Raw genomic sequence first — 72,089 nt, 5'->3', positions numbered from 1 at the left:
TACTGTCTAGAATGAGAAATGGGTAATTTTTCAATTACCACCTGACCAGATAACAGATAGATATGGTTTTTTTCTCCCTGTATTATCTTTGTTTCTTTTTTTCCTCCCTCTGTCTGTTTTGATCACTCTCTTCCATGAAATTTTTTCCCCCTCAAATACAAGCAGATAAAAACACTTCTGGTCAATGTTATTAAAGATATTTCTTCTGGGGCTCCTGGGTGACGCAGTCCTTAAGTGTCTGCCTTCGGCTCAGGGCATGATCCTGGCATTCTGGGATCGAACCCCACATCAGGCTCCTCCGCTGGGAGCCTGCTTCTTCCTCTCCCACTCCCCCTGCTTGTGTTCCCTCTCTCGCTGGCTGTCTCTGTCAAATAAATAAATAAAAAATATTAAAAAAAAAAGAATATATCTGATTTCATTTATTATTTTTCCAAAATATACACTAATAAAAAACATAATACTGCAGCAGGTACTTTATAGTTTTCTTTTAAATAATCTTTCTGTTTTTGAGTATACAATGGAAACTGTATTGCCAAGTACAAATTTCAATTCTAGAAAAATATTTGGACAAACATTTAGTATTTGGTGAATAATGAATGCTTAGAATCTTTTCCACTTAATATCCTTCTTGACAATACTATTTTTATTATCAGTGTCACACATTTGTTAATAAAACTATTCAATTTTTTATTTTAGAATTTTTAAATAAATAAGACTTTAAAGATAAGCCCATTCTCCTAAAGCATATACCAAACTATATATTGAAAAAAATTTCTTCAGCAGATAACAGATCATTCTAACTGAAAAGGGAAATTAAGTAACACCCAGGAAGTATCCAATCTTGAGATTATATAGTTCATCTCTGCCTTTTCTGGCCATGCCTTTGCAATTCCAAGTAGTGCTATTTTGTTGCTACTATAATTTTCATTATATAGTTTAAGTATAGCAATAGAAGCAACTTACTTCTCCCAGTCTACTGGTTCAAAACCTATTACCAGCAAGTTTCCTAAACAACAACCTTTTAATACCTTTTTTTTTCAATTTGTCCTAGAAACACTGTCAAGTAGTAACATTAGCAATTTTTATTTTTTTTAAAGATTATATATATATTTATTTGACAGAGGGATAGCCAGCGAGAGAGGGAACACAAGTAGGGGGAGTGGGAGAGGAAGAAGCAGTCCCAGCGGAGGAGCCTGATGTGGGGCTCGATCCCAGAATGCCAGGATCATGCCCTGAGCCGAAGGCAGACGCTTAATGACTGCGCTACCCAGGCGCCCCAACATTAGCAATTTTTAAACATGGTATTTCCAGTGTGTTATACAATGTTGTCTGCATTCAAAGTAAATCTTGTATTCTGTAGGAATCAAATATCAGTGCATCAAAAGATCTAAGTTCAAGACTCAGCTTCTAAATTTGCTAATCCACAGTTATAAAGGAAAATCGGAATTCTTCTTCATGGGACTGCAACTTCAATACAGTTAGAAGGACACAGAAGGGCCAGGTCTGTTTCCTGCCTACCATGTGTCTAGATATTTTATATTTAATCTTTAATTATATTTAATCTTTCAACGCTAATAACATCTTCACTATTATCTACAATTTTTCCAGGAAACATCCTCCTACCCAGGAAACCTTCTGAAGTTCATAAAGGTCATTATAAGAAAGATACAGCACTCTATATCCATGATATGACTGATCATTACAAAGTGCTCAGATTCATTCTTCTGTTGCAAGAGAGTGAGAAAGGTGCTGCTGCTAGGTCATCCCCTCTTCCCGCTAAAACTCTACTTCCAAAAAGAAAGGAAGCTGAGCCAAATGAGAAAACACAGACTTAAGGTAGAATTCAGAAAGAATATTTGATTTGCTAAAAGGCAGAAAGCTAATCTGTCACAAAATATTTCCTTCTTGAGACTTTTTGCGTCTGTTCAAAATTCATAAATTCTGGGAATTAGGAAATGGAGATCATCAAGGGGCCATTTTTCTGTCTACCACAGAAAGTAAAGGGATGAGTCCTTCTGGGTAGATCAAACTGGGATGAAATTGTACCTGTGCAGGTAAAAGGAAACACAGGAAGTACTGATCGTGTAGCCAGAATTTTTTCAAATGGCCATCAAATCATATTATTTATATAAGGGAAAATCAGTTATATATTTAAGATTTTCACATTGATAAAATTCCTATTTTTGTTTAACATTATTGAATTGATTCATTTAACCCACAAATAATTATTAATAAGCTTTTATGTATCAAGGACTTAGTAAATCATTGATGATAAAATGGTAGGAAAAAAAAAGAGACATTTACCACCAGAGGGTTTACAATGTTGTAGGGGGAGACAGTCATTAATGACAAAATAATTTAACATAAGTTATTTGGAATTCTGCACAAGCGATTTGTCTCTTTTCATTCATTTATAAATATACCCATCATTTGTTTATATCAGTACTTATATATGAATATTTAGTTTAAACTTTGGGTTATAATCCAATTACATGATTTACTTGGTCAAATAGTCCTAGCTTTGGCCATTGGAAGCCCTTGCAGTTGACTCCTGGGTCCCTTTGATCTACCTCATCAGTAGTTAGAAAAAAAATTTTTTTTCTTGGTTGGTTTGTAGGTTGGTCGGTTGGCTTATTAGCCCATTATTTTCTGGTAGAACAAGATGGTCCAAGCTCATCTTGTATATTTCCTGACTCAGCCTGAAATCAGCCTTTTCTCTAAGGAAACCTCATTATTTTTATTGGATAACAGTATTAATCCACCACTTTAAAAATGATAAATCACACAGCATTCATTTTTTGCTTGGGGCAGGATTAAAACAAATTCATGAACTATCAGTTTTTAAATATATAAGACCATATGAAATGTGATTTCAAGACTCTCGTATTTCCCTCAAAGAACTTGTCAAAAGGAGATAAGGAAATAGTCTCTAAAATTATTTCATTATGTAAAAATATAAAGGAACAGAAGTTAAAGTGAAAATGATTTTTATGTTATACACTTTTTCATTTTGAATCTTTTCCATGCAAAAATGGATTAATCAATTAAAATAATAAGCTAAAAATATAAAAAATTAAAAAATAAAATAAAATAATAAAAAAATAATAAACTATACCTGGGAGGATTATTTTCTGGGTATGATACACACTAGTCTATAATCAGTATTGTATATATATTAATGAAGTTGAACTGTGGTTGGGACATCTAAAAGGAAGATAGCATGAACAGGTACAAAAGTTTTGAAAAAAGATAAATTTAAATATTTAATTTAATATAAACTTAATTTAACACACTTAGTTGTTCCCTTTGATACCTGACCTTCATAAATAATAAAAATCCACCTTCATATTATGTTTCATTTTTATGTAGTTGAAAATCTAAATCTCATCAGCTAATAATCTTGAAAAAAGATGAAAATACACTCCTTTAAATAAATAATGGGAAACAAATATTATATACACAAATGTAAGGACAAATGTATACCTTTATATAAAATTTATTTTCATGAAAATTTAACCAAGGATTCATATGGACAAAAGTAATGTATTCCTTTATTGAAATGGAAGAAGGGATTTGGCTTTGAGAAGATGAGCTTACGTGAATGTGTAGGCTCAGAGAAACTATTATGTTTCTAACCAAAACCAATGAAAAACAGAATCACAACTTGAAAGACACTGTTACTAGATAAGAGAACTGAGCTGAGAATGCGAGCTACCACGCACTAGTTGCTTTAAGTGTTTTTCTAAGGTAATAATCAAACTGAGTAACAGATTCTTTCACCTCATTTTTGCTTTTGTTTGTTCATTTGTTTGTTCTTCTTCATAGTAAGTTGATGTTGTTACTACTCTGGTATAATTAAAGCTATTCTCAATCATAAAAAAGAGGATTTTTTCAGCCATTGTGCAATCTTTCTAAATGCCAAATCTTCACTGAATTCACCAAATTACTCCTGAATTTCTATTCAGTTTTCATACCAACAACTCATTGCTGTCTGGTCAGAATTAAAAAAAAAAAGTATCTCATTATTTTAAGAAAGCACCCCATACCTTACATTATTAATTAAATCAAAAATTAAATCAGATTAGACCAAAGACTTAAAAGTATACCTCTATAAACATTTTAGAAGTAAATATGACAAAAAAAAACCCCAAAAAACAAAAAAAAACCCTTTGTGACTTTGAGTAAGAAAGCTGGAGAGCCAGGAGAGAAAAAAAAAAAAAACATCTACTAGTATGGATATCCAATTTTTCCAACCCTGGACTTTCTATTTTTATTGTTCCGTATAACTATCTTTTCACTCAAACATACCACTCAAACATACCTTAATCACTGAAATTATATGGTGAGCTTAGAATCAGTAATATCAGTGATCCAATTTCATTCCTTTTCAAAATTATTTTGAATGATCTATTTTTATTTCTACCTAAATTTAAAAATTACCAGATTTCTATAAAGACACTACTGGAATTTTGGATGAGATTGTATCAAGTCTATAAACCAACTTGAAGATAATTGATATATTAAAATATCCTCCAACTCAAAAATACATTAAATCCATATATGTATCTTTTATCTGAAATCTTTCATCAATTAGTGCTTATTTATGATAGTTTAAGATTTATTTATTTGAGAGAGAGAGAGCGAGCGAATGCACACAGGCCAACATGGGGCTCAATCTCAGAACACTGAGATCACAACCTGAGCCGAAACCAAGAGTTGGATGTTTAACCAACTGCGCAAATCAGGCGCCCCTTGAAACTATTTTTTATAAAGATTTTATTTATTTATTTTAAAGAGAGAGCATGAGCAGGGGGAAAAGCGGAAGAAGAGAGAGAATCTCAGCAGACTCTGTCACGGAGCCCGGAGCCCAAGATGACGACTTGATCTCACGACCCTGAGATCACGACCTGAGCCAAAATCAAGAGTCAGACACTTAAACAACTGAGCCACCCAGCATTCCCTATGATACTTTTTAATTTATACCAAGGTACGATATATTTTTGCTATAATTGCATGTGGTACTATTTGAAATTTCAATTTCCAATTGCTCCTTATTCAGCAGTACATCATGCTATTATCTAGCAATACAATTATTTTTGTTTGTTCTTGCATATTACAAACGTGTTAAATGGACTTAATAATTCCAGCAACTTTTTTGTGGATTTTTATGTTTTTTTACCATGAAGATATTCATGTCATCTGTGAATAGAGAAATTTTATTTCTTCCTCTCCAATCTGTGTTGTCTCTTGCTCTACTGCATTGGCTAGGATGTCTAGAACAACGTAGAACAGGAAGGAGTGGTGAGAATACATACCCTTTTTTTTTTTTAATTTTATTTTATTATATTGTGTTAATCACCATACAGTACATCCCCAGATTCCGATGTAAAGTTTGATGCTTCATTAGTTGCGTATAACACCCAGTGCACCATGCAATACGTGCCCTCCCTACTACCCATCACCAGGCTATCCCCTTCCCCCACCCCCTCCCCTCTGAAGTCCTCAGTTTGCCTCTCACAGTCCATAGTCTCTCATGTTTCATTCCCCCCTCTGATTACCCCCCTTTTCTTTATCCCTTTCTTCCCCTACCGATCCTCCTAGTTCTTATGTTCCATAGATGAGAGAAATCATATGATAATTGTCTTTCTCTGCTTGACTTATTTCACTTAGCATTATCTCCTCCAGTGCCGTCCATGTTGCAGCAAATGTTGAGAATTCGTTCTTTCTGATAGCTGAGTAATATTCCATTGTATATATGGACCACAGCTTCTTAATCCAGTCATCTGTTGAAGGGCATCTCGGCTCCTTCCATGATTTGGCTATTGTGGACAATGCAGCTATGAACATTGGGGTGCATATGGCCCTTCTCTTTACTACGTCTGTATCTTTGGGGTAAACACCCAGTAGTGCAATGGCTGGGTCATAGGGTAGTTCAATTTTTAACTTTTTAAGGGACCTCCACACTGTTTTCCAGAGTGGCTGTACCAACTTGCATTCCCACCAACAATGTAGGAGGGATCCCCTTTCTCCACATCCTCTCCAACAATTGTTGTTTCTTGCCTTGTCTATCTTTGCCATTCTAACTGGCGTAAGGTGGTATCTCAGTGTGGTTTTGATTTGAATTTCCCTGATGGCTAATGATTTTGAACATTTTTTCATGTGTCTGTTAGCCATTTGTATGTCTTCATTGGAAAAGTGTCTGTTCATATCTTCTGCCCATTTTATGATTTGTTTATTTGTTTCTCGTGTATTGAGTTTGAGAAGTTCTTTGTAGATCTTGGATACCAGTCCTTTATCTGTGGTGTCCTTTGCAAATATATTCTCCCATTCCGTGGGCTGTCTCTTAGTTTTTTTGACTGTTTCCTTGGCTGTGCAGAAGCTCTTTATCCTGATAAAGTCCCATAAGTTCATTTTATCTTTTATTTCTCTTGCCTTTGGAGATGTGTCGTGAAAAAGGTTGCTCTGGCCGATGTCATAGAAGTTGTTGCCTATGTTCTCCTCTAGAATTTTGATGGATTCCTGTCTCACATTGAGGTCTTTCATCCATTTGGAGTTTATTTTTGTGTATGGTGTGAGAGAGTGGTCAAGTTTCATTCTTTTGCATGTAGCTGTCCAATTTTCCCAGCACCATTTATTGAAGAGACTGTCTTTTTTCCACCGGATGTTTTTTCCTGCTTTATCAAAGATTAGTTGCCCAAAGAGCCGAGGGTCCATTTCTGGGTTCTCTATTCTGTTCCATTGGTCGATGTGTCTGTTTTTGTGCCAGTACCATGCTGTCTTTGTGATCACAGCTTTGTAGTACAGCTCGAAATCCGGCATTGTGATGCCCCCAGCTTTGTTTTTCCTTTTCAACAGTTCCTTGGAGATTCGGGGCCTTTTCTGGTTCCATACAAATTTAAGGACTATTTGTTCCAGTTCTTTGAAAAATGTCCTCGGTATTTTGATCGGGATAGCATTGAAAGTGTAGATTGCTCTGGGTAGTATGGACATTTTAACTATGTTAATTCTTCCAATCCATGAGCATGGAATATTTTTCCATCTTTTTATGTCTTCCTCAATATCTTTCAAAAGTGATCTATAGTTTCTAGGATATAGGTCCTTTACGTCTCTGGTTAAGTTAATTCCAAGGTAACGTATGGTTTTTGGTGTTATTGTAAATGGGATGGATTCCCTAATTTCTCTTTCTTCAGTCTCGTTATTCGTGTATAGAAATGCAACTGATTTCTGGGCATTGATTTTGTATCCTGCCACCTTACTGAATTGTTCTATAACTTCTAATAGTTTGGGAGTGGATTCCTTTGGGTTTTCCATATAGAGTATCATGTCATCTGCAAAGAGAGACAGTTTGACTTCTTCTTTGCCGATTTGGATACCTTTGATCCCTTTTTGTCTTCTGATTGCTGTTGCAAGGACTTCTAGTACTATGTTGAATAATAGTGGCGAGAGTGGGCATCCTTGTCGTGTTCCTGATCTTAAGGGAAAGGCTTCCAGCTTTTCCCCATTGAGAATAATGCTTGCAGTAGGCTTTTCATAGATGGCTTTTATGAGATTGAGAAATGTACCCTCTATTCCTACACTCTGAAGGGTTTTAATCAGGAAAGGATGCTGTATTTTGTCAAATGCTTTTTCTGCATCAATTGAGAGGATCATATGGTTCTTGAGTCTTTTCTTGTTGATATGATGTATCACATTGATTGATTTGCGAGTGTTGAACCATGCTTGCATCCCAGGTATGAATCCCACTTGGTCATGATGGAGAATACATACCCTTGCCTTTTACCCATCTGAGGGATAAAATGTCTAGTCTTTAATCATGATGTTATTTCTCTCTCTCTCTCTTTTTAAGACAGGGAGGGGCGGAGGGAGAGAGCAGGCTCCACGCTCAGTACAAAGCCAGACGCGGGGCTCGATCTCACAATCCTGAGATCATGACCTGAGCTGAAATCAAGAGTCACTGAGACACCCAGGCACCCCTGTTTCTCTTTTTCATAGACGTCCGTTTGTCAGGTGAGGAAGTTACTTTCCAGTACTGGTTTGCTGAGAGTGTTTGCTAAGAAAGGATGCTGAATATTGTCAAATGTTTTGTTTTGATGCCTGCATCTATTGATATGATCATTTGGTCTGCCTTGGTTTTCCCATATGAAATCAACTTTGCACTCCCATGAAAAATACCATTTGATCATGATGTATAATCCTTTCGATATATTTGTAAGCCTACTATGATTTTGAAAAGAAGGATGAAATAATATGGTCTTGTTGTAAAATGACTTCTCTGGACACTGGTTTGATAACAAACATCAGGGGTTATGTGTGTGGAAGCAGCTATTCTTAATCGAAGACTGTTACAGTACTTCATGTGAACGATAAAGATAGCTTAGACCATAGTGATTAAAGTTGATGTGTGGACCTGTGGTTGAATTTTTATATAAAATCTAAAGTTTGAATAATATGAATTCCTACTTATTTAATATAGGATATAATAGAAGAAACAAGTAAAAAATTTTAATCTAAATAACTTGAAGTACAGAATTGTCATCCATTCTGATGGGAAAAAATATGGGTGGATCAGTTTTCAGGGAATGAACAAAATTCACTTTCGGCCAAATTAAGTTTGAGATTTATATTAGGCACACGGCTGACGCTGTCAATAGAATGTTTATTCTATGTAGCTGGAGTTCGGTAACATAACAGTGATTGAGAAATAATATTTTCTATTTCATAAAACAAAATTCAGTTCCTTAATGTAAAATGATATCTTTTTATTATAGTTGCTAAAATGCTTGTATGAGTTATCAAGACTCTTGTCAAATCAAGTTAGTAATCATATTTTTTTAAATTGGAAAAGTGTTAAAATTCATAGAGGACATGTTGATATCTGATGAAGTAACTCTACACCTCAAAAGTACACCTCTCCATTCAGGATGTGAAACATGCTCCCATATGCAAAGTCTTTCCCCAAGCAATGCTCCAGAAATGCCTACACACCCTTATTCATGCCCTCCCGCCTATCACAGTAAGCATCCATACGAAGTCACAATTACTTAGATTTGTTTTCTACATTGGAATCACGGACATTTAGAAATTATCTACACTACATCAGTTAGAATTCTGAATGTCTTACAATTTCTTTCATGACAGGTTTCTGAACCTTTCAAGGAGTAAAGAATACATATATATGCTAAGAAAAAACCTCTTAAGAAATAAAATACATATGGACATTATTAAGAGAAACCCTCATGTTACTTTCATTTATGTGTCAAATATCTGTCTTATCATGAAAAACAATACATCTATATCAAACTGATAGCACAATAATTTAAGTAGTTTTCTTTATATACTAACTTACTATCCAACATCACATTGTTGCTGTTGCTTACAATACTAAATTTAAAAAGTCATTAAATAGTTCATTCACCATTAGTCAGGGAATATTGTACTATTAAAATGACTTGGACTATGCTCTTGTAAATATTCTTATTAAAAGTTTATTGATTTATTTTTCTAAGAGGAAATAATAGATTTATTGAACCACTTGATCAATCACTTCATGAAACCAACATTATGCAGTTTAATTATTAAGCCAGCATATGATCAACTGAGGTCATTTTCTGTTTTGTCTATGTGGGTTTCATTTGTGCATAACCACAAAACCAGCACATGAGCAATGAAAGAAAGATGTGTTTATTATTGTTTATATAACTTTTTGTTATTTGTGCTCTTGTGTTTGGCATTATGTTTGATGCCATCGCCTCTGTTCTTATTTGGAATATAACAGGTTGAAGGTTGTGGGAAGCAAGAAAAAAAGTTATCTATGGAAGGACTTCATTTGCATTATTTTCAAGTCAACTGAATAAATAAAAAAAGGAATATATTTCATTGTAAAAGGTTCAAGGGATAATTTTACTTTATTAGGTATATTGTTTCACTTTGACCAAAAAGTACAGTAGGTCAAGACAGACACAATTAGTGCCTCTTCAGGCAAATCTAACATAAGTAAGAGCGACAAGATATCACTTCTATCTAGAATCAAATTTCTAACTGGATCTGTAGTCATATCCTAAAAAATTATATTGTCCTGTTTTCAGACATAAACTTCAATTTATGTCTCAAAATAAACTTCTACTTAATTTGTAATTTTCACAATGCCTAACAAATTCTTTCTTACCCATACTTCAAATTTTATGAAAATGTAGTTTTTGTATATCTAAACTTAAAAGTGAATATAATACTCTTCTGTGTTAAGGCAGTGAACTATAAGGTTTTTGCTCTTTAAATTATTAATTCAGCATAAAGTATATCATAATTATGTTATATTATTATATATTAAGACATATATAATGCATATATTCATATACATGAGTATATACCTCCTCTGGAAGATAGTACATTACAGCACACTAATGTTTATTCATATATACTTTCTTTTTTATCAGTTTGATTATATACCAGTCAGATTGTGACAAGTACTGTATAACAATTTCCTAGAAGTATTTTTGGCATACCAGTTTATCCCAGCAAAAATGATATGGCACTTGCATGGTAGTATATGGGATAATCCAGGAGTAAACTAGCTTGACTTGTTTGGTGGGATTCAATCAGGGGCTAGCATTTTTTTCTTACTGGAAAGGACCAGAAGATAAATAGTTTAGGATATATGGACCATATTGCCTCTCTCACAACTACTGAACACTATCACTGTACGGCAAAATCAGTCACTGTCAATACTTAAATGTATGTGTGTGGTTGTTTTGTAATATTTTTTTATTTACAAAAATAGGCAATTGTTTGTATGACCCACAGACCATAGTTTTCCCACCTCTGAATTAGTCTAACGTTATTTACTAATATCCTTCAATTATTAGAAAAAATAATTAAGTCTTCAATGCAAACTCATGGTCTATGAAATTTCATTTTGGCTGCAATTCTTATTTCTGTCATTAGTAGTTCTAAAAAAAAACATGAAAGCCTATCAATTAATGTTCTGGGAGACAGACAGTCCTAAAATTGTCTATAAGAATCTACAAATGTAACAACTGGAATAGCTAGGAACATCAAAATGATGGTATGAGAATTTTCAACAATAAGGACATTAGGAAAGGTGGTGACTGTAAGTACTTCCAGGTATTTGGAAAAGTAAATAGCTACGTACTTAGGATGTGACTTATTTTTGGAAAGAAATTATTTTTATTCTTATTTATTTTTTTAAAGATTTTTATTTATTATTTATTTATTTATTTATTTATTTATTTGACAGAGACACAGAGAAAGCGAGCAGAAGCAGGGGGAGTGGCAAAGGGAGAAGCAGACTCCCCGCTAAGCAGGAAGACCCACGCAGGGCTCAATCCCAGGACCCTAGGATCATGACCTGAGCCGAAGGCAGACGCTTAACTGACTGAGCCACACAGGCACCCCTATTTTTATTTTTATATGAAAGATGAAATATGTGGGCTGGAGTTAAAAACCAAAATGTCATTAATTGAGTGATTAATATGTGATAAGAAATAGTCTCTATGTATTACCTCACATACCCTCAAAACAACCCTGAGAGGAAGGTGCAATTACTGCCAATTCTATTTTACAGATGATGAAATTGAAGCAAAGACATTTTAGAAAATTGCCTAATACTACACAATAGTATGTGACAGACCCTCCTTTCAAACCCTAGCAGTTTCACTGTACAACCTGCTCCAGTTCAAATAAGGTTTCTATTTCACCTGGTTTATATTCCTGATTGCACAGTTTCTTAGCTGTTGACCACTAAAAAGTGGTTTAACCTCTTCAGGTTTCAATTTCCTCAAGTGTGTAATGATTGGCTTAAAGTAGACAATCTAAGACCTTTTTGAAATGCTATGATTAAATCCATAAAAAGTTTTAGCTTCATAAATATTCTTGAGCTTTCCAAAATTTTACTATATTACTTTTATATAATATCTTATTCAGATAGTCTAAAGCCATTTGCATTTTCTCTTTAGTAGTGCCTCTTATGAGAGGATGGAATTTAAATTTCTGTTCTGGGAAGATGGGAAATGGCAGGACCCTAGTGCTGTTGTAGAGAGATTATGGAGACTGGAATCCGAGAACCGGAGTCATGTCTACTTCCCTTTCAATTTTACCAATCCTGTTTTTTTAAACAAGGGGATTCTTGAAAGAGGAGATTATGAAACTGATCTTAAAGAACTCCTATGAAAAGAAGTATACTGTGATATATGAATACTAATATTATTGAACCAAGCTATGTAAATATGAAATTTTTTGAAAGAAACATTAATAAAGAACCTAAATGCACATAAATAAATTTAAGCGGTAACCATTTTCAGAGATAAAAGTGGTTTCAGTTGTTTAAATCTCAGTTTCATTGGTGATCCCACAAATTTACTTACATATCAACTCAGGAAGTAACTTAGTGGGATTCTCTTCAAGTGGAATTTTAGTTAGAATCAAATTGGAAAATACTATTTGATATAAGAAATGAGACACGAGAAGAAAGAAAGACCTACTTAAAAGTAAAATGTAATGTGTACCTCTGTATTTACAACGATATGAAAAGGTCACTCAAATTTATGTGGTCTCAATTTAAGTTCTCATGTATCCTCTTTACCCTGACAGGCTGCAACTCCCTGAAAGAATTCATTTAATCAACTTTGATTACCCTTATTTATATTATTTTCATTTATGTAAGTTGTAGTATATCACAGAATGATCATTTGCCTAAATTTTCACATCACTTGACCCAGAGCAGGACTTCAGATTTTATTATCATTGTTATAGTGCAATATCAGTAATTGTCCTCTGGAAAATAGAAGTAAAAATATTCTGGGGGCGCCTGGGTGGCACAGCGGTTAAGCGTCTCCCTTCAGCTCCGGGCGTGATCCCGGCGTTACGGGATCGAGCCCCACATCAGGCTCTTCCGCTATGAGCCTGCTTCTTCCTCTCCCACTCCCCCTGCTTGTGTTCCCTCTCTCCCTGGCTGTCTCTATCTCTGTCGAATAAAAAAAAAAAAGTAAAAATATTCTGATGTTAATACTTAAGGCAAATTCCCAATAGTTACAAACATACTGACATATGGAAATCTTGAAACTATTATTATGCTTACATACAGAGGCACAAATAAACATCCCCAAATAAGGGTAAGAAAACAGTTCTAATGATAATGGTATCAAAAAGAACAACATCCTTATAGTTACAGTTAACAAAAATGCAAAGTTGCACACTTAAAACTACAAAACACTGTTGAGAGAAATTAAATGAGAACTAAATAAATGGAAAACACCCCATGTCATCCCAGAAATGTTGTTAAAATAGCAAGAATCTCCAAATTCATCCTTATCAGTATCCTAGTTGCTTTTTTTTTTCAAAAATTAACATGTTCGTAAAATTACTAGGGAAATTTGAGGGCCCCCAGATCAGTCAAAACAATCTGGATAAGAAGAACAAATCGGAAAACTCACTTTTCTTGATTTTAAATGTTACTGCAAAGTGAAAATAATCAAGAAGTGTGGTAACGGCGTAATGGCCTAAGGACAGACACACTGATCAATGGATTAAAACTGAGAATCCAAATAAACCCTTACATTTATGGTCAACTGATATTTGACAACATGTCAAGACAATTCAATCCGGGAATATATTCTCTTCCACAAATGGTACTAGAACAACTATTCATACGCACGAAAAAAAAAAAAAAAACAGAGAAAGAAAGAAACAAGGAAGGAAAAAGAGAAAGAAAAGAGAAAAGGAATTTGCATCCCTATCTCACGCAACATGTAAAAATTAAACTGGATCACAGAATTAAATAGAAGAGGTAAACGTAAAAACTCTTAGGAGAAAACACAGGAACAAAGTTTTTGGACTTGAGTTGGCAACAGTTTCCTAGATACAATGAGAAAAACACAAGCAAAAAAGGACTAAATAAACCACTGGATTTCTTCAAAGTTAGACTTATATGCACCAAAGGATACATGAAGGAAATTAAAAACAAAACAAAAAACAAAACAAAACAAAAAAACTTAGAGAATAGGAGAAAATGTTTGCAAATCATATGCCTGACAAGGAATTTACATTCAAAATATATAAAGAATACTTATAATTCAACAATAGAAAGATAACCCCGTTGGAAAACAGAAAAGAATTTTAACAGATATTTCCCCAAAGATGTATAAACGGCCAATTAGCAGATGCAAAGATGCCCAGCACCATTAACTACTAGAGAAATGCAAACCAAAACTACATTGAGATATGCTTCACACTTCCTAGGATAACTAAAACAGTAACAAATGTTGGCAAGAACAAGGAGAAATTGTAAATTTCATGCACTGGTGGTGGAAACTGTCAAATGGTTCAACCACTTTGGAAAGCAGTTTGACAGTTCCTAAGAAGGTTAAACATATGACCCAGCAATTTAATTCTTAAGTATTTCTCAACTTAATTGCACACATATATCTACACAAACATTATATTTAAATATCAATAGTTGTATTACCCATAACAGCAAAAATGGAAACAACCCAAATATCCTTTAACTAAGGAATGGGGAAAAAAATGTGGTATTTCTATAGAATAGAGTATTATTTAGCTATTAAAAAAAAAAAGAGTGAAGTACTGATTCATGCTACAACCTGGATGAACTTTGAAAGTATTATTCTAAGTAAAAAAGGAAGTTAAAAAAAGATCACACACAGGTACCTGGGTGGCTCAGTCAGTGAAGCACTTTCCACTCTTGATTTTGGCTCAGGCCATGAGTTCAGGGTTATGAGTTTAAGCCCTCCATAGGGCTACGTGCTGGGCAAGGAGCCTGCATAAAATTCTCTCTCTCCCCTCCTTCCACCCCTCTCCCCACTCCCTCTCTTAAAATAAAAAATCACACATTATGTAATTTCATTTATGTAAAATGTCCATATTAGGAAAGTAAATGGGAGACAAAAAGATTATTGGTTGCTAGGGGCTGGAGGCTGTGGGAATAGAGTGTGACTGCTTAATGGGCTCGAGATTTCCTCTGGGGACAGTGAAATGTTTTAAAAATAGTGGTGACAGTCGTATAACCCTCAAGACACTAAAAACAACTGAACTGTACAATTTAAGAGAATAAATTTTATGATACATGAACTAGTTCTCAATAAAGCTATTATTAAAAAACAATGCAAAGGGACCCATAATCATGTACACATCTTCCCATTTATAAATATTAATTTATAAATGATAGTTAAATTCATCCCAAATGTAAAATTCTTTATAACTGAATAATGAATGATATTAAGAGAGAGAAATGATTAGCCATTAGAATTTAAATACAGTGCTCTGAAGATAAACAGTTTTTGAATCACAAGTCAAAGAAGGATGAATTTATCAAAGAAACTATCTCTTGCAGCTTCAACTGTCAACATATCAGCTCAGTCCTACTCTCGATTACATTTCAACACCATAAAATGCCAATGCAAGGATGTGCCAGAATCCTTCTAAGTATCACAGGATACACTGAAGAGGAGAAGTAAATATTAAACACAAACTATAGATACATGTGAAAATATCATGCCTTCAACCACAATCACACATATGTGCTGTTGTCACTGTGTGCCCCCAAATAACCCAATATACAGGTTGGAAGCTAATTTCCTCAAATAAAGACAATGAGAAGTTCTGGTTAACTCAAAGAGTTTACTACTAATAAACAGTCTCACACAGCTATGGTTTACTGGAAAGAATACCAGACTTCAAGTTTGAATAGCTGGTATTAAAAACCAGCTCCACCACCCAAACAAAAATGATTCCTACATACTGTGCTTGCCTTAACTGTCCTGTATCTCTTTCTTTCACCTATTTTTTTCAAAAGAAAACACCTAGCACTAAATATTGCTGTGAGATGTAAATGAAAATCAAATGCTGAAAGAATCTAATATATGGTAGGTAATCCATAAATAGTTATAATAGCTGATTAATGTATTTCAGAGAGTATATAATACAAATCATATATTAGTAAAACTATATGGAATAAACACATTTTAATAATTTAGAATGCATTTTTGAAAATTTTCATTTATTTATTTTAGAGAGAGAGAAAGTGTGTGTGTGAGTGGGGGAGGGGCAAAGGGAGAGGGAGAGACTCTCAAGCGGACTTGATCCAGGCCTGACAACCCTGAGATAACCTGAAGGGTAACCAAAAGTCAGATGCTTAACTGACTGAACCACGCAGGTGCCCCTAGAATCCATTTTTATATGCTGACAATATGTAAGGATCATTCTTAGGAATACTTCTTAGTATATTCTTCATGCCTAAAAGAAAGTTTTTTATATAATGAAATAATACAGGGAATGTTTCCTTGTTGTGCATTGCTAAAATGGCAGAAGACCTAACATATGAAACATTACTTGGAATCTTGTAATTAGGATAACAATTGCAGACTTTTGAAGTCTAGCATTAACAACCATACTTCTGTGATTTTAAAGGCCTGGCAGGCACAATGAAATATAATACGGAGAATGTAATTTTTAAACACTGAAGGAGCGACCATTCACTATAGCAGTTTGGCCAAACTACCAGTAACAAGCAGTTTAGCAAATATAGCCCATAAATAATAATCTGTGTTTCCAAAGGATTAAAACATGGGATCGTATTTCTAGGCACATTTTTGTTGTAATAAAACTTAAGAGGTGACACTCTTCTTTATCTAAAACAGTTCCCTGCAAGAGAAAAAGAAAACAAAAAATGATTCTTTCCTTTCCAGCTCAACAGAAAAAGTCACATAAATCAAAATGTCATCAGTGAACTGGTAGTACTGTAATACACAGCCCATCACAGTCTTCACAGTGTCTTAAATAAGTATCACAGAGGCAAAGAGATGAAATAAAACCCCGTGAGGTGCTATACAAGAACTCTCACAGTAAATGAACAAATACCCAATGCTGCCCTTTGGGGTCCTGTCTCTATAGGAGGAATGAAATCACTGAAGGTAGAAGTCCATCAAACCTGACTCCATATCTCATAGCCACTGGCGTACAACACTCCTGAGAGTAGATGTCATATTATTCAATATGAGAAATTAATAGAGAATCCATTCTTTTTTCTAAAAATCTAATTCCTTTCCCAGATGCCCTTGGGTGTACATCATTGTTTTTATTGTAAAGCCATTTCCAAGGAATGTCGACAGATAAACCTCTAAGTCTAAGGTCAAATATAAAAATCTGAGTGCATGTGTTTGGAAAAATGAAGAACAGTTTAAAAAGATAAATAAAGCCTCTAGGAAAGAGAGGTAACACTGTGCCTTTTGTAGCACATTTTAATTCCTTATTAGATCATTTTCTTTTATTTTAACCACAATTCTGTGCATGATTTGGCAAAGAAGGGCTACATAATATCTAATTAATATAGAAGATGGATCAGGAAAATAAATTTATTCCAAAAAGTACATACGTTGAAAAGATTTGGGAATTTCATTTTAAATAGTTTTAGGAAAAATTAAAAACCAGCAAATTCTCCAAGCTTAGATTTTCTGCAAGGGTAAGTGTACATATGTATATTAATTTCTTGATAACCATTATGGATACATACATGGATAAACAAACGGATGGATGGATGAGTAGACAGATAAATGATAGATTCACATCATTTCATTTTTTGGAAGTAACTTCACAATGTATTTGTCATGCATCACAGTTAAAATCAGCACAGTGAGTCTTTGAAGTCTCAACTGCATTTACTTGCTCCTACACCTGATTTTATGCTCAATTAAATTTATGAAAAACACCTTTCGTTTTGTGCTCTCAGTTACTACAGGGAAGTTAAAAAACAGAACTGTTGTTATGTATACATAATGTAAGACATTCGGAAAAAGCAAAACTCACCAACTTGAATTCCCATTAGATTATAAACAGTATTGATGAAATTTACCATGATTTGGTCTGGATTTTATTATGTCAAAATGTGATGTATTTTAAGAAACATTTCTTAAGAATTGAGCAAGACTTTTCCAGCGTACACATTTACTGAAAATCCTCTGATGTTCAATCAATCAGAAAACAAAATGTTTCTAAGAGCCCATCCCCTACCAGCTTCAGTTTAGCCAAGTCCAAGTTTTGGTATGGGTCCTTGTCGCTTAAGTATGTGCAATGTAATTGGCTAGGCAAATTTAAAAAGATATATGGGAACATTATATTTAAAAAAGAGAGAGAGAAAATAATTTATTTCTGCTAGGAATTTTGAGTTTAAAAGATTCTTTAATACTGGACTGATGTTAGGGTTCCTGGGTGGCTCAGGTCATGATCCCAGGGTCCTGGGATCAAGCCCTGAGTCAGGCTCCCTGCTCAGTGGGAAGTCTCTTTCTCCCTCTCTCTCCGCCCCTCCCCCTACTTGTGCTCTCTCCCTCTCTCTCAAATAAAGAAATAAAATCTTAAAAAAAAATACTGGACTGATGTTGTTGAGGGGAGTGCAGGTACAACTTAGGGGTTCAATCTCAGATGTAGAGCTATTTTTCATTTACCCAGGCCAGTGAGTCTCAGGAAAATGAGGAACTCTGTAATAAAATTATAGGAGATGCAGGGTATTTTTTGTTACCAATGGGAATAAATTAATAGGAAGATAAAGCTTTTCAATCAGAACGTAACTATATGGGAAAATAAGAATGAATACAGAAAAAATCAATATCATTTTATATCAGGCTACATTTCAAAGATATGCAAATATTCCATTTTTTATGCATTTAAGACAGAATCAGACATAAAGTTATATTAAATGAGGATTTGAGGTAATTGGAATTGCATTCCATAAAAAGAGGCTGTATATTATGGCTTGGATTCTGTTTATGGTTTAATTTAAAAACCTTATCTTGGCTGGCTCAAGATAATTTCCTACATGTCATTAGAAAAGTTTTCAATTTAGTTAAGGAAATACTGATAATCAAAACATCCATTCATGGAAGCCTTAAACTTAGGACAGTTATTTCATATGATTTAATTCGGTCAAGTTTAATATTCTTTTTTTTTTAAGATTTTGTTTATTTATTTATTTTTGACAGAGAGAGAGTGCAGTGCGAGGAAGTGAGCACAAGGGGAGCGGCAAGTAGAGGGAGAGGGACAGGCCCTCTGGGATACTGACCTGAACCAAAGGCAGAAGCTTAACCGACTGAGCCACCCAGGTGCCCCTTAATACTCTTAATAGCAGGGTTATAGTATTCAAATTCAATTTTTGGTTGAATTAAGGAGATTTAAGTTTCCAATTTGAAAAATTCTTCAATCATTTGATCTTAATATCAGAAAAAAAGTTTACAAAAGAACAGAATGAGAATTCCTATTACCCTAGATTTATTTTATTAATAGATAAATCAAATGGTGGGTGAGTTTGTGTATAAAATTGGGGTGGGGCTAGATATAGAGAAATGATCAAAGTAATTTAATTACTGTTTCTACAAAACTAGATTTAAGGGATATTTTTTACTCCCACAGTAATTTTCAAAGATATCTGTGACTGTATTTTCACAAACATTAGATTTGGGGGAATTTAATTTGGACACTTTCTGTGGGTTTATATTTCTATTCGTGTTCCTTAAACTGCAGATTGGCCTGGGTGGCATATATGAATGATGAAAATAGATTATGCTGATTTGATATTTAAATTTTAATTGCCCCCAAGTAGCACAGAGGTTGAAATGCCAGTGGTAGGCTCAGCCAGCTTGGAGACTACATTTTGGAAAGGATGCCTACTAGCTCTGTGACTTTGGGCAAATTAGTTAAACTAATGTGAAAAAATACAAAGGTGGGATAAATAAAAGAGATGGTACTTAGCATGTATTATTAGGAAGAGCTCTTACAGTATGTTAGGTAAGAGCAAACAGTTTTACCTTTATAGTTAACAAAGATTTATGTTTACAGTTCTTACAGGAGAGGTCTTTAACTAAAAATTTTGTAGGAATTGCCTTTAAGTGTATATTTGTCAGCCTACAAAGAGCTATCCAGGGGTTCAGCAGAGAGAAATGCTGTTATTATTAGGAGGGAAAAAAAAAGATCCAAGTAAATATGGATATTTTGTGTTAAGACTGTTTGGGTCTTAATGACGTAATCTTTCCAATCTTATACCAACTTCTTTCTTAAATCCTATAACTTCATTCTTCATTTAATTGCTAATGCTACTCATGGGATCCTTTTCCTCCTGCTGCTTCTACATTTGTTCTAATAACAGATTTCCTAGTTTATTTCCCTCCATATTTTATTGTTTCTGTTTTCATTTGTTTTTCAAATAATTAATTGATTCTGGTAATATTGATTCTATTGTTTAAAACCTACACACATGTGAGGCGCCTGGGTGGCAGTTATTTTAACTCAGGTCATGATGTCAGGGTCCTGAGATCAAGCCTTGCCTCGGATTCCATGGTCAGCAGAGTGTCTGCTGGAGATTCCGTCTCTCTCTGCCCCTCCTGCTTGTGTTCATGTCCCCCCACCCTTCTCTCCCTGAAGTAAATAAATAAATCTTTTTAAAAAAACCCAAAAAAACCTACATACACACACACATTTAGTTTCAGCAATCTTGTTATCTCCTTTGATTACAATATTTCTCGTTCTCAGATTGTTATTTTTAATTAATTTTTATATTAAGTAATGCTAGTGCATTATTTAACAAGTCAAATCAGGACTTCTGCTTTTGTCTATAATTGAGTAACAAGAAAGGTTTACTGTCCCCCTCCTACCCCGCTTAAATAACTAGAAAATAGGGCAAACTATATGAAACATAAAACAGTATTGTTAAAAAAATTTTAAACTGATAAAACCAAGTATTAGAAACAATCTGGTACAACTGCAAATTCTAGAATAAAGACTGAACAGCCAATTTAGAAAACATTTTGGCAGTTTCTTAATGTTTAAAAATTAAATTAATACAATGTAGCAATTCCATTCCTAGGTATTTACCCCGAAGTAAATAAAACATGTCCATAAATCTTTTATTTGAATTATCATACTTGAGTTATTCTAAATTTTCTTTCAGTTTTATAGAAATATAATTAATGTACAGTACTGAATAAGTTTAGGATGTAATACATAATAACCTAACATACATATACTATAAAATGATTACCACAGTAAGTTTAGTTAACTTGTGTTTAGGCAATAAACCCATTAAGTTCTGTTACATTATGTAATACACAACATCACTATTGTTTACTGTACAGTATATTTGAAAGCGCTAAGACAGTAGATCCTAAAGGCTCCCATCATAAGAAAAACAAGCATGTTTTTGTAACCATATAAGGTGAGAGATGTTAATAAGCATTTATTTTTATTCGTCCATTTAAATTAAAGGAATATCTTACATATGGTAATCTTCAACTTCTATAAACTCATCCTGACAAATACATTAATATAACTGATGACTGTACATTACCAGAGTTGTTAAATAATCAAAGGAATCTACTAGTTCATATATAAATAGCTGACATTATCAAAGAAAAATGATTCAGAAACAAAAAGGAAATGCTTTATCACAAATCAATTAATTATAATGTATAAATACATAACTCTAAAATAAGTCACCATTGTCAATATTCAATCTTAGTTTTATTTTGCATGGTGATATAAAATTTATATTAAAATTAAATTAATCTTGTATATAAATTTTAGTATTTTTATAAATTGCCTACAGCATAGTATTTCCCAATGAACTAGAGTTCATTTATATGTTTATTTTTGAACACATGAGGTGATGCATTTTATGTGACTTAAACAAACATGTAACTTGTAAAAAAAAATAGAAGCACAGTTAACAAAATGATGATGTTTATACTGATTAGCATGAACAGTCTTGAGGATAGGAATGTGGAATTAAGCTTTCTGATCCCTAGTATTCCAAGGCATCATCACTTGTTTCTTTTTTAGTGTCATGAATTGGACATTAAGTTAGAAATGAGTGTCTTCTTTAAATGATTCTATTTACCAATCTTTAAAAACATATTTATCAATGGACTTTGCTTTTTCTTATGTTTTCTTTTTAATCTGGGGATGTTCTTACAATTGGTGGTAGGAAAAGAAAAATAAGAGCTTACATTCTTCCCATCTAGTGAACTACTATTGATTATAATACACGCCCTAGCAAATCTTTTCTACAAAATCCAAGAAAATGTAATGGCATATAATATTTATTTTTAAATGAATGAATATGCTGGTATGACGCTAATATAAGGTGACTTTCCTCCCTTCTACTGAATCCATACCATATGAGATTCTCCTTGATACAGACAAAAATGAATTCTCTTTTTAACTGGAGAGAGTCTATCCCTTACATTCTTATATAAGTTTTCAATCTTCCTTAGTTTTTCCTGATGTCATTTTTTAGTTCTAGGACACCATCCAGGATACCGTATTCCATTCAGTTGTTACATTTCCTCAGCATTCTCTTGACTGAGAGAGTAATCCAGATTTTCCTTATTTTTGGTGACCTTGAAAGTTTTGAGGAACACTGGTAAGGTATTTTTGTAGAATTTCCTCTTTGGAATTTGCTGATTATCTTCCCACAATTAGACTTACAGTTATGTAATTTTTGGAGAAAGATGGAAGAGCTACAATGCCATTTTTGTCACATAATATCACACAAAGTATGTACTGTCTACATAACTTATCACTGTTCATATTAATATTGATCCAGTGGCTGAGATAATAGTGTTTGTCTGGTTTTGCCAGTATAAGGTTGGTCATTTTCCTTCTTTCTTTCTTTTTCTTTCTTTCTTTCTTTCTTTCTTTCTTTCTTTCTTTCTTTCTTTCTTTCTTTTTCTTCGTCTTCGTCTTCGTCTTCATCTTCTTCTTCTTTTTGGTAGAAACTGTTTTCCATCAACCTAATAACATTTTTCCATTTTGTTTGCCTTTGTGGGAGAGCAGCTCAAGACCACTTAGTAGTTGTTCTTACCCATTCAGTGGCCTAAGCAGGCGCAGCCTTGAGTGGCAGGCTGGGCGCTCCAGTCTTCAGTGGGAAACTGCTGAATAGCCTTCAGACCACTCTGCGACTGCAGGTTGAGCAGGACTGAACTCAGGAGCTGCAGCCATCCACTGACCCTGAAATTCCTCCTTGGTCATACAGCCTTTTCAATCTCTTCAGGACCTCTGTAGAAGAAATCAGGCATGGCCTCCCATGGCATGGGTGTTCTCGGGAAATGGTGCCATGCATGTGCAGAACCTCCCAGGCCAGCATCCACCACGTCAGACCCACTGAGCTGTTGCAAGGACGGCCACGTCCATGTTGCACAGAGGAGAGTCTGTGTTACACAGAACAATGGTAGGCAGGTTAACATAAGAGGCGGGTGGTCAGCCCTGGGATCAGTAACCACCAGAAGTCTGGGCTTCCAGAAGACTGCCTGGCTCTGGTTGGTGAAGGTTCCAGGCGTGAAGCGGCCAGCAACAGGAGTGGCATCAATAGCAGCAGCAAATTTCGGCAGAGCTCCCTGGACAGTATTCCTGGTTGATATTCCACAGACATCAGCAGGGTTTTCATAGCAACAATGGTACCAGCTGCCAGCAAAAGCTTCTCTCTTTAAGGTACCATCACCCATGTGTTTTTGTTGTTTTGTTGCTATTTGTTATTGTTTGTTTCTTTCTTTTTGAGCACTTCCTTACTTTCTGGCGACGTAGTGCCCCAGACTCACCTTGTATACTTCCTGCCTCCCAACAGTGGGATTAGCCATTTTCCAAGGAGCCCTAGTTCTTTATATTGGAGAAAGTTATTAGAAACTAAGACCTGGGTATTAAATGTGCTCACTGCTAATGCAGTGTCATTGTTTACTGATCTTCTCAGTTGACAAAGGATATGTATGTCTATACCCTAAACTGTGTATATGCACATGTCCATAAACATTTTTATATGTAAATATTCATACCTATATTAAGCTACATATGAGTTCATCCTTGGTCATTGTGTATATTTTATATCTTTTTGAGTTCAACGTGCTACTTTGTGAGAACTTTAGTATCAATGCTAATGAGAGATACTAAGTCTGTACTTTTCCTTCCTTTTAATGTATTTAGCTGGTTTTTGTACTCTGGTAATGCCTGCCTCATAGAATGAGTTAAGATGTGTTCTCTACGGGGTGCTTGGGTGGCTCAGTCAGTTAAGTGTCTGCCTTCAACTCGGTCATGGTCCCAGGGTCCTGGGATCGAGCCCTGTATGGGGTTCCCTGCTCAGCAGAGAGCCTGCTTCTCCGTCTCCCTCTGCCCATTGTGCTCTCTCGCTTGCTTTCTAATCCTCTAAAATTAATAAATAAAATCTTTTAAAAAAATGTGTTCTCTCTGCTTTTATTTAATCAGATAACTTGCTGACAATGGGTATTATGGCTTCTTTAAATGTTTAATAAAATTTATCAGTAATACTATCTAGGCCTGATGCCTCCTTTTTTGGAAGATTATTAATTGTTGGTTCAACTTTTTACAGATATAGGTTATTCAAGTTATGTATTCTTAAGTGGGTCTTGGTAGTTAATGTCATTTAAAAAATTGGTTCATTTCATCTAAGTTATCAAATCTGTGCATAGAGTTGTTAATAAAATACTTCTGTGATTCAAGGATTTACTAAATTATACATGCAAAACATGCTGCTAGTTGTTATTAGCAAAAGATCAATATATAAAAATAGTCCACAATCCTGCAGCTATTAATTTTAAAATGTATTCTTAAAAGTGGTTGAAAGGTCCAACACTGTATTCTTCCAGTGTGCAAATTGTACTGAACATTGTTAGTTCTGGCACTGAGTTTTCAAAACCTCACCAAAAAAAAGTGACATTTTTAGGCAAAGCAACAAAGGGAGTGTGTATCCATGTAGGTAAGGTAAAGAGTAGGGTCAGTTTCAGTGTTAGTAATCTGGCAAGACAGTGATGCTAAGATTCTTAGTTTAAGAGTAAAATATTTTACAAACTATAAACCTTCAGCAGATGATTTTTACTCCTACTTACTAGAAAACTAAGGAATGCACATATTAAATTTGAATAAAGTAATATGAAAACAAGAATACATTTTTGCTAAGCTATAAAATAAAAAAACCCACAAAGTTTTACTACAGTTCGGAAAGATTTTATAATACAGAGACCTAATGCTTATTAAGGAAGAGATAAGAAATACACTACTAAGTTAGCAATTATTCAAAGTGAATTAAATACTCAGTTGGGGAAGAGGTGACAGGTATAAAAAAAATGGAAAAGCCTCAGATAACACAGATAATACCAACCTTTCTTCATCATCTCCTGCACTTGACAGAAAATAACCTTTTAAAAATTTTACCTGTGACACTTTTATTCAGCTTAATTATTCTGTGTACAGTGTAGTGTACATTAATCTCCACTTCAGATTTTGTCAAAATACTGTCATCATCTTTTGATCATGTCAAATATTTCACACACCCCACCCCAGTACACCCACAGCTAAGAGCAGCATATTTCATTAGGGGAAACATGAGTAAGATTTTTATTCAAAATCTCAGCAAAGGCTAATAAACTATTGTTTTAACTAACCTCAATATTAAAAAGACTGATCCAAAGAACTGAGTCACACTCATTCTATTACGATAGAGAGTACAACATTGTATCATGAACATTGATCGACAACTTACTGAATAGATTAAAATACAACATTTCTTTAAGGAGGGTGTTTTGCTTTACATCCCTGAAAACTAATAAAAGTGTCTGAATTTCCTAGTATCAGAAGCTAAAGGCTTCTTAAAGACAAAAGTCCATAAAACGGTTTAGTGCGTAGTGTTTGTAGCACACAGCGCAACTTAGTTCACAGGGTATTTTGGCAGCTCAATCTAAGCAATGACAGGGACAGCTGAAAAATAAGTCTTTAAGAAGCTTGTCATTTTAGAGCTAAATTGTAATAGAATGTGGAAGTTTGAACCCATACTTTAAACAAACATAAACTGGAATTTCTGATTGGCTCAAATGATTGGAAAAACTAATCTGTAACAAAAATTAGGCATTGAATGTGAAGGTTCCACCAGTTTTGAGCAAAGTGTACATAGGTTCCAACATGGACAGAGCAAGGAAATGAGAGGCTTAGCTATTTCCCAGCAGACACTTTCCCTCCCTCTTCTTGATGAGGGTGGCCAGAAACTGCGGGAGAAGCTTCAACAAAAACTGCCTTGAAGGGTGATAGCCAGGCACCTCAGTTACTTTACAGCCCAGAACCCCTCAGCCATGGCGAAGCTCTGTGTGGCAGTGATGGGAATGATATTCTCTTACAGTTTCCCAATGATGTCTTTATCATCTCTACGATCGATCTTAGTTCCCACTAGGACAATAAGGGTGCAGAGACAATGGTGCTGCACTGCAGGATACCCCTTTGCAGAGATGGTCAAATGACTGAGGACTCAAAGGAAAAAAAATTAGGAATGCATCTGTTTGTGGATAAGACAGAAGGTATAAACTATCATCATCATCTTGTCTAGCTCTATTCCATAAAGATTCATGTGTTTTCTATCTACCATAAGATTGGCAACATAGTTATAAAAGACCGTAGGGATCTATTCTCCAGGAAACGTGTTGGTTGTGTGACTGGTCAGTAGGCAAATTTTCCTTACAGGCCCATCTCCCACCGCCACACACATCAACTGATGGCCTGCATTGGGGCCACTTGTCGGGGCACTGCTCCAGGTGTTGAGAAAGAAAGCAGTGGGTTGACTAGTCCAAAGGCCAAGCTTCTCATTTACATAAACTGGCAGGTCCAGTAATTAAGGAGTAGCTCCTTCCTATGTAATATTGTGTTTTTGAGAGTGAAATCCCTGGACTGAGAATATCAGATTGAAAATCCTTTATAGATGTCTGATATTGGAAGTTGACTTTGTATTTCTGTGGTACAGTTCCCTCATCTATCAAATAGGTAGAGCATAGTAAACATAGCTGTGAGTATAAAGTAAGATTATATAACTGACGTGCTAAAAATAGTACCTTGATTTCAGTAAGTGTTCAATAGCTATAACTTACTATGAACTTAGTATTACTACAACTTCTCAATTTCCCTCCCATTTGGCCTGAAACATCTATTATCATTTATCTTCTCCTGGGAATTAGTAGCAATAAACCCTGGTGGAACAAAAGAAAAGCAAAAACAAAGCAAACAAAAAAAAAGAAGTTACTTTATTTAAATGGAAGTAGTTAACCCATTTGTAGTCACTTACACCTTATATATAGTATGGAAGCACTTCTGTCTTCTTCCGTCAGGGAAGGGCAGTGACATCCAAGGCACAGTTATTTGGTTTACAATAGAACCCTACCTAGCTCATGGGGGGGGAATACTGGGTAAGAATTTCAGAGACTGGATTCATTTTTCAGGAATAAATAGCTGATATAACATTTCTCAGCAGTAACTGATTTTTTCATAAGAGTATATTCATCTATCCCTGGAACATGGTCCTTTGATTAAATAATAATATGAACAAATCACTTATATTTTATTTTGCTTGAAGAGAGGTTATTTCAATCAGATGTAGTTTAGATTTTGAAGAATGGTTAAGAGTTTGGGGACCACCCATTATTTATGTAGAGATTTCAATATTATAGTGGTTGTACACTAAGCTAGAATAGCAAATACACAAAGATTAACCTCTTGAGAGGGCAAATGTCTCACAGAAATGGTAACAAATCCAATAATGTGTAAGCATTCAAAATATTAGACAGTGAAAAAAATATTCTAATCAAGCCTCTCCAAATCAGTCAAAAAGGCAAATAATGACATATATATATGTTATTATACACACACACACACACACACACACATATAATGACAAAGCATTATATAATGCTTTGTCAAAAATCCATGATTTTTGATTTTTCAGAGATGAAACCAATCCTGGTCAGGGCATTTGCCCCTATTTGAGGAAAGGATTAACATACTGCTACTTAAACAACTAATGTTCTAAATATCCAGTGGTATAGTAAATTGTGACCTCTACAGACTTAAAAAAAGGTTTAAATTTCTTCTACTTAACTTATATATAATATAAATATATTATTCTTTATAAAATATGACCTAAATCTTAGCCTAATTTTCTTCAAATCCTTTAATTTTCAAAATCCTTGCTAGTAAAAAGTACCTACTAAAATGTGTGCATGTATCACTGTGACTTCTTAGAATCCCAGATTAAGGCAAACTAGGACATTAATCATTTTGCCTTAGAATATTTGATGAATTTTTGATTGATTAGCACCAATTCTACTTCATAACGGCACCAATTTTTTATTATGATTAGTTTAAAGCTTAATTTCTTAGACTATTCCACACATTTCACTATAGTCTTTACATAAGTGGTCCAAGTTAGTCTTTTAGTTGTATCCAAATACCAGAACTAATATAAAATCCTCCAAAATTTTATTCTATTCCACCACACTATGGAAGTCAGGCAATTCTGACACAAAAGAATTTTTTAAGCCTGGATATTATAATTTCCTTAGAATACAAGTTCTAGTGTCTGGCATTTCGATGGCTATACAGATAACAAAGAAGACTAGAAACTTTTCTCTCTCCAGGATACTTTTATCTTGTTATTGCTTGATTTACAGTACCAGCATGTTCAACATTATACATTGAATACATTATACATTGAATCACATTATCTAAATTGTACATGTTATGCCCAGAGGGATATGAGCAATTGTATGCTAATCTAAATTAGTTTAGATGCTGTTTTAGCATTATAGAGAAAAATCTCTTCGGTGTTCACAACTTTTGTGCTTTAAAGAGAAAATAGCCACATGTGAGGTATGGAACAATTGCAAAGTTCCTCTTCTGATTTATTCCAATTTTGTTTCAATCTTAAGAATATTTAGGAACTGTTTAGTGATATGTATCCTACAAATCAATAGTCCTCAAACAATTCTGTTTACAAAACTAAGTAAATTACCTAGAGAAATTAAAGGAAAATTTTCTGATTGACTAAGAAGGCATTTTTAATTACAGCTCTCGATGTCATCCAGTTAGCTGGATATAACTAAATATAGTAATATATAATTATAAAGTAATGTAGTAACATAAATTATTTAAAACTGTTGGATTTGAACTGAGAATCTCTAGAAATTTAGTCTTATATGCAATTTGTAATCCTGGTTTTCTCATGTGAGAAACGGGTGTAATATGTCACCCAAGTGACTGTAACTATATTGGATGCATCACAGATTCATAAATACTTGGCAGGGCTTATAACACGAAGTCATGTGTAACCAGTTATATCAAAAAGTCTAAGATTTTTTGTGGAAGAAAAGATATAGAGATTAAACAATTCTTTGGAGCTAAGAGCTAGTCCTCAGTCTAGACCCTTAAGCACTTAGAGTACAAAAGCAATCATTTAATTCTGTACAGTATACTGATTTAAAAAGATATACATTCTAATTGGAGAGTTGGAAATCTCAAGGTAGGTCTGGCACCGACCTTGGTCACGCTAAAGAGGAAAGAGTCCTATACAATGGATGGTATCATGCCATCTACATGGGCTTCCAAACTGGCTACTTCTAAATAAATGCCTGAGTTGAATGAATTAGTATGAAATACAACCTTGATTACTAGAGTTTGCTTATGTGTTTTTGAGTGTTCTGTAAAGGAGAAAAAAAAAAAGAGTGACAGACAAAAAGCCAGGTTGCTCCGCGTCTCAACATTGTTGACTATGAAGCTTTCTACAGCAGTGTAACTACTCTCTCTGGCTGTCATTCAGCACTGGCCAAGAGAATGATTCTTTGAGCAGAACTGCACACTGAGACCCATAGAAATGGTATCTGTCATAGAAGAATTTGCATGGAAAAAGAAATACTAGAAGGAAACTGATAATACTGTCCCTCCCTGATGTTTCCAACCTGAAAGAATGAATTTGTTAGGTGACACAGTGTCTACAATGTTTCTACTTCTTACCTAATACATTAGGCTTATTTTATTTTTTTAGGTTTATTTTTTTCAATAAAGTTGTGATTCAAGTTTCCTTCCTTCTTAAAAAGAAACACTGGATAAAGTGATGGGTTGGAAAAAACACATCTGACTGAAGACATAGTATAATTATTTTCATATCAACAGAAATTGCTGCCTCCTGATTTATATGACTTTCTGAATGCCAATACCATACTGTTTAATTACTGTAATAGATTTTAAATATATTTTAAAATCAAGAGGTATGTTGCCTCTAGCTTTTTTTTTTCTTTCTCATCAACCGTTATTTTTAAAATGAATTTTATATATGTTAAGTTATATTTTAATGTAAATTTTTAAATACTCAAAAAAGGAAATAATACATACGTCACATAAACTCCAAAACATATTAATCACATTCTATTTTATTTTTTAAAAGATTTTATTTATTTTAGAGAGAGACACAACACTGCATGCATGCAAGCACATGCATGCTTGCTCTTGGGAGCAGGGGGAGGGGTTGAGGAGGAAGAAGAAGGAGAGAATTTCAAGTGGACTCTGCAGTGAGCACGGAGCCCTTCCCTGGCTCAATCTCATGACCCTGAGATCATGACCTAAGCCAAAAACCAAGAATCAGATGCTTAACCAGCTGAGCCACCAGGAAACCTTCTACTGATCACATTTTAAATGTATTCTTGTATTTTTCCCTGTAGGAGAATCTCTCCTCTCTCTCTATATACACACACACACACACCTTACTATAAAATTAGGATAATCTCACTTTATACATATAATAGCATAAGCTGCTTTTTATTCATTGAAAAATATAAGGATTTTGTAACATACTTGGAATATTCTTCATGACCATGGAAAATTTTTAATTATGTACTTATATCGGTATATTTCAATTAACTAAATTCCATACTGACAGATTTCTGGTAGTTTTAAGAAAATCTCTATTATAAACAATGCTGTGATTTCTGTTACTCTAATTGATATGTAACTTCAACTTCTTGTCCCTCTCTTCCAAATATTCTGGGCTCTATCCTTCCCATCCCTATCAGTCTACTTTAGGCTATAACCACTCTTGCCTGATTCACCATCTTTGAAAATCTCCTATTTCATCTCCCTGCCTCCTCCTTCATATTATTCATCATGCAATCAATTATTTTGTGAAAAATCAAGTATATAATTATGCCACATCCAACCTTAGTGCTTTTAACAGAATGCCACTGCCCTTAAGTTAAAAATTATATCTTCATTGCATCTTACATGATATCTACCTCTTCAACTTTATCTTCAGCTATTTTTTCCTCACTCTTTGTGACATTATTTTATTACTGTCATGTGCTATATTCTCCAATAACTTAAGCATATGAACTCTTCTCTGTCTTTTCCCTAGGACCTTCCTTCATGCCCTCTACACATATACACACATAGACTACCTTGACCAATTTCTACCTTTGTTTTTCAGCTTATAATCCACTCCCTCACTCTCTACACCATTTTAAAACCCCTTCCCTTGCATTGCCAGAGTACCCTGTATTTCCTCACTCATTTAATTTTTGCCTTAACTTGTTGATTCTAAGCTTCATGAAATTACTGTTTCTTTATAGCTATCACAATGTTTAGAAAATTCTATATGCTCAAATAATATTTTTTAAATTGACTTGAAGACTATAGGGAGCCACTGAAGGTTATAAGCAATATAGAGACATAGTAAATGGGTTGAATATAGAAGGTACAGACTCACCATTGATTCTCACATCTACTGTGCTTCTTTTAAATATAAAATCCAGAAAATATGAACTTCATTTCACATATACTCTAGTTAGCATTCTGGATGCAAATTAGATCCTGTTAATTAAACATATTCATGAAATATTTGAAAAGAAGAACAAAAGGTATCTTTTGGCTGCTTTAAAATTTCCTGCCAGGGCTCCTGGGTAGTGCAGTCTTTTAAGCATCGACTTTTGATTTCAGCTCAGGTCATGATCTTGGGGGTTCTGGGATCGAGCCCGACATCAGGCTCCCCAGTCAGCATGGAGTCTGCTTGAGATTCTCACTCTCCCTCTCCCTCTGACCCTCCCACTCATGCTGTCTCTCTCTCAAATAAAACATGAAATCTTAAAAAAATAATAAAAAATGAATAACTAAAATTTCCTACCAAGAAGCAGAACTATAGGTATATGAGTTTCTCCTGGCAACTTTGGTGGCAAGGACTGTTCTCAGTATTCCCATATCTAGTTTCTTTCTTCCTGGACAAGAGGAAGTTATGGAAGCAGAGCAAGAGAAGCTGTCTATTCCATTTTCCTTTTGTTGAATTGTAGCTATGGAAGTTTGGGGTTTGTTTTTTATGGTTTTTTTTTTTTTGGTCTTGAATTTACCAGTTACAAAAGTAGCTTATTAAGTACCATTCCTTAGAGCCTGAAAGATTGTATAAGCAACTATATTCTTATATTAATAATATTTTCCTAAAATTCTGAGAATATTTGCTCTTTTCCAATCTCAGTTTTGAATGTCACAGCACTGGAGCCAGAAAAGGTTGCAGACACTTGAGGAAGGGAATCAATTTGACTATTTGAATGGCTTATCACTGAAGGCAGTTATTATCTGGTTACTACTGGAAAATGGGACACTAGTAGAGCATGGCATGTGATGACAAAACAGTTACTTAAATTTTATTCTGTGGCCATCTGGAATCGAGAGTCAATTAAGATAACACTTTGAAAGACCAAATGTCAAATGTCTGCTGCAATAAAACATATTGATGGAGAAAACTGCATGGGCTGTCTCCTTCTCCCTTTATGAGAAAGACTGAAGAAAGAAAACAGCAAGTGCAAGATTCTAAATTAGTGGCTCGAATCACAGAGAACTGGACAGTTTCAACCATCCAAAATAAAAACTATTTCTTGTAATTACAGGGCTGTTTTCATAAAATATCAGAATCAGGGTCTTTATCAGAAGATAAAGTTTGCTGAAATACCTTCTAAGTTTAATTTACATACTTGCCATAGCTATTATTTAAATTCATGGGAAAGTAGGACTATGAGAATGGAAATGAGAAACTATGGATGAATTTGGATGATTGTGAATATAATTATATGAAAAACTTGTCTGATGGTCTAGTTTGAGCTTATTTAAAAACTATGTAGTGACTGATCCTAGGCAAATTATCTTGCAAGGGAACACCAACTGACCTCAAGTTGCACCCCAGTGATTCCAGCTGCTATCTCATCTCTAAGTGGACCCAGATCTCAATACACCCTCAGTCAGTGCAAAGTTCTACCTGAGATGAGAAGCCTCACATGCCACCAATGTTGTAGCATTACTGTAATCATGTATCAGTAGAAATCTAGGTGATTGTAGACATTGCTTTTGTTTATTGGAGCCATAAATAAAAAAAATATTTAAATACAGCCCAAAGTATCTATAAAAGATGTACTGGACGAAGATTCTGGACTCAAAGAACAAAACTGAGCATCTTCGGGTGGTTCTGAAGTTTGCTGAGGTGGGTGACTAAAGTTTGGACTCACTGGGGTTGCAATACTATATATTCCTTCTATTTAATGATAATAGGAATGCAAAGGATGATTAAAATGGAAGTTTTCAAGTAGATTATCATATAAGATCTGCTTCCGTTCATCTTAATTATATCCCACAGAAGAGCCTAAACACTTAATTCAAAAAGGTGGTGAAAAATAAGCAGGAGAGAACACCAGCATCCTTAACAAGGCTTACACTGGCTATAGAGCTAAAAGGCAGCACGCAATCACTAGATACTTTAATAATCAGCAGTGCTGATTAGTTACCAAAATGGTTTGATACATTAAAATTTCTAGTTAATTGACCATTGGGTTTCAAAGGGTACTACCCAAATCCTATTTGACATATATATGACACATATATGTATATGACATATGTGACGTAAATGACATATATTACATTTCATTTATGTGTGTGTGTGTGTATATATATATATACACACACACATATATATATATAAATAACTCTTAATTAGTGTGTAAGGTCCAGATATAAGCCACCATAATAGAGAAAGTAAAAACCCCTCCCGCAAACAGGAATGGATTATTTCGCAGACCAAGAGGATGAAAAGACCTAGGACTTTTCACAAAACATTTTATGACAGTGCCACAGGACATACTGTGTTTCTTTCTACCTTTTGCCAAAGGTACTCAAGACTGGTCCTGAGGACAGAATATATAGGAAAAGGGACATGCTGAGATTTTTGTGCAGTTATTGATCATAGGCTCTCAGTCACCATTAACCCCTGGATTCACACCACGCTGCTACTACCCTATCATAGGTCAGAGTGAAAGTCTATGGAGGTCATGTGATAAATGGAATGTTGGGCAATTTCCATCTCACAATGAACCCAATATATCCATGAGGTCATCCGGTGGCTATGTCATCAGTTCCAGAATCATGAAGGCACCGGATATCTCAAAATCCTATCTGTGTTTCCCAATTTAAAACAGTTTTTTTAAACAATGCTGAGCTTTAATTTGTATATACATACTGATCACATTGGCACTGTACTGAGGGTACAAAAGCAACAGTCTGCTGGCACTTTAGTACAAATTCAAGAAGGTGACATCGCTGGTAGGAGTATCATCATATCCTTCTCTGCCGTGCAGCCATAATACATACACACACAAACACTAAAAAGCAACTTTATTCAAGAATCTACTAGTGAAGCAGGAAAATGGTGTTCATTTTATTAACACCTGACCCTATGAGACAAAATGAGAAGTATGCAAAAGTTCTTATGCTGCAAATCAATGTTTAATGATTGTCTAGAGTAAAAGCACTTATGTACTTATTTCAGTTAGAAGCCGAACCAGCTTATTTCATACAAGATCTTCACTTGAAAGAGAAATTAAGAAAAAAAATTCCATTTACAAGTGCACCTCAAAGAACAAAATAAATAGAAATAAACCTAACCAGGGGCACATGGGTGGCTCAGTCAGTTAAGCAACTGACTCTTGGTTTCTACTCAGGTCATGATCTCATCGGTCATGAGATTGAGCCCTGCTTTTAGCTCCCACTCGGCGGGGAGTCTGCTTAAAGAGTCTCTCCCTCTGCCCCTCTCTCCCTCTTGCTCTGTCTCTGTCTCTCTCTCAAATATATAAATAAATCCTTAAGAAAAAGAAGAAAGAAAGAAAGAAGAAGAAAGAAAGAAAGAAAGAAAGAAAGAAAGAAAGAAGGAAGAAAGAAAGAAAGAAGAAAGAAAGAAAGAAAGAAAGAAAGAAAGAAAGAAAGAAAGAAAAAGAAAACTAACCAGAGAGGTGAAAAACGTGCACTCTGAAAACTATAAAAGACTAATGAAAGAAATGAAAATGACACAAAGAAATGGAAAGACATTCCATGCTAATGGATTGTAAGAATTAATATTGTTAAAATGTCTATACTACCCAAACAATCTACAGATTCAATGCAACACCTATCAAAATACTAATAGCATTTTCCACAGAATTAGAACAAATAATACTAAAATTTTTCATATAAGACCCCAAATAGCCAAAGCAATCTTGAAAGAGAAGAAAGGTATCACAATCCCAAATTTCAAAATATACTATAAAGCTATAGCAATCTAAACAGAATGGTACTGGCACAAAAACAGACATGTAGATCAATAGAACAGAACAGAGAACCCAGAAATAAAGCTATGCTTATATATTCAATTAATCTATGACAAAAGAGGCAAGAATATACAATGGGAAAAAGACAGTCTCTTCAATAAATGGTGCTGGGAAAACTGGACAGCTAAATGAAACTAGACCATTTTCTAACACCATACACAAAAATAAACTCAAAATGGATTAAGGGCCTAAATATGAGACCTAAAACCATAAAAATCCTAAATAAAAAAACAAACAACAACAACAACAAAAATACCGCAGGCAGTAATTTCTTTGACATTGACCATGGCAATATTTTTCTAGATATGTCTCCTCAGGCAAGGGAAACAAGAGCAAAATTAAACTATTGGGACTACATCAAAATAAAAAGCTTTTGCACAGCAAAGGAAACCATCATCAAAATGTAAAAGCAATCTACTGAGTGAGAGAGAATGTTTTCAAATCATATATTCAATAAGGGGTTAATATCCAAAATATATAAAGAATTTATACAACTCAACACTGAAAAAAACAACCCAATTAAAAAATGGAGGAGGACCTGAATAGACATTTTTCCAAAGAAGATACACAGATATCCAACAGGCACATGAGAAGATGTTCAACATCACTCATCATCAAGGAAATACAAATCAAAACCACAAGGAGATGTCACCTTACACCTATCAGAAGGGCTAAAATAAAAAAGATAAGAAATAATGAGTGTTGGTGAGGATACGGAGAAAAAACAAAACAAAATTTAAAAAATCCTGTATGGTGTTGGTGGAAATGTAAATTGGTACAGCCACTGTGAAAAAATTAAAAACAGAATTACCATATGATCCAGTAATTCCTGGATATTTACCCAAAGAAAATAAAGACACTAATTAAAAAAGATATGTGCACCCTGTACCCCTATGTTTATTGCAGCAATATTTATAATAGACAAGATATAAAAACAATCTAAGTGTCCATCAATGATGAATGAATAAGGAAAATGTGGTATACATACATAAACACATATATGTACGTATGTGTATACGTGTATATACACAGTGTGTGTGTGTGTGTGTGTGTGTGTGTGTGTGTATGATGGAACATCACTCAGCCATAAAAAAAGGATGAGATTTTGCCATTTGCAACAACGTGGATGAACCTAGACGGTATTATGTCAAGTGAAATAAGCCAAACAAAGAAAGCCAAATACAATGTAATTTCATTCATATGTGCAATCTAAAAAGCAAAACAAATGAATAAACAAAGAGAAAACAGAAGCAGACAGATAAACACAGAGAACAAACTAATGGTAACCAGAGGGAAGGGGGGTGGAGAGATGGGCAAAATGGGTGAAGGGGAGTGGGAGATATAGGCATCTAACTACAGAATGAGTAAGATGGAAATAAAAGGCACAACATAAAGACTTTAGTCAATGATATTGCAATAGTGTTGTATGGTGACAGATAGTGACTATATTTTTGGTGAACATATCATCACATACAGAGTTGCTCAATCATTATGCTATACACCTTAAACTAATGTAACACTGTATGTCAACTGTACTAAAAAAGTTTTTTTTAATTTTCACTTAAAAGAAAGGCTGGCAGAAAAGTTACAGTGGTAAAGATTTAGGCATTTGGTTGATATATATATCCTTGAAAATAGTTTCTCTTTTCAAAAACAAAAAACTGAAAGCATTTGTTGCCAAAGATAAAATTCTAGTTTTCAAGCAGAAAATTATTTTTAGAAAGCTTGTATCTGCTACCATGAGCTTGACAATTCCCCAATATTTAAAGATTTTTCAAACAAGATTAGTCACGGTGTTTATGAATGAGATTTTTGATATTGTGTAATAAAATGTGTCAACATTTGAATGGTCTACATAACACCATGAATCAATATTTCCAAATGATCAATGCATGATATTACAAAGTCATGCAGACATAAAAGATCCATTCAAAGTGCAAATGGGCTGATGTAATAGAGTATGAAATTTATTGATAATGTTTCAAATTCTGCATTGCAACTGACCTTTAAGAAACTACCACTTTTCAAGTTTTCTTGTAATATCAAAGAAGAATAGCCATAATTACCTGAAATGCTATTAAAGTGTGACTCTTATTTCTAACTACATGTCTTTGTAAGAGCAAGTACTCTTCACATACTTTAACTTAAAAAACATACAACAATTGATTATAGGAATTCAACTTTGTTTTATCAATCCAGACATTAAAGTATCTTATAAAATTGTAAAATAATGACACTTTTCTCACTTTTTTTGAAAAGATAGTGATAATCTCATAAAATTATATATGACAAATTTCTCTGTATAGGTTTATTACTATTTTAAAGTGAATCAATAAGTACATGTTCAGCAAACTTTTCATTACAATATTGAATGCAGCACATATCTGTAAGTTTTACCCATATAAACAAAAGCTCTTTGGGGTCCTCAATAATTCTTCAGAGCATAAAGTGACCCGATACCAAAAATTTTGAGAGCTGTTCAACTAGATAAACTAAGCAAATAAAATTCCTGACAAGCATGATGGGACAATCCGGCAGAGTAGGTGTCTCCCAACTTCAATCCTCTTCACAGACAGACCAGCTAGCCACTATCCATACACAGGATGCCTGTGTGAAAATCTCAGAAACAAGGAATGATACTGAAGCAGTCCATTGGATCACAAAAACTGAGAAAAGGAAAACTGCATTAGAATGTGTTGCACTTTGAACACATTTTCCCTTCCCCAGGATGGCACAGTGTTGCTCTGAGAGTATTTCCTTGTGCTTATGGTTTCTGCAGTGGGAAAAAGTGAGCCCAAAGTCGGCTTCCAGTTTTCACAGCATTGTAAGACACTTCCTGTGAGGCTCACATAGGTCTTGCCTCACAGGGGTCACTGGAGAAATCAGAGGGGCTAGACTACAGGAGATCAGCTAGAGATAGAGAAGGAGGTGGAGCTCACAGCAACCAACATCCAGATCTTGGCAGACCACATTTCTGCTGGCAGCAGTGTCCAAGCCCAGAGCCCATACAGTGGCTATCCCCGTTTGTAGAGCTAAGCTGGTGGCTCTATCTGGCCAAGAAGCATGATTGGCAGCTCTGCCCAGTTTGGGTCCCTAGTCAATAGGCTGTTCCAGCTAAGGAGCAAATCCTATAGCCTGCCTGGACAGAGAACACATCAACAATCTTGTGGCAACCTCAGAGCCCATCCTACAAACCTAAATGGGTAGAGATCCAAGACAGTAGCCACCCCCAGCTATGGAACATTATCTCTGGCCCCAACTCACCAGGGTTCCTGATCACTGAATGACCTCCAGTGAACTTTGGCAGTCTCACGAAACAGTCTACTAAGCCACTCAGCCACAGAGCACAGCCTATGGACCTGACTGATTGCTAAACACAGCCTACAGACTGATAAGCAGGAAGTCCAGCCAGTGGCTTTGCCCAAGCACAGAGCATAATCTGTAGCCTTACCCAACCAGGAAACCCAAAAACCGATCTTCCCAACAGCAGACAGCAGCCTCTAGCCCCACCCAACTGCCAGGAACAGCTGTCAGCCATGCCTGACCAGGCTGCCTGGCTAGTGACCTCTCCCAACAGCTGAGCCCAGCCTGCAGCCCTGCCCAACTTGGAGGTAACCTACTGCCCCATCTGAGCACAGAGTATAGCCTGAGAACCCACCTGATCATAAAACCCTGCCTTCAGCCCTGCAAATGTGGATCCTAGCCAGCAGCACCATCCAGATAAGAAGCACAGCCTGACTTTCAAGTTTCCAAAAGTCAAAGACAAAATTTTGAGGGAGCAAAAGAAAAGAGACTTGTCACATACAACTGAGTCCACATACGAGAATCAGTGGGTTTCTCAACAGAAAGCTTGCAGACCAGGATAAAGCAGAATGATACATTCAAAACGCTGGGAAAAACCTATCAACAAAGAATAAGTGAAAAGGAGATAAATCCTTCCCAAACAAAAATCTTAGGGAGTTTATCACTACTAACAAAAAAGCTTAGGGAATTTATCACTACTAACCTGACTTGCAAGAAATGCTAAAGGGAATTCTTCAAGCTGAAATGAAAAGAAACTAAATAACCATGCAGAAACATACGAATATGTAAAACTCTTTGATAAGGTACATACATCAAGTAAGAGGATCTTACTTACATCAAAGTAAGAGCCCTACATCAGAGATTCTGCTTGGGATTCTCTTTCTCCCTCCAGCTTTGCCTCCCTCTGCCTCTCCCTCTCTCTCTCAAAATAAAAAATAAATAAATAAATCTTTTAAAAAATAGCTTTAACTACAACAATTGTTACTAGATTCACAATATAATACAGATGTAAATTGTATCAATAACCTAAAATGTGACTGGGGGAGACGTATGCAGGCTCTGTATGTTATTGAAGTAAACTTGTTATCAGCTTACAATAGGATATTATACTATAAGAGCTTTTATGTAGAACTCATGTTAACTTCAAAGAAAAACCCGTAGTAAGATACAGGAAAGATTAAGATAAAGGAATCTAAGCATACCACTACTAGACTTGACATCACAAAGGAAGACAGAAAGAGAGGAGAAAGGAGCAAAAGATCTCCCAAACAGTCAGAAAACCATTAACAAAATAGCAGTAGTAAGTCTTTATCAATAATCGCCTTAAATGTAAATGGATTACATTTTTCAAACAAAATTCATAGACTAGCTGAATAAAAATACAAAATTTCATGACACGCTGCCTGCAAAAGTCTCACTTTAGCTTTAAGGACACATAGGCTGAAAAAGAAAGGATGAAAAAATATTCCAAGAAAATGTAACCAAAAGAGTCCAGGGATAGCCATATACCTATATCAGACAATACAGACTTTTAGTTAAAATGGTCACAAGGGACAAAAAAAAATGTCATATAATGACAAAGGGGTCCATTCACCAAGACATAATAATTGCAAATACTTATTAGGCATCCAACATTGGCACACCTACATATGAAAACAAATACTAAACAAGCTAAAAGGAGAAATAAACAGCAGTACAGTAGGGGAACTTAATATCCTACCCTTAACAACAGATAAATTATCCAGACAGAAAATTAATAATCAAAGAGGAGATTTCAAAAACACTATAGAGCAAAATGGACCTAACAGATACAAAGATATAAAGACTTACATATAGATTAGATGTAGATATAGATATATATGTAGGTATATGGATAGACATAGATGTACAGAACATTCCAACCAACAGTACCAGAATACATTCCCTTCAAACATGTAAGAAACATTCTCCAGTATAGATCATATTTTAGGCCATGGAGTAAGTCTGAACAAACTAAAGAAGTTTGAGATGACATCAAGTATCTTTTCTAACCACAATGGTGTAAACTAGAAATCAATACCAGAAGGAAAACTGAAAAAAATCACAATCATGTAGAAATTAAATAACATACTTCTGAATAAACAATGGATCAGGAAGGAATCAAAATGGAAACCAAAAATATCTTGAGACAAACAAAAATGGAAACACAAAATACCAAAAATGTATGGGATGTGGCAAAAGCTGTTCTAAGAGGCAGGTTATAGCTATAAAAATACCTATATTAAGAAAAAATAAGATCTCAAGTAAACAACCTAACATTACATTTCAAGGGACTAGGAAAAAAAAGAACAAAGCAAAAAATTAGCAGAAGGAAGATTAAAAACAAAAACAAAGATTAGAGCAGAAATAAATGGAATAGAAACTAGGAAGGTAATTGAAAACATCAATGAAACTAGAGTTGGTTTTTTTTGAAAAGATAAAATTGACAAACCCTAAGCTGAATTAACCCAGCAAAATAACAGAGGACTCAAATATAATTCTAAATGATAAAAGAGACTTTATGACTGATATCACAGAAATACAAAGGGCCATAAGACACTACTGTAAGCATTTATACTCCAATAGCTTGTACAACCTAGAAGAAATGGATACATTCTCCTGGCTAAGGGGGATACCACCACTTCTGAAGACTTTTGTTGGTTCACTTTCGTCGATCAGAGATGAGATATACATGTTGCAATGGTATTTTATTCCATCATCTCAAGAAAAATAATATGGTCTTGGAGGAGTAAAAGCCAAGTTTTGTTAACTGAGAACAGAGGAGCACAGTTACTATAGTAAGCCACAGGATTGAAATAGAGACACTAAGCCCTGTTTTATGAGACTTCTCTGGTGATGGTTAATTAATCACAGAGTCCCTAAAAATGAAATAGATAGGCATCCTGTTAAAGTGTGTTTGACATATAGTGGAGGGAAAAAAAATAAGCATCATAACTCAATTCATGGTTGTAAAAATTCATGGTCTTTTTTTCAGTTTCTAGATCTAAGCTTGTTCCCAGACCTATAGTCCCCTGACTAAGATAGAGATTGTGTCTTTCTGAGAAAGACCCTGCTTTATAGTCATATTTGTATTCCATGAATCTTTCTTCAAGTATTCTCCATTTTCCAGATGACTATAAACTTGGAATAGATAATAGCTATTCCTTTTGGGGTTATTAGATACTAACACAACACTGAGCTTACATTCACCCTGAGAGACTCAACATGCCACTGAGGTCCAAGAGTAAGAAGGCAGAGTTAAAGAGGTTAAGGGTTAAAGATTTAGCCCAAGCTCATTCAACAGTACTTCCAGTGGTACCATGGATCCACTGGTATTCCCTAGACTCAATAAGTCAGGGGCACAAGGTTAGTAAAGGCCAAGTGTTAAGTCCCAGTAACTGCCCACAGCCACCACCCTATTTACAGGATCTACGTGGCCCAGACTAGTTGACACACAATATTAATCATCACACAATGGAATAATAGAGGCACAGGAACAGGAGGGAAAATATGCCAAATTTCTCTGTAACCCTAACCACAGTTTTGATATTAAACTAAAGGTAATATGGACTCCAGCGAAAATTCAAGGATTAGAAATATCATTAAATCTGTGAGACATGAAAAGGTATGATTCCTACCTTAGCCCATTTATCTAATTACCCTCTAAAAGAGTCATCTGTTAGGTAGAGAATGACAATCAATTATTACAACCATAAACAGATGGTGACGCCAATCTACTTTAATTCAAGATCTGTTACCTCTGGAGTATATCTACACAATCCTGGAGTGCTGCCATTAACTCACTAATAAGTGAAATCCACAGCAGTTTACATTTACTAAATGAATACTACCCTTTATTAACTTACCTCACTCTGTCACAGCATAGTTCAGAGAAATTTTATTTATCCTGTTAGCCATCTTAGTTTAGGATTTTCCAAAAGAAATCAGGAATTTGGGTATACTATTTATTTGGCCAAGTTATTCCAGGACTGTGAGCCAGCTACAGACAGGGACTGTGTCTAAGTTTTAACTTCCAGAACAAAAAACTTAGCAGACACTCAATAAATGTTCTCATAATATGTGACTAAATAAGTGAATTACAAAGAAAAGAGATGGGTTCACTCTGTGTACGTTCCCTGTAACTATATCTGTTTGTAAGGGTATTATACTCTCAAGAAGTAAAGAGGTCCTCAAAAAGAAAGAGACTGAAGTAATTTCCAGCATTTTGCTTCAATTACACAGAAGAAAAAATTACATAACTGCCTAGATATGTTTCAAGAATTTCCTGAAATTCTAAGGTAGGCCACAAACTCTCAATTTACAGAATATGTGTATATTAATATGTATATTTACACATGATATGTACACATGTATGTATGTATATTATGATTTATATGTAATAAGTAACTTGAGTTTTTTATATCTGTATGTATACACACACATATCTATAAGATAGTGTGTATATATAATATATACCAGCTGAAGACAAAATTAAAATTTATCTTTGGTAACTTTGTTTTTATGTTTTTCTCCAATATTCAGGGCTTTAAAAGGTTTAATTAGATATCCTTGATATATATTTTAGTTATGCTCAAATTTACCCTCTTTATCCATTATTAAAGAAAAAAATTATTTATAAAATTGAACAAAATCAGACTTACAGTTTGAATTTTATTATAAAAGTTTACAGCACCTAAATACCCCCTGCTTTCTTGAAAACTTCGTACTACATATAGCATAACATTTTTATAAAAGCATGATGAAAAGTAAAATTGTTCAGAGCATTAAGAAGCCTTCTATCAAGAATTCTTTTCCAGGGGTCAGCGGGGAAGATGGCAGAGTAGGAGGACGCTAAGCTCGCCTAGTCCCACAGATACAATGAGATAAGACTCACATAAGCATAAAGAACCCAGAAAAGAATCTGAGACTGACAGAGCAACTCCACAACTACAGGTAGACAAAAGCCCACATCAAAGAAGGTTGGAATGGTGAAGACACAGTCTGGGAGCAGAACAGGCCACGCTGTCCACTGTGGGGAGGGTGCCAGTGGCGCAGAAAAGAGCAAAAAACAGACTTTCACACCTGGGAGTTGATGAATAGGGAGGATGAATCCCTGAAATACTTGCTTTGAAAGAGAGAGAGACCAAATTTCTTGAGTTCTTATAACCAATGGGACTTAAAGCCCCTATTTCTTCCAGCTTTAGTTTTGGTAGGTTGTAAATTCTAGGAATTTATCCATTTCTTCTAAGATGTCCAATTTGTTTTCATATATGTTTTCATAATATTCTGTTACAAGTGTTTGTATTACTGTAGTGTTTGTTGTTATTTCTCCTCTCTTATTTGTGATTTTGTTTCGATAGATGCAGAAAAAGTACTTGACAAAGTACAACATCCATTCTTCATAAAAATCCTCTGCAAAGCAGGTTTTCAGGGAATATACCTTAACATAATAAAGTCCTTACATGAAACCCACAGCAAACATCATTCTCAATGGAGAAAAACCAAGAGCTTTTCCCCTAAGGTCAGGAACAAGACAAAGATGTCTCCTCTCACCACTTTTATTCAACGTAGTACCAGAAGGCCTAGCCATGGCAATCAGACAACAAAAAGAAATAAAAGGCATTGTAATCAGCAAGAAAGAAGTCAAACTTTCACTATTTGCAGATGACATGATATTATATACAGAAAACCTTAAACACTCCACCAAACAACTACTATAGCTGATAAAATGAATTCAGTAAAGTGGCAAGATACAAAATCAGTATACAGAAATGCATTCCTGTAAACTAATGATGTAGCAGGAGAAAGTGAAATTAAGAAAACAATCCCATTTACAACCGCACTGAAAACAATATCCAGGAATAAACTTAACCAAAGAGGTGAAAGATGTATTCTCTAAAAACTATAAAACACTCATGAAAGAAATTCAAGACAATCCAAAGAAATGGAAAGACATTCCATGCTCAGGAGTTGAAAGAACAAATATTGTGAAGATGTCCATACCATCCAAACCAATCTGCAGATTTAATGCAATCCCTATCAAAATACAAACAGCATTCTTCACAGAGCTAGAACAAACAATCCTAAAATATGTATGGAACCACAAAGGACCCTAAATAGCCAAAGCAATCTTGAAAAAGAAAAACAAAACTGGAGGTATCATAATTCTGGATTTCAAGTTATATTACAAAGTGGTAGTAATTAAATCAGTATGGTACTGAAAGAAAACAAAACAGTATGGTATTGACATGAAAAACAGACACCAATGACATCAATGGAATTGAACAGAAAACCCAGAAGGAAACCCATAATTTATGGTCAATTAATCTTTGACAAAGGAGGGATGAATATACACTGAGAAAAAGTCTCTTCAACAAATGGTGCTGGGAAAACTGGACAGCCACAAGAATGAAACTGGACCACTTCTTTCACCATACACAAAAATAAACTCAAAATGGATTAAAGACCTAAATGTAAGACCTGAAACCATAAAAATCCTTAAAGAGAGCACAGGCAGTAATTTTTCTGACATCGGCCATAGCAACATCTTTCTAACTATGTCATGAGGCAAGGGAAAGAAAAGCAAAATAAACTACTAGGATTACATCAAACTAAAAAGCTTCTGCACAGTGAAGGAAACAATCAACAAAACTAAAGGACAACCTACTAAATGGGAAAAGATATTTGTGAATGACATATCTGACAAAGGGTTAATATTCAAAATATACAAAGAACTTCTAAAACTTAAACCAAAAACCAAAGAATAAAATTAAGAATCAGCAGAAGACAGGAACAGACATTTCTCCAAAGAAGGCCTCCAGATGGCCAACAGACACATGAAAAGATGCTTAACATCACTTATGACCAGAGAAATGCAAATCAAAACTACAGTGAGAAATCATCGCACACCTATCAGAATGGCTAAAATCAAAACACAAGAAACAACAGGTGTGGCAAGGATGTGGCAAAAAAGGAACTCTCGTGCACTGTTGGTGGGAATGCAAACTGGTGTAGCCACTGTGGAAAATAGCATGGAGATTCCTCAAAAATTTCAAAACAGAACTACCCTACGATCTAGGAATCACATTACTGAATATTTACCCAAAGAATAAGAAAACACTAATTCAAAGAGATACATGCACACCTATGTTTACTGCAGCATTAATTACAATAGCCAAACTATGGAAGCAGCCCAAGTGCCCATCAATTGATGAATGGCTAAAGAAGATGTGGTATGTGTACACACACACATAAACACACACGCATAGAGATACATACACAATGGAATATTATTCAGTCATAAAAAGAATGAAATCTTGCCATTTGCAACAACACGGATGGAGCTACAGAGTACAATGCTAAAGTGAGATAAGTCAATCAGAGAAAAACAAATACCATATGATCTCACTCATATGTGGAATTTAAGAAACAAATGAGCAGAGGAAAAAAAGACAGAGAGAAACCAAGAAACAGACTCTTAACTACAGAGAACAAACTGATGGTTACCAGAGGAGAGGGAGTAGGGATGGAAGAAACAGGTGATAGGGATTAAAGAGTATACTTATCATGATGAAAAATAAAATAAAAATTCTTCTCCGTCCTCACTGAGATCTGTAGTCATAGTGTTTGAACTCACCTCCAAACAATCGGTGTAGCTTTCAGTTGTGTGTAACTAAATGCAAGCAATTTTACTTCACTAATGTTTTCACATAAGCAGAAATCATATTTAAATTATAAAATATGATAATTTTCAAAGAGTTTGTGGTTTTGATGAATAATGAATTGGAAAAACTTTAGGAATAGGATTTCATTAAAAATTTGAATAAAATACAACTCTGTTATTCAGTAAATAGTGCCCTTTCTAAATTCAGAACTTTAAAAAGTTTCGAAAGTGCTTAATAATTGGAAAGTATCTTAGACACTAAGAAGGTTTAGTTCCTATTGAAGTAAGTATTGTTATAATGCTGCTACATAACAATAAAAAGCAAATGTTTATTGCTCATGCATCTGAAGTCACCTGGGGTCAGTCAGCAGACTAATCAGCTTGTCTAGATTGACTGGTTAATGAGTGATCTACACTGGCTTTTTCTGAGACCTATATGGCAGCTCCCCTCAATCTGTGTTTCATCCCCATTAGATTATCACAGTGTCTTAATCAGCATGCTTCAGAAAAACAGAATCTATAGAGCACGCGCGCACAAGTGTGTGTGTGTGTGTGTGTGTGTGTGTGTGTGTGTAAAGGCTGAAGACCCATAAACACAGAAAGTTGTAGTCAAGTCCAAAGACAGTCCACTACAGAAAGAAGAAGAGCCAACATTGTGAATGAAGTTCAAAGGCAGTCTGCTGGAAAATGCTCCCTTGCCTGCAGACAGCTGTTATTTTAGTTCTATTTAGGCCTTTAACTGATTGGATAAAGTCTGTTCACATTATGGAGGACAATCTGCTTTACTAAAAGTCCACTGATTAAGACGTTAACGTCATCCAAAAACACCCTCACAAAGACCCTGAATAATGTTTGACAAAATATCTGGGTGCTAAGTGGCCCTGATTAGCTGATACATTAAAATTAACCATCACACATGGGAATAGCAGAGGCATGGGAACACAAGAGAAAATATGAAAAATTTCTTTGAGATATTCAGAACTGCTATAACACCATTTCTGCCACACCTATGGGATCAAGTAAGTCACAACACCAGCCCAAGTTTAAGGAATTGGGAATGAGATTCCAACTCCTCAGGATGAGGAAGTGCAAAGTCATACGTCAAGGTATATGGATTCAGAAAGTGATAAACAGTTGAAGTTATTAATGCAATCAAACACTTTTTTAAATCTTTGGTATGATTTTATTTTAACAAATGCATCTTCATTGCCTGATTTAATCATATGCTTAGATGAATAATTCAGAATGCTTTCTTACAAGTAAGTCCAGATAAGATTTGTGAGATTTTAACTTAAAAAGTATCTATTCTTGCTTGAAAAATGGTTAACAACTCTATTATATAGCACACCAGATTTGCAAGTTAGAATTTTTAAACACTATTGCAAAACAGTGAGCCAGATGTTCAGTCATCTATCAACAATTTTGTGACCTGTAGAATATGTAGTGTGAGCAGACTGAGCATTTACATACTTTATGTCCTGATTTAAAGCTGGATACCCAATACTTAATGATTATACAAATTTAAATAATGAGCATTTAAATGTCATGTTTTTTCCTGAAGTGATATTCCCCCCCCCTTTTTTTTCTTCATAGATCATTTTACGGAAAGAAGGGGTTACACATTTCTATGTGAAAGATGCCAAAGAAAGCTTTAAAAAAATGGGAGCAAAATTAAAATAATTTCATATAAATACTGACAAGAATTTTTTATGTTAAGATAAATCTTTGTAATCATTTGGTTTTTCAAATATTCGCTAGGTCACGAATAATGTCAAAGTGAGAAAGAAGAAAAATTATATATGAAGACATTTTGTGATTATCTCTAAAAGTAAAAATGAAGACATTTTGTAATTATCTCTAAAAGTAAAAAATGTGATTAAATTCACTAGGAAAATAGTTACTTATAATTTTATAAACTATGTATTTTTTCATTTTTCTTCTCTCTGTTGGAAATCTTAATCTGATTTGATACTTTAAGATTTAGTTATGCATGAGGAATATTTTTATCACGCTTTTTGAAAAAGGCTTTATTTTTATTTTTATAATTTCCTGTTTTCAGTTTTAAGATTTATTCTTCCTACTGGTGAGAAGCATAAATTCTCTTCTAAGTTTGAATAAATTATACAAAGAAACAGCTAGATGTAAAGAAAGGTAGTATATAAATAAATTACACTTACAAACAGCTGGAGCTCACCAAATATTTGGTATTACAAACTGGTTTTAAATACTGATGTAGGGATTCATAATATTCATGAAGATAACTAACTCAAGTCCAATAAAATGATTCTCTATTATACACCGATACAATTTTATCATATAACATTATCTTATTTGAAACAGTGTTCATGTTACCATTTTTAGGACAAACCCATGCTCCTTTATTTTTCTGGAGTCACATACAGGAAGGACCTGTTGGTCTCTTAGTTTAATTCATGATACCTGCTAGCATCATGAAAGCAAACAAATGACTTTTGAAACACAACTCAAAGTTGCAAGTAGTTGCAAAGATTTATATACAGGTGAGAACTTCTTCCATGACATATAATTTTTCCCCAGGCAGCCTCCTCCTAGCAAATTCCAAATTATGCAAATAGATCATATCAGAATACATAAGAAGAATAAACTTTAAAATTAATCTTCATCATCAAGTCAAAGATGTTTTTCTTTAGAGCAATATCATCTGGATATCATTTCTTTGTAGGATTTTGCAATCTTTGAACTAGTTTAATACTAATTATTCCATAAATGTTCCAAATAAATCAGAGGCACCCAACTTTCAGGCAACTATGTATCACTCTGAAATTTTTCAGATCTTCATATAAAACATTTCAGACTACATAAATCCTATCTACCAGAGAGGGAAATACTCCACCCTGCAATATAATTAAGAACTGGATTACAGTAACAAAACTATATATTTCTTCAAATGTATTCCTCTAGATTCCATCTCTTGAAATGGGTAAGGGACATTATAGGATCTGGGAAAAGATAATCTTCAACATAAAGGCTAAATGAGAGGATTACATAAGCTAAGGAGAAGTTGTTGTTAAGTTAGAAAAAAAGGTAAACCATGCAGCAGTGTTACACTGATTTCAGTTAGAAAGACCTGATGCCTAAATTGTCTCTGACATTACTATGTGGGTTTGAAGACTCAAAAAATTTTTCAAGAATTTTAAATTTCTTCCTGTCAGAAATAAGCATAATAATAAAGTTTCAGAGAAATTCTGAGAATTAAATAACTCGTGGATTATTTGGCATAAAGTAATTCCTCAATACATGACTATTTCTATCCTTTATACTTTAATCTTTATTGGGACAGATGTTGTGCCTCCAGACTCTAGAACAATTCCTGCAACATCATGTGTACAATAAATACTGGTGACTGGGTTAATAAGTACAACCGGCAAGCACAAAAAAAATGGGAAAAGAACAGATGAGAATTTAAAATGCTACATTTCTCAGTACTGTTCAATTAATTGGAAAGGCTTTACTTTAAAACTAGTAAGACATATTGAACAGAAAGGTACGGTCCCATTGAATTTTAATCATTTATTACTATGTATTAATGTACTATGAATTAATGTAGTTGCCTTAATTTATGGGAAATACACATGGGAAATGACATTCCAACAAAAATTGTAAACATTCAGATAAAATCAAAGAAAATACTATTTAATAAGGGGAAGAGATTTTTAAACTGATTCTCGGGAACTTGATAATTTATCCTTGCCCAATTTGGAATTTACTTTGGTTACACTGTTTAAAAATATGACAATTTTTTAAATGGTCATTTAACTGCTGGTCATCACATAACTATTTTCCATGTTCTCCTATTTCTTTGTATAGCTACCCCCCCCCAAAATTCCATATTAATGTGTTTACTGTACTGTTTTTGCACATTTATCTTTATTCATTTTTTACCCTGATATTTTCTACTCACTTTTGCATCCTTCTTTTCACTTTGGGAACTCTTGAATGATACAATATATGGTCATCAACCTGAATATATAAACCTAGGGCTTTAAATTAAAGAAATCCCTAAAAAAGTGGCAGGAGAATTATTGTCATGGTGGATTAGAAAGTTTGAAGTGACTAAAATATCTTAGAAAGTATTGGCTCCTAAGTCTGATTGCAACATTTGAGAGATACAATGAAATAAAAACTGTAACAACATCCAGGAAAAGAAGAAAACCCAAAGAGCTAAGCTGAGCATTTGAGGTCATTTTTCCCTAACTTGCCAGGGAATTTTGAAGGAGGTAAATGAGACACTAAGAAGCTAAGCAATGATTCTGCAAGCCTCATGAGACAGGGAAACAAACCTGGTAACAAGAACCTGACAAGAGGAGGGCGGGAAAAACCACACATATTTTGGGTTGGACACCCTAAAGCAAAGACAGCTAGGTGTGAACCAATATAGATAATTTCTCAAAGGGACTAAAGCCCAGAGTTTTAGCATTTCACTTCCCAAAACTGAATTGAGAAGAAATGGGATTGCTAATACCAATGGCCAACTGGCAGAAGGAAAGTTATCCTCTGTGAAGGAAATCATCTCATGCAGACTTTAGGTTATTCCTACAACTTCTTATGTTCAAAACTACCACTCAATAAAAACAATAATACTGGACCACACATGAAGAAAAGTCAGTATGAATCACCCCATTGATATGAAGATGGTAAAAACACACTCCCAAGGGATCCGGATACTAGTATTCTCAAATCTTAAATTTAAAATAACTATACTTTGTATGTTCAAGGAAATTAAATACTTAAAATTCAGCATAGGATAATAAAACAAACATCATAATGGTCTACAAACATCATAATAAAACTCCTCAAGTTAAAGATAAAGAGAAACCTTAAAAGTAGAGTAAAAGCAGATTTTCAAAAGTGACAAAATGAGGACCAACTTTTCAACAGAAACAATGGCAATATCAGACAATACAAAGGTGAACTAATAAAGTGAGGACAGGGGCGCCTGGGTGGCACAGCGACTAAGCGTCTGCCTTCAGCTCAGGGCGTGATCCCGGCGTTATGGGATCAAGCCCCACATCAGGCTCTTCTGCTATGAGCCTGCTTCTTCCTCTCCCACTCCCCCTGCTTGTGTTCCCTCTCTCGCTGGCTGTCTCTCTTTCTGTCAAATAAATAAACAAAATCTTTAAAAAAAATAAAAAATAAAAAAAATAAAGTGAGGACAGAAAATTAACTGTGCAAATGTGCTAATAATCAAATTAAAATACAAGTATTGTAGGTATAGTTTATATAGCTTTTAAAAGTCACACTTAAAAAATTTATAAAGTAAAAAGTAAAGTGATGATAAACATACACCATGCAAACACTACCCACTGAAAATTTGTGAAAATCTGTTAACGTAGAAAAAAGTAGCTTTTAAGGCAAAAAGCACAATAGATACCGATGGCATAATAAAATATAATACATTTTGTGTTGAAAGAATTTTACATGTATTGCTCAATAACTGAGAAGAAAAATCTATAGGATATTAAAGATTTGAAAAACAGAAAGTAAAAAAAATGACCTAATGCCCATTTATAGAAGGCGGCACCCAATAACTGTGAACAGACATTATTTCCAAGTGCAAATAGGATATTTAACAGAACTGATCATATTCTAGGCCAGAAAACAATCTCAGCATGTTTTAAAATGGAACATATTGATTCAAGTGTTTTTGACCAGAAGGGAATTAAGCTATAATCAGTAATGAAAAGCTCTTGGCAAAACACATTATATTTAGTGAGTGAGTTGTAAATGATTCTTGAAAAAAATCATAATTGAAATTAGAAAACATATTGAAACAAATAAAATTTAAAATGCTATGTACAAAATTTGTCGTTGACTTCTGCTTCAAGCCAGTCATGATGAACTTTTATGAGAATTTACCTACCCACTAAACAATGACGAAACTGGACCAAATATGTATTTAAAAAAATGGTTTTTATAATTGGACCAAAAGCATCAAAGAAGTGCAATTACTAATAAAAAGAAAACAAAAGAGACCTAATACCACATGATTTTAAGACTTTATTATAAAGCAACTAAAATCAGAGTGTAATTTTGGCATAAAGGTGGACATATCCATCTGTGGTGAGAATAGAGAGCCCAGTAAAGGCACACGCAGATGCAGAATTAATTTTTGACAAATTTGGCAAGGTCATTCATTGTGGAAATGATATAGCTCTCAACAAATTGTGCAGAAACACCTTTGTCCATATGTAAATAAAATAAAAACAAAACTTAGACACATCTCAACTCATATACACAAAGTAATAAGATGTAATAAATCAAAGACCTAAATATGAAAAGAAAACCTTTGTACCTTTGGATAAGGCAATGATCTATTAAATAGGTCTCAAAAAGCATGACAGAAAAAGATGATAAATATATTTGTTCAAAATAAAAATTGTGCTGTTCCCAAAGCCAAGCAACGCATCCCCCCCACCCATGTGCACACACGTGAAAAGGCAAGCTAGGAAGAAAGTATTTATAAAACATATAATTCAGTAATACACTTGTATTCAGAATATATAAAGAAGCATTACAACTCCATAACAGGGCAAACTATCCAGAATAAATCAGACGTTTTGAACAGATACTTCACCAGTCGAGATATATAAATAGCAACTAAACACACAGAAATATGCTCAATACCACTGGTCCTTAAGGAAATTCAAATTAAAACAACCATGAGACATGACTATATATATATATATATATATATATATATATATGTATATCCACTAAAAAAGCTAAAATTAGAAGCAGAGACAAAACCAAATGTTGGAGAAGCTGCAGAACCACTGGAATTCTCTTATATTGATAATTGAATGCAAAGCATCACAATCAGTTTAAGAAATAGCTTATCAGTGTCTTAGAAAGCTAAAAATACATTTGCTATAGAACTCAGCAAGTCACATCTTATATATTTACCAGAAAGATGTGAAAACCTATGCTCATGCAAAGATTTGGACTCTAGGGGTGCCTGGGTGGCTCAGTTAGTTAGACATCTGCCTTTGGCTGGGGTCATGATCTCAGGGTCCTGGAATTGAGCCCCTTGTTGGGCTCCCTGCTCAGCAGGGAGTCTGATTCTCTTTCTCTCTCTGCTGCTCCCCCTCCCTCAATCATTTTTTTCTCTCCAGCTCTCTCCCTCTCAAATAAATAAATAAATAAAATCTTTAAAAATAAATAAAAGGAATATACTACTTACACACTTGAAAACTATACCTAGTGATTGATTCTCAGCAAGCTTATGCTAAGGGAAACAATCTAGATAAAAAAAGACTACATACTACATGAGGAGGATTCCACATACATAAAACTCCCAAAGAACACATCTACAGCAGTAGAAAAAAGAAATGGTTGTCAGAACAGAGGGAGCAGAAAGAGAGTGACTAAAGAAGGAATGAAGGGACTTCCTAAGAAAGTGGAAATACTCTGAGTTTTTGGTGGTGTGGGTACATGACTGTATTCATTTTTTAAGGACCCTCAAACAGTATACTTACAATTAATTTTGTTGCATGTAAATTATTCCCCAATAAGACATATTTTAAAACTGTAAAACTAACAAACAAACTTCTTCACATGTAGAGCTTGGGGAGAAGAAAACCCATCACCATAGGAAAGGAAAGCTCGAAGTCAATGCGCTAGGATTCCATCTCAAGGAACAAGTAAAAGAACAGCATATGCATATGTAACTAGAAGAAGAAAGGACAAAGTAAAGAGCAGATATAAATGAAAGAGAAACAAATATATCATAGAGAAAATGAAAAATCTGAAGCTTGTTTTTTTTTTTAAAAGACTCTGAGAAACTGGTGAATCCCTTAGTCAGATCAAAGACAGAAGTGAGATGTAATACCAACACCCAGAATGAAAAGGACACTCACTACACCACCCGCAGATATAATAAATTCATAGAGTATATTTTAAACACCATTCCATGCTTAAACTGAAACATATTATCCAAATCCCTGGAAAACAACATTATGTAATTCTGACATAAAAAGCAATATAAAATCTGTAAAATTGTAAGAAAATCTATCTGTAACTTAAAAACGTCTATAAGAAATGTCAGATTCATAGTTTTCTAGAGTTCTTCCAAACATCTGAAGGAATGTATTACACAAACTCAAAACAAAAGATGTAAAAATCCAGAATAATCTCAATAGCAATACCTGAAAATAACATTATAAAAAGGAAAATTACAAGTGACTATATAGCTCTTTAATTGATGCAAACTAGTTTAAAAACTTATTTGCAGGGGCGCCTGGGTGGCACAGCGGTTAAGCGTCTGCCTTCAGCTCAGGGCGTGATTCCGGCGTTATGGGATCGAGCCCCACATCAGGCTCTTCTGCTATGAGCCTGCTTCTTCCTCTCCCACTCCCCCTGCTTGTGTTCCCTCTCTCGCTGGCTGTCTCTATCTCTGTCCAATAAATTAAAAAAAACAAACAAAAAAACAAAAAAACTTATTTGCAGAAACTAAGCAAATGTAAAATATAATTTTAAAAGTGTAAATTAGATATATTCCAGGAATGCAAGATTAATATAATATAATATAATAATATATATATTAGAATGCAAAAAATGTCAAGTGTTTTCAAGAATGTGGAATAACTGAAACTCTCATGCACTGCTTGTCCAGATATAAAATTGTAAAACCAATTGTTGACCGTGTTGGTAATTTCTCAAAAGTTAAAAATATGTCTGTCATATGACTTAGTCTTTCTACTTCTAAGTATAAAACCAAGAATGAAATTGTATATATGAATTGTATATGTCTATACAATTATTGTTTTATTTATTTTATGTATTTATTTGTTTGTTTTTACTCCAAACTAGAAAAAGAAACTAAAAAGCTTGTCAAAAGGGGAACAAATAGTGATATGTTCATATAATATAATTCTCATTAGTAAACAAAATTGGAATGTTCAGTAAGATTTAAATATTTTTTTCATGATGAGACACACAACACACGTGGATACATGAAATACAGAATTCTCTGCTATTTATCCCCCAGAAAGTGAGAAGACCGTCAGGAGGGCCACACAATTGGTTGTACCATGAGCAGGCTAACAGCACTCTAGGGCTGCAGGGGGCAGATTGTGTTTGCCACAGGCCTTAGATTGGTTTCCAGGGCTCTGTCTGGATTGGCTAATTCAAATACACTCTCCAGTTCCAAGGCATAGGGGTTATCTCCCATCTTATCTTGTTCCTGGCCCCTTCACTGATTATAGCAGAAGCATACTGACCCCTGAATGTGAGCACTTGATAAGGGAAGTGGGTGGAGTATGGATTTCATGGTTCAGGAAAAGGAACTGACCAGCTTTTAGCAAGGATGTTGAAACTGGGTCAAGACAGCCNACCTTTTTCACGACACATCTCCAAAGGCAAGAGAAATAAAAGATAAAATGAACTTATGGGACTTTATCAGGATAAAGAGCTTCTGCACAGCCAAGGAAACAGTCAAAAAAACTAAGAGACAGCCCACGGAATGGGAGAATATATTTGCAAAGGACACCACAGATAAAGGACTGGTATCCAAGATCTACAAAGAACTTCTCAAACTCAATACACGAGAAACAAATAAACAAATCATAAAATGGGCAGAAGATATGAACAGACACTTTTCCAATGAAGACATACAAATGGCTAACAGACACATGAAAAAATGTTCAAAATCATTAGCCATCAGGGAAATTCAAATCAAAACCACACTGAGATACCACCTTACGCCAGTTAGAATGGCAAAGATAGACAAGGCAAGAAACAACAATTGTTGGAGAGGATGTGGAGAAAGGGGATCCCTCCTACATTGTTGGTGGGAATGCAAGTTGGTACAGCCACTCTGGAAAACAGTGTGGAGGTCCCTTAAAAAGTTAAAAATTGAACTACCCTATGACCCAGCCATTGCACTACTGGGTGTTTACCCCAAAGATACAGACGTAGTAAAGAGAAGGGCCATATGCACCCCAATGTTCATAGCTGCATTGTCCACAATAGCCAAATCATGGAAGGAGCCGAGATGCCCTTCAACAGATGACTGGATTAAGAAGCTGTGGTCCATATATACAATGGAATATTACTCAGCTATCAGAAAGAACGAATTCTCAACATTTGCTGCAACATGGACGGCACTGGAGGAGATAATGCTAAGTGAAATAAGTCAAGCAGAGAAAGACAATTATCATATGATTTCTCTCATCTATGGAACATAAGAACTAGGAGGATCGGTAGGGGAAGAAAGGGATAAAGAAAAGGGGGGTAATCAGAGGGGGGAATGAAACATGAGAGACTATGGACTGTGAGAGGCAAACTGAGGACTTCAGAGGGGAGGGGGTGGGGGAAGGGGATAGCCTGGTGATGGGTAGTAGGGAGGGCACGTATTGCATGGTGCACTGGGTGTTATACGCAACTAATGAAGCATAACTTTACATCGGAATCTGGGGATGTACTGTATGGTGATTAACACAATATAATAAAATAAAATTAAAAAAAAATAAAAAAATAAAAAAATAAGTACATTATACTGATATATGTAATAACAAGGATGAATCTCAAAATAGTTTTGCTGAATAAAAGAAACCAGATTTTTAAAACTACATAATGTATGATTTATTATCTCATTTACATAAAATTTTAGAAAATTCAAACTAATAACAGGTTGCCTAGAATGGGGAAAGAGGATGATAATGGGAAAGAGAGTTAAAATGTAGAGTGGTTAGAAACCTTGTGGATTGATGGACATGTTCATTCTTTTGTTATTTGTTTTTGTCTTAATTTCCTGGGTGTGCATATATATAGATATTTATCAAAATGTGTGATTTTCGTACTGCAGTTTATTGTAGGTTCATTATACCACAAAAGGCCTTTAAAATGTGTCAATATTTAAAAATTTTACTATTTGTATTATTTTGTACTAATTTTATAAATGAATTAAAAAATAAACTTAAAACATATTAACTCCCCAAATTTCACACAGTAAGAGATTTCAGGACATCAAATTCTTATTTTTCATCATTTGCGATTTTACTTTTATGAAACTTTTAGTAAAACTCTTTTTCTTCTTTGAAAATCACTTAATATTTCATGTATAATATGGTATTAAAGACTGAATGTTTATATCTCCTCCCAAAAAATTCATATTTGAGACCCTTTGCTCCCACATTATGGTATTAGGAGATGAAACCTCTGAGAATCAGTTAGGATTAAATAACATCTTAAGGGTGGAGTCCTCATGAAGGGGAATAGTGCCCTCAATAAGAGTCATGAGAGAGCTTGCTCCCTCTCGCTGTTCTCTGCCACATGAGGATACATAGAGAGAAACTGGCATTCTGTAATCTACAAGACTGTTCTCATCAGAACCCAACCATGGTGGCACCCTGATCTTGGACATCCAGCTTCCAGAACCAGGAGGAATATATTTCTGTTGTTTAAAACTATCCAATCTATGGTATTTTTGGTATAGCAGCCCAAGCTTAAACATGTAATAGATACTTTTTTCCATGCTTCCAAATTACTCATTTATACTGCTCTTTTTTCCCCTTTTATGTGCCTTTTGAAATTTCTATTTTATAATTTGTTTTCTATTCACTTCCCTTAATATATTTTTATATTTCATAATTAAAATTAAATTCTATTTATAACAGATTTCAGTATACTTAATGAGGAATGTAGTTGCAGTTTTTCACAATTGCAATATTCCTCATGACTAGATCAAATCATTCCAAATACAGTCTTCTTTTAATAGGTACACATTGTTAATTTTATCTTTTCCACAGTATGATTATTAATGGGACACTGTGCTTCATTATATGGCCACATGCCCTCAACCTCTTTCAATGTCCTTCATTCATTTTCCTACTCTAGTGCCTTGAAATAATTATTATTCTAAATTATCTCTTCAAAAATTTGACCAGCATAATGCCTATTATGTACAACGTGTTTATAGAAAATGCCCCTCAAACGCACAATCAGAGCTATTTTACATTTTAAATCTACTACACAGATGTTTAAGATAATCTTTCCCCCAAATAATCAGTATTGTGAAAATGTCACATAAACTCTGTATGTTGAAGAGATTATTTTGAATTGAGTTATTATTGGAAATCTCACATACTTATGTCCTTAAATTAAGATACTAACGCTGTATCAATTTTTTTATGAACAGTTTGAAGTAACAAATTAGGCAGATCCATAATATTTTTAAGTGTTGAAGCAATATTGTTATATTTTACTAATATTTAAAAGTGCTTCTAATTTATTTTAGAAAAAAATAAAATTTGTATATTATCTTAAATAAGGAGATTCTTTAATAAGGCAATTAAAATGACCTTATCACTATCAGAAAATATTATATATATTATATATAATTTTAATTATGAAATATTAAAAACTACTATTTTGGGTTATGTTCTCTCAGGATTATTTCTACCTGTATGGAACACTTCTCCACACCAAACTCATTGACATACATTGAAATGTCTTCTGTTTTGGTATTTTTAATTTATTTTTTATTTTATTTTTTAAAAGATTTATTTGTTTATTTGGGGAGGGGCATGAGCAAGGCAGGGCAAGGGCAGAAGGAGAGAGAGAATCCTCAAGCAGAGTCCTTGCTGAGCATGGAGACCAAGGCGGGGCTCAATCTCAGGACCCCGAGATCATGACCTAAGCCGAAATCAAGAGCTGGTCATTCAACCGACTGAGCCACACAGGTGCCCCTTGACATCTTCTAAACTTAGAAACAGTATATAAGATGCTATCGACAGATGACAGGGTGAAAAAATTAGACTTTTCTCTCCCAATAATTTTTGAAATGTGCAAAATAATTAAATAAATAAGTTATGAAACAGCCAAAGAAACAGGAACAAAACTTTAAGTTGTAACATTTGAAAAATATATACATAGCAGCACAAAAAGAAAAAAAAAAAAGATTTTCTGGCAGAGACCAGCAAGGCTCCTAACCCTGGCCCTGAAAAGAAGATGGAGTATTGAATGAGAAAGGAAGGTAAATAGAGCAATACTCAGAATTGTCAGAAATTCCTCACTACTTCAAACAAAGTAGAATTGGGGTCAGGGAGGGGAAAAATGGAAAATTATGCCTCTGTCTCTGTGATTTGTGTCCTGGGTTCTGGTGGGGACTATTAATGGAAATATCTGCTGTAAAGAGCCATGTCAAACTGGCCAGGTAAACAAACACAAAGGTCACCCCTGATAAAAGCATATCCACTAGGCTCCACACGTGCCTTGTTCCTTCGTTTATTTAACATAACTTTCCTGAGTGCATCCTAAGAAAGAGCAACTATTCCAGACGTTAGCACTAATGACAACAATGAGACAGCATGAGTCTATTCTTACGGACTTTATTTTTCTTAAAAAGATTTTATTTATTTATTCGACAGAGATAGAGACAGCCAGCGAGAGAGGGAACACAAGCAGGGGGAGCGGGAGAGGAAGAAGCAGGCTCATAGCGGAGGAGCCTGATGTGGGGCTGGATCCCACAACGCCGGGATCACGCCCTGAGCCGAAGGCAGACGCTTAACCGCTGTGCCACCCAGGCGCCCCTATTCTTACAGACTTTAAATTCTACTGGGTGAGAGGGAGACAGGATAAGATTATAGAATGTAGATTATTTCAGGTCATAATGAATAACTGAACTAAACCATGAAGAATAATGTGATGAAGAGAATCTAGAATGACAGGGTGAGCACCATTAGAGTGGCAAGGCCTCTCTGAGAGAATAATGTGTTAACTGTAGCCTAAATGAAGGATCCAGAGCAAAGATCAGGAGACAGAGTGATCCAAGCAAAGGGCAGAGGAAGAACAGAGGCCGTGGGGGAAAACAGATTCATCAGATTCCCTAATATCAATCCCTAGATTGATAATGAGCTAGAGTAAGACATACAGAGAAAAAAAAACAAGCCAGATCATGCATACCATGAGAAAGCTAGGGCTTTATTTGAACTGGAATTGGAACTCACAGGAATATCTAAAATTGGAGAGTGAGATGATGTGCCTTGCACTTTTAAAAGTTCATTCTGGGGGCGCCTGGGTTGGACAGCGGTTAAGCGTCTTCCTTCGCCCCGGGCATGATCCCGGCGTTATGGGATCAAGCCCCACATCAGGCTCCTCCGCTATGAGCCTGCCTTCTTCCTCTCCCGCTCGCCCTGCTTGTGTTCCCTCTCTCGCTGGCTGTCTCTATCTCTGTCGAATAAATAAATAAAATCTTTAAAAAAAAAAGAACATGCTCCTTCCTGAGACTAGATTTTCAGTACATGACATGGGAAACAGAAGCCATGAAGAAACATACCATGCCAGGCACGGAGAGGCTGGTGGACACAGAGTTTCTAGAGCTTGTTCTCCAAGCTATCCCAGCTGCAGGCTGCTTGATTATCTGGAGATCTTTTTGATCCTGTTTATTCCTGAGCATCACCTTCCTACCTTTCATGAAATGTGTAAGCTCTTTAACATCCTTAAATAAATAAATTTGCTTGTCACCAATGTTATCTCTGTTGTTGCCATTGTTCACAGTGAAATAACCAACTGACATACAAAAAGTATGGATGGCTGGTGCCATAAAGTTGTAAATCCAGTGATTAGGGGGAAAAAAAAGATATAAAGAAATATATAAGGAAGAGTCAGAGGCTAAGAACTCCTGAAAACTTGATAAAATTCTGAAAAAAGAGATGGCCTACCAGATCCAAAATACTTTTATTAAGCCATACCAATTAAAACACTGGGAATCTGCATACTATAATGAGCAAATAGATGACTGAGTAAATAGAAGAGTCTAGGAATGCAGAAATATAACCAAACACACCTGGAAAATTGATAGCACTGCCTTCTGTATTAGTGGGAAAAGATAGGCTGTTCTATAAATGGAATATAAAATTATCCGTCCACATAAATAAGATAAAGTTATAACATACATTACTTTATACATAGGTATGAATTTGAGGTATCTTTAAATTAAAATGAGAAAAGAATAAAACTCTAGGTTTATTATATTTTATTGCATATAACTAAAATCTGTTCTACAGAATGACAATGTAAAGAAATTAAATAACAAATCACAGAGACTGAGTACACATTTCACACACAAATACATTAAAAAATAATAAATTGTATTATATATAGACTTTACCCATAAATAATTTTGAAAACAATCTACTTATATAAACAGAAGTTTCTAAGAGGACACAAGCGCATGCAAAGATATTCAACCTGATAACCATTTAGGAAAATACAAATTAAAGCAATAGTAAGACACCATCTCATGGGGCCAAGAGTGACCATACCAGTTGACAGTAATGTTGTAACTAAACCCTATGTCTTCCACACTGCTGGTAGGAGTATAAATTATTAAAACCACATTGAAGAACAATTTCACAGTATCAAAATATTAAACTTATCCTGTGACATGGAATACATAGAAATATATACCAAGGGGAATGTCTTCCTCAAAAGTGCATAAAATGTTTATTGCCACTCATTAAAAATATTTATGGTAGTGTTGTTTATAATAGTGAAAAATTGAGAACATAAATGTTCATCCATAAGAGTATAGATAAATAACAGCAGCAATAATAACAATAGCATTTATGGGGCACCTGGGTGGCACAGCGGTTAAGCGTCTGCCTTCGGCTCGTGATCCCGGCATTATGGGATCAAGCCCCACATCAGGCTCCTCCGCTATGAGCCTGCTTCTTCCTCTCCCACTCCCCCTGCTTGTGTTCCCTCTCTCACTGGCTGTCTCTATCTCTGTCAAATAAATAAAATCTTAAAAAAAAAACAATAGCATTTATTCCATATTGAGCAATTGCTCAATATTTTACTAATTTCTAAATATTTTTACTTGTATTAAGTTATCTTCATTAAAAAGCTAAGAAAGGTATTATTTATCCCATTTCAAAGATAACAAAACTGATGCAGAGTTTAATTATGTAAATTGTTCACAAAAGATTGCAAAACCAGCCAAAATGAGCCAAGATCCAAATTACTCAATATGGTCTAGAAGCCACTATTTTAACCATCCTTCTACTATAATATAATATACACCAAGTTACGTGGTGTGTGTGTGTATGTATCTCCATCCAATGGAGTAAGATTCAGTCATTTAAAAAAAATGAATGCAAGTTCTATGAATCAACTTGAGTACATCTTAAAAACTTAATACCAAGCAGCAAATCAAGTTGCACAACAATCTGTGTAACCACTCCTCACACAGCTGCTGTTCTGAGTAATCCCAGAGGGTGCCATTCACTTTGTGCTCTAGGGGCTGCAGTCTGCAAAGAACGCAACGTAAATGGTGCCCACTACCCAGAAATGCTGATTTCTTAGTCTCTCCAGCACTAATGCCGAGATCCATATGCGGATTACTTTGGTGACTTTTAATAGTTTCTCATTTCTGCCCTTGTCATATTTTCCAACACGACACCAGAGAGATCCTCTTAAAAATTAAGCTAGATAATCTAATTCGTCTGTACGATATCTTCTTACATCTTTTCCTCTCACTCAGGACCAAGTGAAAGTCTTCACAGTGACTGGCAACATGCTAGGGAATATGGTTTTGCCTTACCTCATAGATCCTTATGTCCACCACTCTCCCGCTGTCCATCCCAAATTCACACTCTGTACTCATTAACTTTTTCAACCAGAAGATCATACTCCTTAGGGTTATTGTACTTCTTGAGTACATCTTCTACCCCAGGTATCTACAACTACCATTCCTTCAGCTCATTCGAGTAGTGCTGTGAATGTCGCATTTTCACTACGATCCTTCCTGCTAACACTATTTAACGCGTCAACCTACTCCCTTGCAGGTTGGTTTTCTCCAATGCATTTCTCACCTTATAATATGCTATCTATTTTAATTATTTGTGGATCTGCCATTCACCCACTTCAGTGTAAACAGCATGAAAGCAGAGATTTTTGTCTCTATTGTTCACTAATATTTCCTAGTATCCAGAGGAGGTTGCTATACATCACTACTTCATACATTATTTACATACATACGTATAGTAATGCTATACATTACTAATTCATCTTTTATTATTTCTTTGGATTCATATGTTAATGGAATACATATAAAAACTGGTGCTACAAGTATATTTATCAAATTCATTCTTATGTATTATTATTTAATTAAAAAAATTTTTTTTTCTGAGGGGTGAGAGAAAGAGTCTGGGATGGTGGAGCAAATCCTGTCAGTGATCCTAAGAAGGAGTTAGTCCTAATACATTTATTTATAGAATTGTTCCTTGAAGCTTGGAATAAACAGTGGGCTACAGCGATTGACGTAAAAATGCCATCATTGCATTGGAAGAGTATAAAATAAGGCTTTCAGGAAACTCAGAGAAGTTTCATTATAATACAGTATATTATAATGGATCTATTCAGTAAGACTAGAGAAACCATCAGATGACCATGTTTCCTTCATTTAAGTAACCAGGAGTACAGTAATAAAATCTGCTACCAAGTCATAAGGTCAAGCAGATGCAAAAGGAGTCCATCATATAATGGACCTGGGACATACAGAATCAAGTCCAAGCAGATATGAGGGTACACAAATGGGTGATGAAGACTCCTACTGGCCCTAGTAACATAATATCTCCTCAGTATCTCACACATTGACACATATAGCCTCATGAGTAGTTTCCTTTGGTGAAGAAGAAAAAAATCCAGGTACGATATATGGAAAACTCAATATGTTACTGTGAACAAAAGATAGACACCCCATGTTGGCATTACCTGAAAGACAGAATGAGGGGAAATCATTCCAGTGGACTTACACATACCTGGCCATAAACTTGGTGGACGAATCACTTAGACTGATGGTTCAGAAGTCTGAAAGAATAAGATAGGACAATCAAGAAGAGAAAACTCTGTGATAGAAGGATGTGGATATACTTAGGTAAGTACAATGCTCACTACAGAGCATATGCTACAGAGGAAGTATTCAATAAACAGGGAGACAGAACACCCCTCCAGCAGATGTCCCCTAGCTCTGACCTCAGCCGTCCCAAGCATGTTCACAACGGCAGATGAATATCATAGTCATTGTTTCAGGGATGGAAGCTATAACATGGACCTAACAGCATGAGCTTCCTTTGTTAAGGTGGATCTACCATCTGCAGCTGCTAAATATGCAACCCGTCAGCAGTAGAGACCAACGCTGGGTCCTTCATATAGTACCATCTCTCAAGAAGGCTCATCAGTCTCTTGCTGGCAAGTTGACACATGGGAACCCTTCCACCCTGAAGGGGATAGTAATTTCAAGATTGATTCATGCTCTGTTAATGATTTAACCTACCCACACCCCTACACCAGCACCACCATCTGAGGGTACGCAAACATCTGATTTAACAACATAAGATCCATAACCTCACCTCAGACCAAAAAGATCTCACATAACCTCACCTCAGACCGAAAGACTTATTTTAGACGTGAAAATGAGCTCTTGATCACAAAATCCTCTGGATGTATCTTAGACTGCAATCACTTGGAAACTTCTGGCCTGACAGCCCCTTGAAATGGCCTCCACAAGGGTCAGATAATATCACATTGGGTATGACATCTGACATCCCAGGATTAGGAAATTATCCTTTAGGATTGGTATAGAAGTTAAACTAGTAGTCCTTGCATAGTAAAATGCCCCCCCACAATATCATAAAAAACAGAATCCATGAAACAGATATAGAATTGGCAGTGAGCCTCTGTCACCATTACTCTCTGTTTACTTTGGTTTTGTGCTTTACTGCTTGTAAAACTTTAGATTTGGCAGAATTACAGGAGCAAGATTCAAGAGGTAGAATGTTTTCATTTGTGGACATAGGTTGCACGGAACCTAAGCAATGATATCACATGGTCATTCTGGACTCCTCATGTCAGTGCACTCATGGGCAAAAAAAATAATCACTATATCTGTGGGGGTAATCAACTCTGAACATAATGAAAAGGTAGGGCTGATATTAAATAACAGGGACAGGCTCAAATAGGTCTGAAACTATGGGAATCTAGTAGAGTGCCTGTTTGTGTTCCTCTACTGAGTAAATGTATTATAGCAACAATAGCCTGAATAAGGGTCTGGGTAGCACTACCAGGCAAGCCATCTATAACAGGAGATGTGCTGCCTCTTTTTTTGAAAACCATTTATTTTTATTTCTTAAATATTAATTTTAATAACTTGCTTGTATATAAATTAAATTAGTTCTACGTGCAATATATAGGGAAAATAACTTTTCTCAAAGGGTGTGTGATTAGTATTTGTCTTGTACACCAAACTTCCTCATCTACTTAGAGCTCTTCCATTCCCTTGAGAGAAGCTCCAATGTCCTGCACCTTGATGCTGACATTGTTTAAATACTGGACCTTACCGATCCACCTTCTGGTTCTGTGGGTTCCTAGTAACAGCGCAGAGCCTGAGAGGTACACCATCAATCAGTGCCATGATTTTCCAAAACCTGTAACATATATTCATTCAGTGTGGGGAAGCCCCTCTAAGACCGGCCCACTCCCCACACGAGAATGTTTCATGCTTTATCAGAGAGGAGCCAGCATTATGAGAAGAGTGTCTGTCTCTTGGGTACCAGAAGTGATTATTATATTAATAAAAATATATGTAATATATTAGCACTGTATGGATGTCTTTTCCTTACTTTTATCACCTTGCAATAATTTTGAAAGACATCTGGCAGCCCTTGCAAAAAGAAGAGAGATTTGGACTTCTTAAAAAGTTTTTCATATTACCAAAATATTTCAAATTTCTTTGTTATAGTGCATAGGAGTCTTCAATGAGATATTTAGCATTTTTTTACTGCTAATACTTAGCAGTTTTACTGAAATATAATTTATATATGGTAAAACATACTCATTGGGGTGTATAATTCAATGATGTTTAAGTATATTTACAGAATACATCACAATAATCCAATTTTAAATGATTTCCATCACCCCCAAAAAGCAACTCCATACCTGTTTGTAATCACTTCCACTGCCACTCCCAGGCCTACTATGTAGCCATAAGTCTACTTTTTATCTACTATATACTTTCCTTTTCCGAACATTTCACGTAAATGAGATCATACAAAATGTACAATGTGTGGTCTTTTGTGTCTGACTTCTTTCATTTGGCATCATGTTTTGACATCCACACTTGACACTTGCTATGAAACAAGCAAGGAAATTAAACTACACTAAAATATAGAGGCTCCTTAAAAGGCTTCATGCAGAAAATGTGGTATAATGAAAAAGAAAAAAAATCGAATTTTTCTCCTTAAGGATGATATTTCTAAAATTTCATGGTGACACTGATATGAAGCACATGCCACTGTGAGGTAGCAACTCAACAGTCTATCTCATCAAGAATTATTTCATTTTATTTTACAGAATATTTTTGAGACCTGCAATCCCACTAAACACACATGTTAAAAAATTTCTTTTATTCTAAAATTTTTTTTAATTAAACCTGGAGATTATTTTAGAATCAAAGACCTTGAGAACTAACTGTACCCTAGGATATCTAAGTAATATAATTTACAAGTGAGGCAAAGGAAAATTATCTTTTATCTACATGGAGTTTATGATACTGATGTTCAAAAGAGTGCTTAAAAACTGTCAAAAAATTTTCAAAATGCAGTACTTTCCAAGTTCCTTTTTGGTATCTTTGCAGAAGAGTATAATTTTGTGTAATTTTTCCTAACAGTTATCAGAATGAGACCATTAAGTATAAAATCTAAAATGCACGAGAGAGAAGGTAAGATTATGAAAAACATAAGGCATTTGTGCTGAAATCATTTACTCCTTTAAGATTTTCCCCAAGTTAACTAACAGAATTAACTTCAGAAGTACCTTTGTTCTCTACCTTAGTTTCCCTAATATATGTATACTGAAATGCCTTAAGACCTGGCGGGATAGGGATATTCCTGTTCTGTTCTTTGGCCATGCTTTGGGTGGTGGTAGCAATTCAGAGAGAATTGCTGTGGATAAGCCCAGGCAGGAGAGGAAGAGCTGAAGGGAGGACTCAGTCTTGGCAGATTCTTGTGCCCAAGCATGTCTAAGTAGAGCCAAGCCACTGCTCTTGTGGGACCATGTGAATGAACTTTGACGTGGAACACATCAGCATGATTATGATAAATTATAGGTCTGTGACCTGAACTCTTTTTTCTTAGGCTCAGCCTTAAGACAGAAAAGTATAAGGCATACAGAACAAAAAGTCAGGAACACGTAACAAAGTTAGCAAAAAGTGTAATTGAATAAACATACAATAACAAATTCAAAGAGCTTATATGAATTTTACTGCATGGACTTTTTGCGTGCAAAAGTGTCAAACTGACACATTTTCTTGCACCAAATAAAATTATAATAGTAATTGCCTTAAATAAATACGTGAAATCTAGTCATTGAGTTGTTTTCTATTATGCTTCAAGGAAAAATTTATACAAAAGCATAAAGTTAGAAAACTATAGCTGCCAGTTTTCAACCCAAAATTCCTGAAGATAAAGATTGTCTCTGTAAACCATTCATTTATCATGAGCAAATACCATGATAAGAATTCAGCATCTGTTAGGTAATAAACGCAGTAGTCTACTATTGGTTTAAAAAAAATCAAAATTTTATCTCACCTTGAGAAATGTGGAAATCAGCCTTATAAACTGTCAAATCTATCTAAGATGTGACTATGCCACTTTGAGCAAAAAGTTACCACATCTGTGTTAGTAATTACTAATGCAAAATGTGCTGGTTTTAATAGTCTTGCTAATGAAGTCTGAAGAACATGAACCAAAAATTAAAAACTTTTTCTTCTGATAACAGAAGCGACAAGGGCAAACATATGCAGCATATGGCTAGCATGTTGAAAAAAATATTTGAACTGCGTATAAATCTTTGTCATACACTGTCTCTCTGAAGGAAAAGGAACAAGCAAACTGGAGCCATTTAGATAACTAAATGTAAAATTTCATGTAAAATTTTGACTTTATTTTAGGCATTCTTCTTCCAACAAATATTTTATGAGTGCCTGATACGTGGCACAGTAATCTGGCAATGTGAATATAAAATGCCATATGTTCGAGTAACTTATATTCTAGTGTGGGAGACAGGCAAAAATTCATAAAATATTAGTACACAAAGCAGTGAAATAAGATATTAAATGGATGACTAAAAGCAAGAATGTCATACTATTAAAAGAAATATGGATTAGGGATGGTTTCCAAAACTAAGGAATATGCGGTCAGTTTTCAATAACTAAAGGCATTCATTCAATCTAGAGGAATTACTTTTATTATTAAATTATGTGTTTTCCAATTTTGTGTTCAAATGTCCTTCATCTCATGAAACAAGGTTAACTATCAATAATAATATTTTTGTAGGCTTATGTGAAAAACTAAAATGTTAGCAACTTTCTTCCATCTCCACCCCCCCCCTTTTTTGGATATATAAAATTCAGGGCAATATTGATTTGGCATAGAGCATGCACGCCAGTTAAAACTAAAACTCATCCTGTCCCAGGAGACTTGGCAGTATAAGTACCTGGGGGAAAGGACTTTTGTGTTTGACTTGAAGTGTAAATCATTAAACACTTTAACCTTTTAGGGCTAAAGAAACGTTGTAGCAGAAAATGTTTGCCCAGATTCTCAGAGTTCAGCAAAACACAAGGAGGGCTGGACTCAATTTGAAGGCATCAAAAAAAGTCTCCAAGGGTCATTACCAGCATTTCACTTCCATTAATGAGACATTGTGAAATGGTAACGGCACATAACATCATCCTTAATATTCACCTCCATGGAGGCATCTGGCCTAGAACTATAGTCCAGTCCTGGCTCTGCTGAGATGGCAAGTGACAACCAAGTCTAATTCATGAACACATGCAATTATGCCTGCATTTTCCAATGTCTTGGGAAATTTTGTAAGCTTTCAAGCTAACATACAAGTGGAGATACAAGAGAACACATGGAGATGGGCTTTCCTTTAATAGGATCTTCTGAGGTCAAGACTGACAGCAGTGGAGGAGATGGGCTACCAATAAGTCCCATTATAACTACATCACAGACTTTTCTCACCCTACTAAACAACATTTTACACATTTTTCTTTTTATGCAAATGTTTGCACCTTGTCTTGCACTCCACTGAGAAAATAGAAATAGCCTTAAGAAAATATATTCATCTGAAAATTAGAGAATTTATAGATCTACCCTGATATTGACCACTGCTCTCTGCCTTAACTCCTGTTACAGGAAGGAGTTATTAAACATATACGTCCCTCTCCCAATTTACCCATGATTTCTGAAGGGCTTCATTTCTCCTTTCCATTATCATCAATGTTTTAAGTTCTTAAGTCAATCATTCCCCTTAGAAATACATTCTTGGGGCACCTGGGTGGCTCAGTCGGTTAAGACTCTTGGTTTCGGCTCAGGTCATGATCTCACGGACCTGAGATCGAGCCCCTCATCAGGTGCAGCATGCAGCACAGAGTCTGCTCAAAGATCCTCTCTCTCCCTCTCCTTCTGCCCCTCCCCCCACTTGTGCACACACACTCTCTCTCTCTAATAAACACAATCTTTAAAAAAATAGAATTCCTGGAAATACAAACATTCTTTAGTTTCCCCACCATTACAGAAACAAAAACACAAATTAACTATAACTCCACATCTGCTTCCTGCTTTTCGGATCCCTTTCACAAAATTAGCTCTCTGAAGGAAGCCCTACACTTGTATTTTTCTCTATCTCACTCTCATTTCCCTAGTCCCAACTAAATCTGTAATAAGGTTTTCGTGTTGTCCATTTCACTGAAACTTCTGTGCTTTAAGTCACCATTAACTTGAATGAACATACTTCCCAGTTTTCATCAGGCAGCTTTGCTTTACACCTGGTGCTATAGAGAGTAGTGGCTAATAGTTGATAATATTCTTTTTCAGCTTAATTGGATAATAAGTTATATTATGTCGCTCTACCTACCTTGTCATATAGAGTTCATTTTTTACTATAAATCATAGCAGCCAGAAAAGGTGATCTCAGGTTCTTTCAAATTTTTCTTTTCTTTGTTCCAATTGACATCTCATTATCCTGGTGGATCAGGTGCAGTCGTCCTTACCAAGTTTTCCTTTTGTACCACTCTATTTCCCACACTCATTCAATGAGGGACATGTAACGGGTTCTAGCTGATAAAATGTGTGGGAAATAATGCGAGTCACTTGCATATGTCAACAGCGAAAATCCACATATGACTCTCTAGCCCTTTTCTTAATAAAACACTGGATGTTTCAAATTATACCTCTATAAGATGTTTTAGTATCCATCAGTGAGGTCCCAGTGTGACTTTATGGAGCACAGTCCCCTGCTGACTGAGGGAACACAGAAAGCATGAGTGAGAAATGAGCTTTTGTAATATTGAACACTGATTTAGAGTAGTTTGTTATAGAAATGTGCCCTGGCCTATTCTGAATACACCTACCTTATTGTTTTCTCATCTTCAATCTTTATCTGGTTCTGCCTTGGTTACTTGACAATAAATATATCACACTATCACATCAGAAGATTCTATTTTCTTCCTAATGTTTATCATTACTTACTTGTTTCTGTGATTGTTTAACCTCCAATTAGAATGCAAGCTTCATCGGAGTTTGAAATGTATTTGCCTTATTTACCAACGGGTGACCAACTTCAGAACACTGCCTGTCACCGAGTAGTTGCTTTCTACTCTTGAATGAGCAAAAGAATATATTCTGGGTGAAGAAATCTGAGACATGTAATTCAACAAAATATTTAAAATACTTCTATTTGTGTAGCTATTTTTTGATTTAAAAAATCTTTTTTTTTTTGCTAGAAGATATCCAGCCCTTGCGAATTGCATTAATGTGTCAATAATTTCTAGTTTAGGAAAGATTCCTCCCAAGGTGGCCCAATGTGGATAATTTATTTAGTTCCACTTGTTTTTACTACTACTTAATCATATTCAATGGCCTGAATGTTTATATCCCCCTATAATTCATATGCTGTAATCCTAACTCCCAAAGATGATGGTATTAGAAAAGGGGCTTAAATCAGGAAGAATTCCTGCTTTTAGGGGCACCTGAGTGGCTCAGTCAGTTAAGCGTCTGCCTTCAGCTCAGGTCAGGTCATGATCGGGTCCTGGAATCGAGCCCCACGTGGGTCTCTCTGCTTGGCAGGGAGCCTGCTTCTCCCTCTGCCTGCCACTCCCCCTGGTTGTGCTCTCTCTCTCTCTCTCAAATAAATAAATAAAATCTTAAAAAAAAGAATTTCTGCTTTTATGAAAGAAATCCCTCACCCCTTTCATCACGTGGGGACATGGCAGGGGAGGTGCTAGCTGTGAACCAGGAAGTGGGATCTCACCAGAAAAATGACCATGCTGGCACCATGACCTCAGATGTCCCTCTAATACTGTGCAAAATACGTTTCTGTTGTTTATAACCCGCCCAGTTTATGGCACTTTATTAGAGCACTCCAGATGGACCAAAACACCATCCTTACATAGAAGTCCCTTGAACATGTATTTTCTGAGTTGCTAAATATCTGGAAACATCCTCATCCTTTATCAATATTACTCACAAGCGGACTAAATGTAATATGGCTAGGTCACAAGTCTT

The 72,089-nt window shown here is 35.0% G+C and overlaps 1 pseudogene; it reads right to left on the bottom strand.

Moving 5' to 3' along the window:
• Window positions 1–22,849: 22,849 nt before the first annotated feature.
• On the bottom strand, window positions 22,850–65,935 carry LOC105234681 (annotated as a pseudogene).
• Between the last annotated feature and the right edge of the window lie 6,154 nt (window positions 65,936–72,089).

Source organism: Ailuropoda melanoleuca, chromosome 7, assembly GCF_002007445.2.
Source record: "Ailuropoda melanoleuca isolate Jingjing chromosome 7, ASM200744v2, whole genome shotgun sequence".
Classification (NCBI taxonomy): Eukaryota; Metazoa; Chordata; class Mammalia; order Carnivora; family Ursidae; genus Ailuropoda; species Ailuropoda melanoleuca.
This window is presented reverse-complemented; position numbering and strand designations above follow the sequence as displayed.